Source organism: Camellia sinensis, chromosome 2 (assembly GCF_055761805.1).
Source record: "Camellia sinensis isolate YWXY chromosome 2, ASM5576180v1, whole genome shotgun sequence".
Classification (NCBI taxonomy): domain Eukaryota; kingdom Viridiplantae; phylum Streptophyta; class Magnoliopsida; order Ericales; family Theaceae; genus Camellia; species Camellia sinensis.
Window position 1 is genome coordinate 34,481,526 of NC_138962.1, and position 72,089 is coordinate 34,553,614.

The following is a 72,089-nucleotide window of genomic DNA, read 5'->3' on the forward strand; positions in this document are numbered from 1 at the left end:
CATCTTGAAGCTTAGAAGGTGGTCAACCTCCTTTGGCATTTTGGTGTTAGTTTTGAATCGGGTCACGAATGCTTCTGCCAACTACTGCCATCTTTCGATAATTTCCTCCGGTAGCCTCTCAAACCACTTCAGGCCCAACTTGGTCAAACTTGATGGGAAAATAAGGCACATGAGAATGTCGTTATGCCTGTATCCAGCCATAACTTTTCGAAAGTGGCTTGCGTGCATGTACAGATCGATTTTATTGTCATAGAACGTAAACTTGGGCTGGTGGAAGCCTGCAGGGAGCGGTGTGATCTCTATCTCAAGGGAAAATGGGGTGGCGCTCAGCCTTGCCAAGTCTCTGTCCAAAGGGACAAGTGCAGCTAGCTATGGTGGCGGCATTAACACCTCCTCACTAGCGTGACTTCCACGGGATAATCGCTACAGCGTCGTTACCCTTTGCGCCTCCCGTCGGTGCGCCCGTTCTTCCAAGACGTCCCTCAGGTCCTCCGACGGGCAGAGTAGGAATATCTCGACGTCGTCGACGGACGTGAGGGACGGTAACTACTATCTTGCGCACTAGACTTCTCTGCTGGTGGATCGGAGTCTCCAACCCCATAGTTTCTAGTGATGGAGAGTGAGGGCGTCCGCCGCTGGCTCTGGTTGCCTGAGCGATGAGGTTGGGTGCACTCACTGTGGTCACCCATTCCAGCAACACCCTTCCCTTTGACCTGCCGCTTTAGTGCCTCCATCTCCGCTGCTATCCTTCGAATAATGGCATCTTGATCTCTCAACTTATGCTTGAGGTGCTGAGCATGCGATTCTCTTCGCTGCCGGTGCCCGTTGGGGCTCCGCGAGTGATCAGTATTCCTTGCGCGCTTATCTCGCGCATCTTTGGGGAGTTTTCTAGGAGAGGTCTCCAAACCAGCCATGGTAGGGATGATAGGAAGACTATCTCTTCTCTGGACAGACTTCGGGGTGATACCGTCGATGGCGGACAATGGTACGTCGTTGTTGTTCGCTATGAAAGATGATTGGAAAAGCCTAGAGGACAAGGTTTTGTTTACCAAAGAGAGCTTTCTCATAGACGGCGCCAATTATACGGGAGCCAAATATTCGACGTTACCCGTACTCCTTGTGTCCAAGCTGCGCTATACTCCGATTGACTTGAGAAAGCTCTCTCCGGTAAGTTACCCGGCAGTGTGCTGTCCGACGGTGTGCTGTCGGAAAACGCCTCTAACGATCAAGTTAGCACACTAGGGAGAGAGAGAGAGAGAGACAAAGTGGTAGGTGAGTTCTTATCAGAGGAAGATCTAGACCTAACTTTGGGGACGCAGCTCCATTTATATAGCTTATGCGCGTGTTTTTGAGTCCACTCACCATTGGACGCGTGGACCTGCTCTCTTCTCCCCTATTCCCACGTATCAGCGCAAATACAACTAAACACCACCTAACAAAACCGCCAAATGACTTCAACGTGCACGGATAGTGCAATCCCCTTCCTGTAGTCTCGTGGCGCCGCATAGCACTCTTAACCGAGATACGCTCGATACGGAGCCATGCCATCACTCAACAATCGAGCTACTTGTCTGGTTTCTCTAACACTCTGTACCATGGCTCAATCGAGCTCCTTGGCTACAGCAGAAGCTCGGTTCACCATGCCAGAAAGACTAATCTAGCCCAGCTCTGAATAGTGCATAACTTCTTGGACCGATCATCCACCATTATTCTCTCCCAACTAGAATAAGACCTCGGTTTAATACGCACTTAAGACAGGCCAAGCATAAACTCCTGATTCCGGCCCAACCAGTTCGGCCCAAAGTTTCGGTCACAAACTTCACTCTCAGGTGTAAATTACACTTTGCACCCTACACTTTATATTCAATCTCACTTTGATCTCTTATCTTTCAATTATAGCAGTTGAATACCTACATTTATAGTCAAATGCCGATCTTCCCTTGAGTCTAGATTCATTACAAATATTGATGAAAATCATCCACACTAGGCCTACTAATTCAGAGGGAGGGGGACATTGACACTTGATTATAACTCTAAGAGCATCTCCAATGATACATGACATTTTAGCATTGTCAAAGCCAAAGTTTGGCTAGCTACAGTACCAAAATGCCAAATTATAATAATGTGCAATTTGCTAGTGTCTTGAAAATTTGCTCAAACGAGATAAACTGTGGAAGATTTTTTCTTTTATTTTTTGTACTTGTGATTAGAATAATGCTATATGTACCAATTAATGTAATAACAGATGATGTGGCATAATTTTAGAGATTTTGGGTATTTGTAATTTGTATAATAGGTGGGGTCAATAATACTAATAATGGCATAACACTAGTTGGTATACTAGTGTGTATATTAATTGGTATATGTAACACCACCGTTATGATTAATCAGAGACTTCTATTCAATACTTCAATTTTAATTTATATGGCCTAACCAATATATATATATATATATATATGGGCTGCTTGGAAAGAAAAATACATAAATTATGTGAAGGATCTGTTTACACCTGGTATAATAGTTATCCCTCGGGAACTTTTTTTGTACATTTCATCTCTTGCAAATGGCACCATTGGATTACATTACTCTTTTTTGTGACCTTTATGTTTGTTAGATTTCAAGTTGATTGGAAATCAAGACCTCTTCCATTCATATAGCTTTCAAATTTAGAGTTTACTATACATTAAAAGTCAAGTATATGTATACTGACATATGTTATATTTAATGCTTGGTTGAATTGGAACATTTATCTTGCGGTCACTAAAGAGCCGACCTATATCTTCCTTGCTGGCTCTACAATGTAGTTTTTTTTATTGTAATTGTATAATACTCATATTCTATTACATTTCTGTTACATCAAACCCGGTTTTCATTAATTTCCCTCGGTAGATGCTTTTAGCTGGTAATAAATGCCCTTACTTGCTGCGCAGCAAGAATTACCACTTTTGGCAACAAAAAAATTGGTCGCTAAAAGTCAATTCTTGGTCGGCAAAAGTTATCCGCGATCAATTTTTTTGGTCGCTACTTTGGTCGCCAATTGAGGGTCGGCAAAAGTAATTCGCGACCAAAATTGTGGTTGGTCGGCAAAAGTTGGATTTCGCGACTAAATTTTTGGTCGCTAAATATTTAATTACCGCGACTAATTTATTTTGTCGCCAAAACACTTTGGTCGCGAAAAGTGATATTTTCCCAACCAAAAAGTTTGGTCGCCAATTATCACATTCAACGACCAAAAAGTTTGGTCGCCAATTGTGACATTCCGCGACCAAAAATTTGGGTCGCCAATCGTGACATTCCGCGACCAAAAAGTTTGGTCGTCAATTGTGACATTCCACGACTAAAAAAGGTTTTGGTCGCCATTTGTTACTTTTCGCGACCAAAACTTTTGGTCGGCAAAAGTGAGTTTCCACGACCAAGAGCTGTTTTGGTCGGCAATAGATGTATTTTTTGCGACCAAAACTCTTGGTCGGCAATTGTCATTTTTTGAGAAAAAAAATAATTTATTTGTCGCGACTAATAAATTGGTCGCCAAAGTAGGAAAACAATACACCTGTAATTCCTAATAATTCATTCAATCCATAATAAACCTATAATTTTAAAGCATCATTCAAATTAACTGAATCATTAACATTCGACACAATACATAATTCATTAACATTCGACACAATACAACTATTCTAAGTTTTCATTCACAAGTCACATCCATCTAGCATAACAAATTGAAACAATACATAATTCAGATTTACAGCATCAGGAAAATTGCTTAATCCACTAAGTTGCCTTGATAGCCAATCAAAATTCTTGCGGCCTTCCGTGCTACGCTTCGCATCCATCGAAGCAGTAGTGATGTAAGGCACCTAATAAAGAAACAGAATTGGAAAATTTATCAGAGAAGCATGCTAGTGGTAGCAACACTGGATTGCAAACCCGTATCTTTGCAAAAATCAATTAAATCCTACAAAGATGTACATCGTATTGAGACAACTACCTGGCATAATAAAACTGTACCTGTTGCTGTACCTGCAAATTTCAGTACACGATGATTAATAAGCTAACAATCATAACAAATACAGGCATAGTTAACTATCAAAGCTCCATTGATTCAGTTCACTTTTATATATGATTTTTTAATAAAGTTTGTAAAGTTTATTTTAACGAATAATACCACAAATTAATTAAAACATGAATGATTCTGATGGTCTTAGCTTTAGATTAAACTTTGGGTTGTAGATGAGCAGCTTGAGTAGACATTCAATCAGCACTGATGATCAAGGCCCCTAATCTAAGTAATCACACACAAAAGATTAACGTGTACCAAAAAAAAATATAAATTTGTAGTTCACATAAACAAGGTGGCATAACATTTGTGCCTCCTTTCCGTTCTCTTTCCCAAGACATCAAGGGAAAGCATATTCATCCATTCTGCTACCCTACCTACCAGACATGATATGAATGAATACATCTGACGAGTTTTCCTTAAAAATAATAATAGAAAACAAAATTCCTTAACCATAATCAGGGAAAACTCCAATAAAAAAAAAAATCACATTCATTTGAGCAATCACCTTCAACATTTCAGCTACTGTTGTTAGTTGATGGATTGTCAGTTGTGTTCTTCTGCTGTTCTAAGTTTACCGGGTGTATACCATCAAATAAATGTGCTTTCTTTGCTAACTATGTAAAAAAAAAAATTTGTTGGCATTAAACCCCAACCTTCTCCTGTGCACCAAGTAGAACATAGAAACTTTAAGAGGGGAAAAAGTAGTAACCTCCATTATTGAATGATCTCGTTCAGCAAATGCAGAACCAGCACAACCTTGGAAAAATTTAACCTGCTTCTCCGCTTCCATATTCTGAATAGGAAAAAATAAATAAATGGAATCAGATTACAAGGATCAATATTATGATGGCCAACCTATCCTGAAAAATATCCCTATTGGATGCCTTTCTCTGTCCCTACTGAAAACAATGAACCATACCACTATCAATTTAGACTCTACAAGCCAATCATTAGTTTTCATGCAAAAACAAGACCGTCTTATCTTACAAAAATAATGGAACAAAGAAACCCTCTAGAAAGTGGGAAACGTCATTGGCATAGTGTTTCATCACTTCAATCAGTATGCAATCTAAAAGAATAAACCAGTAGGCATTCTTTGCCCAAAAACCTAAGACTAGTAGGATAGCTACCATTCCATTAGTGAATAATTCATAAGTTAACTTCCTGCCAACACCTCCAATGTGAACACATGTGCAGGATGTAGAGAGAGAAAGAGAGCGATGCCTTTGATACCTTTGCAGCATGTAAATCAGCCAACTGGCCCTGAGACAAAATAGGAAACATGTAAGATTGTTGGCAGTAGGACTATGCAAGTGCTTATAAAAATAAAAAATAACAAAGTGAAAAAAGGTAAGGAGCCTCACTTTGACACGGTAAGCTTCCGAAAGCTCCTCTTGGAGATTTAACTTCTCTCTAGTGCAAGCAGTTAACTTCTTTTTCAAGCTCTCAATCTCCTGCTCCAAGGCAGCTGTCCTAATGGGGGGGGGATAAATTCACAATGCATTCTTATTTCCAATTTGAAAAGATAATGCCAACGCATACCTACCAAAAAAATTATTAATGATAACAACTTCATCTGATGGACTTGAGATAAATAATATACCTCTGAAAATGCATTCGAGTAGCCACAGCAAGGTAACCAGAACCAACTTGCTGCATACACAGTTGTTCAATGTCTTTACGTAACTCATCATGCCAACCGGAGAGTGCTTTTTCAAGAAAAGAAGTGAATAAGGATCTGTATAATACTCCCAGGGGAGGAATTTTGAAAACACATTAAAGAGGAAAATCTCTTCAGAGAAATTTTCTTTTAGCAAAAAGCTAAGACTAGCTCTCTGACTCAAAGTTTAATGGAATCTAATTTTTGAGATGGGCCACCAAGTAAGGAGAGTAAGTAAACCCCAGAACTTCTCAGATGGGCCACCAACATCTTTGTTTAACACATTTCAATCATGCTGGAAGGTCAGTCACTACTACAACATATGACCACTAAAATTCGGAAAAATTCAAATCAAATTCTAACCAGCACTATAAATATAAACAATAATAATGAACATTCTCATCAATGTCCCCTCACAGAATGTTCCATGACCAAAATTCTATATAGGACGTGTCCCATTACCAAGTATTAACCAGTCTTCATGTTTCCTCATAGAATTTTCTTTATGAAAAGGCAACTACATATTATTTCCGAAGTATTTGTTGGTAACAATTCAAAAAATCTCACTCCTACATAACGATTTATTTTCTTATTCACTATTTAAACATTGTCATTACAATCCAAGGAAAGGAATTTTGGCTTACACAGAAGTAGTATAATCAGAAATGGAACTGTATACATAGCAAATAGGTATTTCATAAAATAAACATTAGAATATTTCCCTGGCCTAAAATATGAGGAATAAAAAAAGAATAAACAACTAAAGCTTAGATGCTTTTCATGAATGAAAAAAAATAAATAAATAACCCAAAAAAAAATTCTATTATACAATAAAATGAAAAACAAAAAAACATATCATTTAAACATTTACCTTTCATGCCTTTCTTTTGCAGGCATCAACGCCCTGAGTGACCTGAGTGATTTCACGGCTGACTCAATCATATCCATCTCATACTCTACTTTCTCATTTGTCCAGCACTGCAAACAGTAGAACAAAGGTTGAGGAGCAGCATTAATTGATGTTACTTTCCAGTATTAAGACAGCTTATTACCATTATAAATGATAAACAACCAAAACAAACAGCAATAGAACCCATCATCCAATTAGTTATTCCAGACACACTGACAAGGTGTCTTGTGCATAACTCCTTTCAGAAGCAAATGCTTGAGCATCACTGGCAAAGTAGGGCTTGACGGCTTCAATAAACACATCACATAACTGGAACTGCCACCATGAATATACTGCAGTAGCAGCATCAGAAAATCTATACGAGTCCAGTGATGTCACAGTTTTTGATATGGCCTTGTTCAACACGGAGAGAATCCACTGGCAGTTAAATGGCATGATATCTGGAACCACATTTGTTGGAGGGGTGTAATTATCTCCAAGTTTGAAAACACACAAAGCAAAATTGAAAAGTTCATGCCAGATCCAAATTCTTAAGAACAGTTTTAAAATCATAGAACTCTACACAGAGGTTACATTTAATGATGTACACAGTACATGGGTGTATCATATACACACAACATACATATGATGTTAACGGAGAGTACAATTCATGTCATGAACACTACCAGATATTCATGTTTCATGAAGACCCACACCCTAAATTCCCAGCACTATGCTACAGATTCTACCAGAGTACAAAATCCTGTGCATGCACACAGCACCTCAAGTGATGTTTTGTTAAGCAATAAAACTTGACTTAAACCCTTCACCACTTTCATCCACATTTCAGTTTAGCTATTAGTTTCAACTTGTCTTTGTAAAGAAAATAGCAATCAAGATATTATAGTCAGTAGTAAGTTCCACTAATGAGAATATATTAGATCCTTGAAAATATAGTTAGATTATGATCTTTATTTTTCGCTGCAACAGAGAAAAGTAACAACTATTTGAGAAATAATTGGTGAATTTCAAGATAAATGAGTAAAAGTAATTTATGGTCAACTTTGCATAAATAATGTCAAAAGGCCAAAGATTTAAGAATTATAATTCGAAATAAAACCCTAAATCCTGCAGTTACCAAAACCCTAGATCTGTAAATAACCTTTCTCAAATTCAACAAGCAATCAAGGGCCACATTAAAAAATCTAAAACAGCATATATATCCATTACACAAAAACACTCAAAACCCTAAATCAATACACCCAACCCAAGATTTCTCAAATTTTTCACAATTGGCAAAAGTGGTCGGCAATTTTTAGCGACTGATTTCTCAAATTTTTTTTAGCGACTAAAATTTCTCACCTTTATTGGTTTTTCAAAACAATAGTCGAGGCAGGTTTTCTGGTACAGTACAGAACTCTCTATGTCCATTTGGACTACCAGATGAGGTTCTACTGGTTCTGATCGATTCCCCTCTCTACCTTGATCAACAAAAGGGAGAGAATTCCTTCACTAAATCTTGAACACATGAATAAACCTTTATCCATATGCTCTTACTGAAATCAGGGGAAAATGAAACTAAAAAAATTTGCCACAAGCAATAGAGAAATTTTAGTGTCAGCAACTGAGCTGATAGGAATTAAAAAAGGCACAAGCATGTAAAGTTATAAATTAAGACTTTTAGCAGGAATTACTCTAGTTCTACTATTGTTCAAAATAATAAAATCGGTTGATCAGCAATTATATACATATTTCCACAAGTTTAACCAAGAAAGCAGGAAAAATATTTTTAGTACATGATAAAGGCCTTGTCTGAAATGCACAACCTGTTCTTCAAGCCTAACAACCTCCTCTTCCAAAACAACCACTTCAGGAAGAAGCTCTAGTGTCGAAACAAATCAAAATTTAGAATTATAATCACAATTCTCAGCCAAGATACATTTTGTGGTCAAAATTCATTGATTGTTAGATAAAAAAATATTAGGTGAAATTGGGGAAATTGCATCAATGTCAATCTTTCCATTCAAATTTGTATGTCCATTATTCTCATTATTACTGAAATTGTTTGTGGTTCGCTTATCCAAATTGCAAATACTATTCACAATTACAAATATAAAAATGAAATCAAATATAAAAAATGTTTACACAGAGAGTAAATTACTAACAGATGGAGGCAGATAAGGAGGAAGATGAGGTAGGGCTCCCAAGGGTCTGGTGAAAGCCCTCTCTAATGCTCTGTGAACATTCTCTTCATGTCTAAGCTTCTTCTTTAGCTTATCTACCTGACAGTACAGGAACAGTATTATTGCAGAGCCATAATCAGTAGAATCAAATTTGGGCCTTTTTTTATGAGCCCAAGACAAAGAAAACTAGGGTTCCCTATGAGGCCATGCTTAGCCTCGTACAACAGCAATTGGGCGGTGGTCAGCCTCCCGGAATAGTCGCCACTGCCGCTGATGAGGTTTTGGGTGTTTTGAAGAACAATAACCCCAACAAGATGGAGGAGATTGAGAAATTGTTGAACCCTATGTCGAGTCATGTTTTCGATCAGATGGTTTGTATTGGGAACCTAATCACTGATTTCCAAGAAGAAGAAGACAATGTTATGATTGATGATAATGTGGGTTTTACTATTGTGTTTGACGAGGAAGAAGAACAGGAGGAAGATTTCTCAGGTCTACAAGCAACGGATTGATCCTCACCAGAGCAAGAAGCTTGCAAAAGAGGTTCTTGCAATTCTTACTGAAGATGATGATGATCTTAAAGTTGAGACCAAGCTTTTGGGTCATCTCCAATTCGATAATTTCAGCCTTGTTAAGTGTTTGTTGTAGAACCGGTTGAAGATTGTGTGGTGTACTCGTCTAGCTAGGGCCGAGGATCAGGAGAAGAAAGAGAAGATTGAGGAAGAAATGTTGGACTCTGGACTAGAATTGGCTGGGATTCTGGACTGGAATTGGCTGCAATTCTTGAGCAGTTGCAAGCCGATTGAGAAAGAGAACACCGAGAGAGAGAGAGTTGGAGACAGAGAGGAGCTCAGGGCTTTTTTTTAATTTTTTTTTTCCTGTTTTGCAGGTACAAAACGACGTCGTTTTTTGATTGCGACCAAAGTTTTTTTGTCGCCAAAAAATTGCATTTCCCCCCTCCATGTTTCAAATTTCCCTCCCAAATTTTTGGCGACCAAAAGACCATATTAGTCGCAGAAAAGGTACCTTCGCCGACAAACTTTTTTAGTCGCCAAATCTCAATCAATGGCGACTAAAATATTAGTCGCCAAAAGTACTAATTTGGCGACTAATTTTTTTTGGTTGCTGAAAATAAGTTTTTGGCAACCAAATTTTTGGTCACCAAAAAATATGTGACCTTCCGCGACCAAATTTGTAGTTGGTCAGCAAAAGTATACCACTTTCTGCGACCAACTCATTTTTTGGTCGCCAAAATATAACATTCTGCGACCAATAATATTTGGTCGCCAAAAATAATGATCATTCGCGGCTAATTAATATTTGGTCGCCAAATGTCATTTTTTTGCGACCAAAATTTTTTTGGTCGGCAAAAGTGGTCGGCAATTGTGTAAATTCTTGTAGTGTGCCATCTGTCATATTTTGTTTTTTCCATTTTGGGTTTTTTGCTAGAAGAGTTTCAATATGAATTTTGTGTGGATTTTTTCATTGTGTTGTGTCATTGAATCCAGTATTATTAGTGCCCGTTGGGTTGTTTCCAAAATTGTGAATCAAGCCATATTAGAATTGACTTATTCATGTGTTTGGTTTTAAACTGAAACAACAAAAAAATCTAGATAATTCATGTGTTTGTTTCCTTGACCCGTTTTATTTTGTATGCTGCTCTGTAACCATGAAGTTGAAGTTTCCTCTGTATTACTATTAGCTGTTTGAAATGAATTGAATGCTCATGTTTCATTATATATATATTTGTTTAAAATAACTTTTAGCTATAGACTCTGATACTGGTAGAAATCATGAATGTGATAAACTGATACTTTGATGCTCTCTCTATTACCGGGCTTTTGCTTTTATAGCCTAGAAAATTATTTCCCTAATGCTAGTCACTGTGAGTTGTATAAGAATAAGACGACAAAAATATGCAAAAAGAAACAATCTGCAATTTGCTAGAGTAATCTGGATGATACTTAAAACTCTCTTTTATTTAGACAATCTATTCATTAGTCATTACAGAAAATCAGTTGTACGTATACTTTTCACTGTTTATTCATGCATATGACTCATATGCCCATGATAGAACATGTCTAGTTGTTATACTTGGCCTTGTAGTCACTCCAGAGCTGATCAACTGTCTTGCCGAGTAGCTGAACAAAATAGTCAGCACTATAACCGTTTCTTATCTTCTTGTTAAGTTCTGCCACAAACCCATTTTTCAGACTGTCACAATAGTCCAGGAATCGGGCCGTAACATCGTAACCCTGGTCCCACCGGTCTCCCTGCCCGGGCTGCACCCAGTGACTTGGTGCATATCCAGCCTTCAACCTCACATAATCTGCAACACCTTCTATCAGTCCTCCAGGGGCAGCGGTTTGGGGTCTCCCGTCCCACTGCCACACGTGCATCATCTCATGATACACCACCCCGGTGATTTCAGTTTTAACATCTCCCGAGTAGCTTTGTATGTAATTTGCGCTAACGTGGATCTCATTGTTGCTCGTGTAGGCAACACCACCCATGGTGTCGATGAACAGGCTCACTTTTTTTTTTTGATGACTCAGATATCCCCACAGCCGAAGCATGGGACTAATCCTGAGGGTCCTGAAGTTAACGACCGGGCAAACCTCCAGTGGCCCGCACAGTAACCCGTGGGGAGTGGGATTCGAACTTAGGACCTTCAGGAGGAGCAAACTCCCATACCCCAAGTTTTCTTCCCTCACCCACTGGGCCACCCTTGCGGGTTGATGAACAGGCTCACTTGAGCAACGTTCTTTCTGTCTGCGTCGGTGTTCTCCTGGAAGGTGCTCCATATGAAATTCGTGGCGGAGATGAGTGTTTGCTTGGTGTAATCGAGCCCGATTTCATTTGCGAACCGGATTCCTCCGGGGGTGGTTGGAACGTTGTTGGTGACACTGAACTCAACTGCATGTGTTTCTTGCATGGTGGCTGCTAGAATCACTAGAAAAGAAAGGAACAACATCATATTAGACATGACTATATTGTTTTCTCTTTTTTTTTTTTTTGTTGTAGTCTAGCTTTGCACCATTAGATGATTTATATAGAGATCTGTGGCCTCTGATTAGCTGGTAAGAATAGGTTTTGTTTTTTTTGGGTGTAAATTGCACTTTGCACCCTACTCTTTACATTTAATCACACTTTGATCTTTCACCTTTCAATTGTAATAGTCAAATTCCTATCCATTACAAATATTGGCATTGGCACTTGATCACAAGTGTAAGGATTTGATTACTACAATTGAAAAGTGGGAGCATAATGAGATTGGTGTAAAATAAGGGGTGCAAAGTGTAATGTTTTTTAGTCTTTCATTCTTTTTATTTTCTTTTCTCTCCTACCAAACATGGCATAAATTAATCTGGTCGTAAGGATCAGGTTAGGCCATTTGTTTGTGGAAAAATTAAACAAAAGCAAGAAAGCGAAAGTTCATCACATTGATGGTGGACGGTTCAACACGGAGGACAAGACATTAGACCTGTAACTTTTTCCCACTTGGCAAATAGGGTCTCAGAAATAATAGTAATGTTAAAAGAAAATTTATTTAAAAATTTAATTTACGGTATGGATTCATTTCAAATGTCGGTTCTGCTGTACAAAAATTGAATATGAAAGTGCAAATGTATCCAGAGTTAAGAATGGGTTTTCCATTCTCTTCTTTTTCTTTTTTGTCCTTCCAAACATGACATAAAGGTGGACCAATGGGTCTTTGTTCTAGAAATTAAACTGGTCATAAGGATTAAGTTAAAAATAGAAGAAAACAAAAAACAAAAATTGCAATGGAAACGGGTCTCTAGAAATAATTTGCGACCGTACAATAAGTCCGCACCCCAAGATTGAGAAATTTGATCACATTTTACTGGGTACACGTACAACTGCATCCATATAGGTGGTGATTAAATGTGAGAAATATTTTGAGTAATATTCAATGATAGGTATGTTTTGAATATTTTTGTAAGTACATCAAGGCATAATATAATTTTTAAAAAATTATCGGGGTACTGAAACAATTAAATTGTTCCTATTTTTAATTTTTTTTAAATATAGAGAATTTTTACAATTATTAAAAATATAAAATACTTTGGTTTTTATTACCATTATGAAAGTACTTTAATTTTTTTTTGTTTGCATTTGAATTTTTAATTTATTTATATACTATGAATTATAAAATAAGTATAGACGTATCCGACCATACTTCTATCCTCGTATTTATTTTTTATTTTTAAAATTTTACAGTATTATAAGGAATCGAACACATCCCTTTCAGCACGGTGTTTCGTAGGAAATTGATCATAAGATATTATGAGCCGTACGAAAACGTAAGTTCAGAACACACGTAATCGTGTACCTGTCTAAACAAGTTTTGTGATTTGTCCAATGTATTTCTTCTTTTTCAATCCATATAATAAACATTTAAGTTATGTTTGTTTGGGTGGACATGAGCTTGGGATTGAATTAATAGTCCAATAAAATTATTAATCCGATGTTTGGTTAAACAATTGAAATACGGACTAATTATTTTAAACATAACTATTAGTTAAGATATGATACATAATCCAACGGATTCGTAGTCCTAGGACTATTAGTCATGGGAATGCTAATCCAATCCGCCCAAACAAACATGGCCTTAATTCCTATCATTATCCGAGTAAACAATGTACAAATAAAGTGATAAAAAAATTAATATTATATATATATGAGTAGGTCATATATTTTAAAGACTTATTTTAAAAAAAAAAAATTCACATCTACATGCATTTTCCATTTACATAAAGTTTCACACAAATTTAATTTCAATTATAATAATCAATTTTATATGGATTTTATTTGAGAAATACTTATTTTTCATATATATAATTATAATTTAATTAATTTAATTATTATGACATATATAATTTAATTTAAATTTTATATGCTTATATACAATATGTATGAATAATTCAAAAAGAATATTAAAGAAAAAAACCAATATTCTACTTAATTAATTTATGTATTTTTTTTCTTAATCCAATCACAACATATTTATATTTAATCTTTTAAATAAATTTGGTGTAGTTCTATTTCTATATATTTATTATACAAATGAAAATAAAAATAAATAATTAGAATCACTTTTAGTTTTATATTACTAATTCTCTTTCTAATTTAACTATTATTTTTAAGAAAAATTAGTCTAAGGTCATTTTTCTATTTTTAATAATAGAAGAGATCCACAATATTATTTTATGATATCTAATGTTCCTCAACCCCATACCCATATATCACAGAGAAATTTGAGAAGAAACCAAAGGGCTTCAAAAACTATCTCCGAGAGATCTGAGCTTTGGTCTCTTTTTCTCTCTCTCTCTCTCTCTCTCTCTCTCTCTCTGTTACATCAATGGCGTTTGCATTGGTATCCAACGGTGATTTCTCCGCCGCAAAGTTTCCGACGCTGTCAACCAGCTATGTTGCTTCTGTCTCCAGTGAGGTTTAGAACAGTTGTCTCGACCACTTTCTTCCTCCCCCTTCTGTTCTCAAAAGTTCCTTTAAGGTCGTTTATGGGCCCCCTAGCTCCGTCGCGGGCAATCCAGGTTTTCACTTGTATCTCTAGATTTGATTAAAGCATTGTTCGATCTCTGATTTCTTCTCTCTCTCTAGATTTGGTCTCTCTCTTCTCTCTCTGCTACATCAATGGCGTCTGAGCTTTGATCTGATCTGAGCTTTGTTCGATCTCTATTTCTTCTTTTTCTGGTAATCTGAATCGTAAATAAAAAATCCAAGTCTGAAACTTGAATCATTCATGTACTGTGCATTTTACAGTGACCTTGATTTTGGGGTGTTCTAAATAAGTGCACTTTTTGACTTTTTAGACTAAAAAGTTGAGAAAAAAATATGGTTGTTTGGGATAATTTTTTGACTTTTTACGAAAAAATGTGTATTAAAAAATTGTATAAATTAGTGTATAGGAAAAGCTTGGGTAGAGTAGGCAATACGGTGGGCAGAGTAGTGTATAGGGGAAGTTTGCCTTCTTTTCGGGCATTGAATTGGACAGTGCTGTTCGGTCTGTGGAGGCCCACCACGGGTCCCGTTTTGCAAATCGAAACTGTTCAATGTGTAGAACTCGCTGAGTATTATATGCTTGCAAAAAATCACGTTAATCGAATATCGATAGCTATCTGATCGGATTAGTTTTTTGTCAACCGCTAACCATAGCATCATCAATTTTTTATACAAAACTAATTTGATCATGTAGTTAGAGATATCCGATCAACGTGAGTTTTTATAGATATATATTACTCAATGAGATATACACATTGAACGGTTTAGATTATTAAAACGGGACTCGTGATGGGCCCCTACGGGCCGAACAACATCATCTTGTTTGCTTCTCTGCCTGTTTCCTTTGTATAAACGGTGGGCAGCTAAAGCACAACTCACGCGACATGTGAGTTGTACTTTTTTTTGTAAAATTAATTTTTTTACATTTTTTTTTGGTGAATAGTGATAACTTTTTAATTTTTAGTAACTTTTTGACTTTTTGGTTTTTTGAGGTATGCCAAACCAGCCCTTAGTTTACTTGAGAAGATTTGATAAAAGCATTTTCCAATCTCTGTTATCCTTATTTTTCTGGTAATTTACAAAATTTCAATTTTTTCTAGTTTGGAGAGAATTTCTCTGGAATTAGAATTTCTCTGTGAAGTCCAGAGAAATTCTCTGGATAGAATTTTCTCTGGATCAATTTCAGGAATCTTAGACATTATGAAAATATTTGATGTCTTTTATGCTATAAAATCTTAATACCAGTGACTCTAAAAAAAAAATTCCCTTATTTTAAATATCAAAATGAGTGTTTATTTTATATCTTATAATTTAATATATATCATATAAAATCATTATATGATAATTATGCTTTTATAGCACTATAAAAGCAAAATTAACAAAATTAACAAATAATTTAACTAAATTTATTATATATAAATATTCAAGGAACACTTTTATAGAACGATAATGCTAAGATTATTAAAATAAATAACTTAAATTTAAAATTTATTTTTAATTAAAATTAATATTATTCTTTTGTAACACATATCATAATATAAAATATCGTTACATTAATTAAAATTAACTCCATTGTGATTTTATGTTAGATATCATATTTCTAGAAGTGATGTACATAAACGTGTAACATCAAATTTGATATTGATTAATGAACATAATGGAACTCATGATCAATACTTTTTTGTTAAGTTTTAGAAGATAAATTGACAAATACCAAATGATAAATAGTATGGAGTATTATTTTAAAGAATAATGATTCATAAAAAATGATTGTGTATATTTAAAGTATCTATTGATGTTTTTTGAATAATTTTTAAATAAATTTTTTGAATTTATAGTATTACTAATAATGCACCTTCATGAGCTCTGCCAAAAAAGTTATGCAAAAATAATTTGACTGGAATAAAAAATTTACGGTTATTATGATGTGTCACATAATTAATCATAACCCCTTTGAGAACTGAAACTATTAAGGTTATAGAAATTTTGTGCCCGATTTCCTTTGAGGACACTGTTTATGATTTGAATTTGTAATTTTTTATGCATTAATGTGAATAACTCTTATGATCTTGTTATATAAATATAAATATAAATCCAATCTTTGAATCAACCTGCACTTTTTTCGTGTAATAAAATACTTAAATACTGTCATATAAAAATATTATAATAGATCCTAATCAAACACTACTTTAAGTATAATTAAAGACTCGATGCACCACTTTAGATATAACCAAAAATATAAGAAATTAGCAAAGAGTTTTTCGATTAATAACCAAAATAATACACTATGAGTTATAATTAAGTCATATGTATATTATAGAATTTTTTGTTGTTTATTTATTCAAATTTTTTTTTTTTTTTGAATACAAGTAGAATTTATGATTTTTGATAAATTTGATTAACACAAATGAGGATTTGATTTCAGATTAAGAATACACTTTTTTTATAAAAAAAACTTGGAAATAAATTATTTTCATGAGCCTTTTACATAAGATCGCACACCCAGTGACAAAAATTTTCATTAACCATTAGAAAATCTATTTGTATTTGACTTTCAATTATTAAAATTTTCTAAACAAAAAATATTAAGACACAAAATCAATTTCCATTTAAAAAATAAATTTTCGTGTATCGCACAGGTTGCCTATGAGTAGGGGTGGTCGCGGTTCGGTTTTGAATGGTTTACAGATCGGTTTGGACCCGCCCACATGTATGCGGTTTGGGAAGAATTCAACCCGCAACTGCTCGCAGTGCGGGTTGCAGTTTGTGGGGATATAGTTCGCAGATGTACGGGCGGTTGCGAACAGTTTGTGGATTAGATTTTTTTCTTTAAAAATTTATTTTGGAGCCTTTTTTTTTTTTTCTCTCTTCATTTTGTAAATATTTATTTTGGGTTCTTTTTCCCCCATTTTCTAAAATGCTCCAACATTAATAATTAATGAATTAAAACTTATAAAATTAAAAACACAACAAAATTAATTTCTAATACAAACAAATCATTCAAAATTCTAAACTTTTAAATTAAATAATAAACTAACACAAACACATCTTTCAAAATCCTAAACTAGATCATCAATCTCATTCACTATCTACTACCTAACAATACAATTATAGAGTAAATCATTTAAAATCCTAAGTTTACCTAAAAGTAATTCTTCATTAACTTTTACATTCATCCAAAATACAATAATAAAATAACAACGGTCCAAGTTTTTTTCTAATTTTTTTTTTAATTCATAAAAAAAAAGTCCAAGTGTAGGTGGATTCTTGCGGGTGTGGGTTAAACCCGTAACCCGCAATCATGCCATATTCCAAACTGTATCTGCTTACATTGTGTTTGCAAAACTGCCCAATTATATACGGATTGGTTCGAGTTGGCGTTCGAATAACCTTATATCTAGCCCCACCCGCAAGTTAAGTCACAAAAGAGTAAATGTATTCGTGAGAAAATTCTCATGATAGAGTTTTATTAATATTTTTTTTTTGGCTGATAGAGGGATCAAATGGTATATTCATTTGTTGGTAGCTCTTGGAGGATTAAAACCATGATTACTACTTTTCAATTGGCTATTTTGGCATTAATTACTACCTCATCAATCTTCAGTCTTACTGATTGGTGTATCAGTTGTATTTGCTTTTTCCTCATAGTTGGTCGAGTAACAAAAATATTGTATATTTCAATATATTCTCATATTCTTATAGACTGATTTAGTTTTTCTAGTGGGTCAGCATTCATAATTCTCTCATCGCTTGAACCTATTCAAGAAGATTATGACATTGAATGAAGCCCATTTGACAAAATCATGCAAAAAGAAACAACTTGTAAAATTTACAAAAACTAATCTTTCAATTTTCTTTTATTCAGACAATTTATTCACTTTTTCGTAATACAATGTACTGTCAATTTTTATTCATACATATGGCAATAAATGCTCTAATTGTTATACTTAGCCTTGTATTCACTCCACAACTGGTCAACTGACTTCCCCAAAATCTCCACAAAGAAGTTGTCACTGTAACCATCTCTCAACTTCTTGTTAATTTCGGCCACGAATCCGTTTTTCAGACCATTACAGTAATCAAGAAACCACATCGTTACATCGTAACCCTGGTCCCACCGATCACCCTGCCCCGGCTGCACCCAGTAACTCGGGGTGTACCCGGCCCTCATCCTCACAAAGTCCGCAATTCCTTCTATCAATCCAGAGGGGCCCTGCCCGTTCCCGTTCCACTGCCACGAGTGGACCACCTCATGGTAGAGTACTCCGGTGATTTCTCTTTTGACGTCACCGGAGTACCCTTCTATGTACTTCGCGCTGACGCGAATGTGGTCGTTGCTGCTGAAGGCGACCCCATCTATGTCCTCGATGGATAAATCGAGTCGTGGGGTGGTCCTTCTGTCTGCCTCGGAATTCTGCTGAAAGGTCCTCCAGCAGAACTCCGTGGCGGTGGCTAGAGTTTGTTTGCTGTATTCGAGCCCGATTTCGTTGGTGAATCGAATTCCTCCCGGGGTGTTTGGGACGTTGTTGGTGGCACTGTATTCGACTGCATGGGTTGCTTGCAAGGCTGCTAGAGAAACTATGAAAGAAATGAAGAACATCATGTGAGCCATGACTCTGAATTGGCCTTTTTTAGTTTTGTTGGCTCTGTGTTATAAGATTGTTGTTTGTAAAATCCTTTATATAGAGATTGGTGGTCTAGGATATGCACTAATTCCGCGTTTGGATGGAGAGAAAAGGAAGAGATAAGTGAGGGGAAAATGACAAAAAAAAATTTTGCTTTTACCTCGAAAGAGTGGAGATAGAGGGAGATTGGGTATGCCTAATACTTTTCAAGTATTTGCGCCTTACGACAAATATTACACATCAAAATTTTATTTATAAAAAAATTATTATGTATGTGATTAATTCTATCTATACATGTTTAATACTTCAATTTAATTTTAATCGCACGTTATTGTCCATTGCAATTTTGTTGACGACCCTCTTGATAGGTAGGCAGAAAAATTTTTCAATCTACTACTTTAGATAAGTCACTTGATAGATATTAAAAATTTTGTACACTCAACTCACTTGAATTGTATATCACCATTTTATATTACTGTTTACATGATATTCATCATTGACTCCATTATTTAAAAAAATTATTAACAAATAATAAAATTAAATAACATTTTACTAAGTATCTTCGTGATATAAAACAATGCTCATTCAATATTTTTGGTGAAAAATTGAAAAAAATGGCCAAAACCCTGAAAAACTGGTGCAACGGTATATTTTTATGTTGACTGAGATATGTTCATGGAGGAAAGTTCCAAGTTACAAACCTTGACTTGGTCTTGGACTGTAGGCTTTATTTTGTTTATTGTAATATATATATATATATATTGGGACTTGATGGGCCAAGATTAACCGTGGCGAACCGGGCCTCTTGAAATGATTTGCAATGCGACCATTCAACTAGAAAAAGTCAAGAGGACACGCCATGGTTGAGACCAGGAGCCGAGGCACGTTGGGGGCAGGAGGGTCACATGCCCCTCTCAATTTTTAGAAATTGTACTTTTATCTTTATTTGAAAAATAATTAATTTTTAAAATTTAAAGTATATCATAATTTTTTATATCTTATCTTCTATTTTTATTTTTATTTTTTTTGTTTTTGACAAAATCAGTGCAAAACCAACAAAGTTAATCTATTAGTTAAAATTCTTGCATTTTTCATTATGAGGTTAGATATTCAAATATTTCAATCTGGTTATTGATTGTATTTTCCTTGTTATTTATATATTTATTATTTCTCTCTCTTAGTTTTGAAAATATTTATTTATATTAGTTATATGGTGTATTAATTTTTATTATGATTATAATTCATTAGTTTCATTATTACATGATTCATTAATTAAAAATAAAATACAAATTCTTGTAATTTGTCACTCTAAATATTTAATTTTAGTAAAATATTTTCTTTTAAATTCTATATTATTTCTCTTTTTTCTCTCATGTCTTTCTCTTCCACTCTCTTTTTTCTTTGGGTGTATTTTGGTGTAATTTTGTCATTCTCATTTTTAATAATAACATGTGATCACATTTTAAATTATAATGATCATCATGTTCACAAAACTAAAATAGCAAATCATATTAATAATAAATAAACAATCAAAAATAAAAAAACATAAAGCAAAAAAACTAACTTGAGCATAACTTTAAAATTTTAATATGAAACCATGTTTATTTTTAGTTGTTTTACCCACAATTAAGAATCAAAATTATTTACATTGTGATAAATCAGTATAATTTTAACTCAATGTTGCCTCTTCCAAATTGAAATTCTGGCTCCGTCACTGGTTGAGACTCCAGAGAATGGGTCGTAATTCACTATTATATATATAATCGGGTGCCCGAATAAGCTAACACTTATCTAAAAGTCTTGAAGTTAACGATTGAATAAATTTTCAATCATCTTAAAAATATTTGACTTTTGTAAGATTTGACTATATGATTTCTTAAGTGATAAATCTTTTAATGGTCTCTTCTCTTATTAAATTAAGGGGTTGCTTGAGATATTCTAAATAAGTGTATTTTTTTATTTTTTTAGACTAAAAAGTTGAGGGAAGAAAGATAGATGTTTGAGTTAATTTTTTGACTTTTTACAAAAAAAATATGTATTAAAAAATTGTATAAATTAGTGTGTAGGAAAAGTTTTGACAATGTAGGCTATACGGCGGCAACAAGGTTTGTAAAGTGGTGTGATAGAAAATGATTGACTCCTTTTCGGGTCTTTGGCTAGTGTGGGCCACCACGGGTTCCGTTTTGCTAATCGGAACCGTTCAATGTGTACAACTCATCGAGTATTATTTGTTTATAAGAAATCACGTTGATCGGATATCTATAGCTATCTGATCGGATTAGTTTTTTTGTCAACTGTTAATTGTAATACCATCCATTTTTTTATATAAAACCGATTTGATCATGTAGTTAGCGATATCCGATCAACGTGATGTTTTATAAGTATATAGTACTAGACGAGTTCTACACATTCAACGGTTCGGATTATCAAAATGGGACTCATGGTGGGCTCCCACGGGCACAACATTATCGTCCAACTTAGTGAATATATATATGTAATTTTTTTTTTGTTCCTTTCATGGTACTCAAACATCAATTCAGTACCTGGAAAAAGACAAATGTTGGTTTGTATTAAAATATTATGTATATTAATTTTTTTATATTTTTAATTTGTGAATAGTAATGATTTTTTTACTTTTTTTTATAACTTTTTGATTTTTTGAATTTTTTTTAACATCCCAAACCAAGCCTAAATCTTGTAGGGTTGACTTTCGTAAGATTTGATCGACTATATGATTTCTTAAGTGATAAATATTTTAATTGTCTGTTATATTATTAAACTAAATCCTATGGGGTTCAAATTCTCTTTTCAACGTTAAAGATAAGGTCATATTCATGTTCCTTCTTCATTGGATCGATTCCATGATTTGGATAGGCTTATTTGAAATTTGTGACAATAAAATAATTTGGATATTGGTTTAGAGTGATCATTTTTTGTTTTGATACATTACATGATGTGGCACTAATCAAGTGCCATGTTTTATTTTCGAAATTGCAAAAAAGCACTTGATGATATGCTACTTAGCGGCTCCTTGCCATGTTTTTATTATATATATATATATATATATATATTTTGTGGTTTTTATTTATTTATTTTTTGATGTAATTTTGGTGTATTCTTTTCGTGCATACAACACATTTGTATGTTTAAATTTTAAGTATAGATTTCAAATATATATTGGACCTTCGGAGTTCCTTAATTACCCAATACATTGTATAATATGTGTTGTGCTTAGGAGGCAAAAAACAACCACACACAAGCACACAAGTAAAAATACATAAAGATTTATGTGGTTCGACAAATTGCCTACGTCCATAGGCAGTGGATTTCACTATATGGGGATGAATACAAAGATTTCAACAATGGAGGAGGAGGAGACAATACTTTCACTCTACTCACACTCACACTCACTCAGTTGCTTACACTTTATTCTGATTGCCACACCGAACCTCTTCCATTCACTAACCATTTATAGATGCAATGAGAGAGCCAAAGTCTTTAACAAGCCATCGACAATATTTATGGCAGCCATCAATAGGATCTGAAAATCAGCCACCCTACCATGGAGTAGCTTCACTGAATCTTTAGCTTCTTTATTTGTCTTTAATCAGCAGCCATTGCTAACAAAGAAAATCAGAGCCAATCTTCAACAAATTTCCACCTTGGTGAGGATTCTCTATCCAACATAGTGATCGATCAACATTGCCATGTACCTGAAGATGCTCAGTTCCAAGAGATGTTGACCAAGTCCAAACAGTGTTGGAACTTGATCCCAGAAACCACTTTTGTGAGCATATCGGCCGGATTATCTGCAGTGCCAATCTTTTGAAGCAGAATATCCCCTTCATTGACAATTTCTCGGACGAAATGGAAACGAACATCAATGTGCTTGGTGCGGGAATGATGAACCTGGTTTTTTTCCAAACAAATGGCACTCTGATTGTCCCAATACACCTCAACGTACTTCTGAACAATACCTAAGTCCTTAATCAACCCATGTAGCCAAATAGCTTCTTTAAAGGCTTCTGTCACTGCCATGTACTCTGCCTCTATAGTAGACAAAGCCACCGTTGACTAAAGCGTTGACCTCCAACTCACCGGCCCTTTAGCAAGCGTAAATAAATACCCTGTTGTTGGCCGGCGTTCATCTAATTCACCAGCATAATCTGAGTCCACGTATCCAACCAGATTCTGTCCGAGTCTATGATCTCTCTCGAACTTCAAACCCATATTAACTATGCCACGTAAGTACCTCAAGATCCACTTCACTGCCTACCAATGACCTTTTCTTGGATTATGAATATATCTGCTTACCATACTCACAGCATGTGAGATGTCAGGCCTTGTACAAACCATAGTATACATTAATGCACTAATTGCATTTGCATATGGAACATGTGCTATATGCTTCCGTTTTTCTTCTGTGTGTGGAGACATCGAAGCACTAAGCTTGAAATGAGGGGCCAATGGTGTACTCACAGTTTTTGTTTTCCCATTTATGCCAAATCTATCTAACACCTTTTTCAAATATTGGGTTTGCGTCAGACAAACCATGCCATTTATCCTGCCTCTTTTCATCTCTATGCCAAGAATTTTTTTGTTTCGCCAATACCCTTCATTTTGAACTCTCCTGCCAATTGTGCCTTGAGTTTTTCAATCTCTAACTTGTTCTTAGATGCAATCAGTATATCATCTACATATAAAAGCAAATAGATGAAAGAACCATCAGAAAGCTTACGGAAATATACACAATGATCATACTGATTTCTTGTGTATTTCTTTTCCGTCATGAATCGATCAAATTGCTTGTATCACTGTCTCGGGGATTACTTCAACCCGTACAACAATTTATTTAGCTTACAGGCCCAATTCTCTTTTCCAACAACTTTGAAACCATTTGGCTGGGACATGCATATCTCTTCTTCAAGATCTCCATGTAAGAAGGCAGTTTTGACATCGAGTTGGGCGAGCTCGAGATCAAACTGTGCAACCAAAGCTAGCAAGATACGAATAGACGTGTGCTTTACAACAAGTGAGAATACCTCATTGTAGTCTATTCCTTCCTTCTGGAAATAGCCTTTAGCTACCAATCTAGCTTTGAATCTGATATTGTCTTTGCTTGGGATGCCTTCCTTATTGGTGTAAACCCACTTATACCCAATTGTTTTCTTATCCTTTGGAAGTTGCATCAACTCCCAAGTCTGGTTCTTATGGAGTGACTCGATCTCTTCATCTATAGCCTCCTTCAATTTGACACTTTCTGCATTTTGCACGGCTTCTTTGAAAGTGCAAGGAACATTGTCTTTAATGATTAGAAGTGCATAGGCCACCATATCAGTCATCCAATCAGGTTGCTTAATAACCCTTTTCCTTTTCTGATCGCAATGGGTTTTGACTGTTATGGGGCCTCTGGATCTTTATTTTCATTTGAACTCTCTTTAGGATCTTTATTTTCATCTGAACTCTCTTCAGGATCTTCTTCAGAGCTATCAATTGAAACTTCTTTAGGATGGTTGACTATTTAAATAGTCTTTGTCGGAGTCTCAAACTCCACCTGCACTAACTTCTTTAATGCTTCCTCATTCTCTTGAGGATTTGGCTGTTTCAGCATTGTACACTTATCAAAGGTAGCGTCTCTTTTAATGACAACTTTCTTTGATTCAGGGCACCAGAGTCTGTATCCCTTGACACTGTCACTAACGCCCAAGAAGACAGCTTTCTTGGCTCTAGGATCCAACTTAGATTCTGTAACATGAAAATAGGCTGGACATCCGAAGATACGTAGCTGATCATAATTAGTAGTTGGCGCTCCTTACCATACCTCCATGGGGGTCTTGTCATCTAGTGCTACAGTAGGTAGTCTGTTGACAAGATGACGAGCACAATTCAATGCCTCGCCCCAAAATGCCTTGCTCAATCCTGGATGTGACAGCATACACCGGACTTTCTCCACCAAAGTGTGGTTTATGCGTTTTGCAACTCCATTTTGTTGTGACGTTCCACTAACTGTGAAATGTCTCACTATCCTTTCATTCTGGCAAATCTCAATGAAGGGATCTGATGTGTATTCGCTGCCATTGTCAAATCTGAGCTTCTTGATCTTCCTGTTTGTCTGGGTCTCAATCATTTTCTTCCACGTAAGAAAGATGTCTAATACTTCATTTTTATGCTTCATTGTGTAAATCCATACGCTTCTTGAGAAATCATCAATAAATGACACAAAGTAGTGTTTACTTCCCAAAGAAGCATTTTTGGAAGGTCCCTAAATATTTGTGTAAACGTAGTCTATAATCCCTTTGGTACGATGAATGGCAGTACCAAATTTGATTCTTGTTTGCTTGCCCAGTACACAATGCTCGCAGAACTCAAGCTTCCCTGTTTTGGCGTCTTTCAATAGGCCTTGCTTTACTAACCCTTGTAAAGCGTTTTTACCGACATGCCCAAGGCGCATGTGCCAAAGTCTGGAAGTGTGTGATACATCATCCTTTAAGCCAGTGGAGACATCCACTCTCCCTGTGATTGTAGAGTTATCTAGGAAATATAAATTTCCTTTTCGAATACCCTTCATTACAACAAATGCTCCTCGTACAACTTTGAGAACTCCACATTCAACAGTTATTCTGTAACATTTGGAGTCTAAAACTCCCATTGAGATGAGATTCTTTGTCAAATATGGTATATACTAAACATCTTCAAGAATTCTGATTGTTCCATCAAGTATCTTCAACCGAATTGTTCCAATCCCCTTTGTTCGACAAACTTCGTCATTGCCCATCAGTACAACTCCTCCATCGAACTCTCATAAGCTCGAGAACCACTACTTGTCAGGACACATATGGTAGGAACATCCGAAATCTAGAATCCATTCATTAGAATGGCCAAGTGATAAAATTGTGAAGGTTGATCCTTCATCATTATCTCTATCTCGTGCAACGTTCACCTTTTCCTATTTAATGTCTTTATGGGGACAATCTTTTGCCCAATGCCCCTTCTGGCGACAAGCAGCATACTCGTCTTTTGCAAGACGTCTTCTATCTGATGATCTCCTTCTAGATTTTGAGTGAGACTTTCCGCGCCCTGTATATCTTTTGTTATTCGTACTGTCTCTGACTGTCAAAGCCTCTGATGCTGAGTCCCTATTTGCAGACTTATCTTTCTTTCTGAACTCATTATTTACCAAGGCGTTTGAAACATCAACATACTTGATTTTTTCTTTACCATATAGTAAAGTGGTGGTGAGATGATCATATATGTCAGGCAAGGAATTTAACAATAACAGTGCTTTATATTTATCATCGATTTGAACATATAGATTTTTCAAATCGGCAGGAATTTTGATGAAATTGTTTAGGAGTTTGTTAATTGAAATACCTTTTTTTGTAGTCGAAACGAAACAACCTTTTTCTTCAAGTAGAGCCGGTTCTTAATGCTCTTTGTCATGAACTTGTCTTCCAGCGCCTTCCAAAGCTTCTTTGCAGTGTCATATTCTGTGAATGCATACTTTTCTTCTTTTGCAAGGTAAAGTCGGATGGAGCAGCAGGCTAGGAGATTAACTTTCTCTCATTCTAACTCGTCCAAGTTATCTGGCTTGTCTCTAAGAGTGAAATGTAGGTTCATTTGGACAAGCATATCTTTAACTTCACATCTCCAGATGCCGAAGTTACTTTTACTATCAAACTTCTTTACCTTAAATTTAGCGTAGGACACGGGGGTCCAATGCCCAGAGCTGTTTACAGTAGCGGAGCTGCTTGTAAACTCAGCTGGTCTCTCATTTGTAGATTCTTCCATTAAGACTTCTCAAAAAAAAAAAAAAATCTCCACCACAAACAATAGCAAATGCTTGAAATACCCAGAACATAACAAACTCTAAGCTCTCGAAAACTTCACTAAAAATTCGAGTTCAAATCTTAAAAACAGAATCCACATTTGTGTCCAAAACGGTTGATTTAGCTAGGAAATCGCTTTCTCCACCTCTACAGGGACCTCAATGAAATTTCTCCAAATTCAGGAGCCAAATTACAATTTTCCAAAACTCCAGGGACCTAACTGTAATTTATTGAACTTTCAGAGGCTAAATTGTAATTTCAGCAAGATCAGGGGCTGAAATGTAATTTTCCAAACTTTTAAGGGCCTCCTTGCAATTTCAAAAATTTGGCTGACTGAGATGATGACGTGGCATATGAGTTGACGTGGTGAACACGTGTGTTAATGTGGCGATAACGTGACGGTTGAGTTGTTGCTAGTGTGGCTTCATACGTGGCAATATGTGGCGCGGTTGTGGCAGTGACGTGGCGATCACGTAGTAATGACTTAGCAGCTTCCAAAAAATAATTTGAAAATTTGTTTGTGAAGGGTTTGGAACCCTTGACGTCAAGGTTTGGAACTAAGTTATAACCACTATGCCAATTGGACTTGCGTTGTAACAACCCCGACCTATGATTGACGTTAATCCATGTTTAATTATGTCTAATAAGTAATTAAAATGAAATTTTGCATCATATATGCCTTATTTGTGTTTGTATTTGTTTAACATAGAAAGATCTGTTCATGTTTTCGTTTCGGTTTGCGAATTGAAGGCCTTATCGGCATCTGATTCAGAAGTTGACTTGGTTTTTGTGTTAATTAGAATTTTTAGAATTTTATAGTAGGTTTAATTGAAATTCGATTCGAAACAATTAAATTAGATTAATTAATGTCACTTCGATTAACTTAAGCCAAATTAATTAATTACCACTAAGCAAGCTTATCTAAGGCCACTCCTACCTCTTCCTACACATTTTTACACCCTTATCTCCTCATTTTTTGAACTCAATGTGAGAGAGAAAGAGAGAGAGAGAGAAGGAAGGTTGGATTTCAACTAGAGGATTGTAGAAATTAGAAAAACGTGGAAGTTTGGCTTAGAAACTCAAGAATTAAGCTTTTAGCTCTCATCTTGACAAGCCTAGGTAAGAAATTTAACCCTTAGTTGTGTAATTGAGTTAGTTTTTGTAAGAATTCAAGTAAATGAGGTGGACTAACATGAGAATGAGCTAGGATTAAAGAATTGTAACTCAAATCATACATGCATGTGCATATCATGAAGTTTTGAAGTGGCTTTTACAAGAATTCTCACATGTATGTTCATATCTTAGTTTTGTTTAAAGAATTCAACTTGTTTTTGAGCCTGATGACTCATCTGATCATGTTTTGGAAGGTTGGAATTCATGACATCACATACAAGTTATGTTATCTAAGTTTCAGGTTTTGTTTACTACAATTGGCATAGCTTTTGGGCTTGATTTTGCAAAATAGTTTGTAATTCATCATGTACTATGAGTTTCTCAATGTTTTACTAAGTTTTGGTTCTAAAGGATGTGTTTTGAAGGTTTTGAAATTAAGTTTTGAGCTTGGGAGCAAATCTGGAAATTCCAAATTTCTGTTCCTATGCTCGAGCGACCACTCTGAGTGCGTGCTCTTCCGCTCGAGCGACCATAAGTTTGCTCGAGCGTGAAATGCATGCTCCTAGAAGTTCTTACGTTTTGCATCCCGCTCAAGCGACAAAAGTTACGCTCGAGCGAGGGCATGTCTCTCATGCTCGAGCGAGTGCCGAGTGGAAAAATCCAGCAACCAGCACTTTTGCAAAAGTTTACAGACCGAGTGACCACTGACATTTTGCATATCCATTCGAGCGTAGACAGTTACTCTCGAGCGAAGATTAAGTTGCATGACCACTCACATTTTGCATCATCATTCCATCCTAGGCATTTCTAGGCCAAGATTAAGACACAATAATAAAGATAAAGGTAGAGGCGCACCAAGATAAGAAAGAACACGTAGATGTTTCCGGGTGTGTAATTCAGTATATATTCATTTTGTTCCTGTGTAGGTCACGCGCCACAAAATATCTTAATTGCCTACTCTATTCGTCTATTTGGAGCCATCTGTTATTTGTGAGTAATAACTTTGTAAAGCTATGTTCAATTTATAAGTATTTTCTGAATGATATAAGATAATCTGTTTTTTGAAATATTATTTTCTATATGAATGAATGGTTGTCCAATGTTTCTGAAATGTACTCGTGGCATCATTAGCTTCATATGGCATCTGTTATCTGTTCTGTTATGTCCCAATTATGGGCCCACTGTACGTCTCATAAGCCAACTATTATGGATCATTCTGTATATGTCCCAATTATGGGCCAATTGTACGTCTCATGAGCCAACTGTATCGTCTCCGTGCACGTGAGTCAACTGTATGCCTTTATGGTCGTCCCTTTATGGGTCAACTGTATGCCTTTATGGCCGTCCCTTTATACATTAACTGTATGCCTTTATAGTTGTCCCTTTATGGGTCAACTGTATGCCTTTATGATCGTCCCTTTTATGGGTCAACCGTTTCTGCTAGTGTTAATGAATGTACAACGTATGATTAACTGCAAATTCTAATTATGAATATGATTCTGAATCTGTATCTATTATGAACTATGATTTCTGAACATGATTATGAATTCATTTTTGATAACTACTGAATACTGTTTTCTGTAACTGTTATGGACAACATTTATTTAACTCTTTACTCTGTTATTATTCACTGAGCTCCAGCTCATTATTTATAATATGTATGTAGGTGATCAAGCACATGACCAGGCTCAGAGTTGAGGACCTGGTGTCTTAGTTTTTGTCAGCCAGTCTTTGTGCCTCTCGAGGAGGTTCCGCATTAAGTCAAGTTTAGTGACTATTTTTGTGAATGTATTAGACTTTGTTTCTTTTGATTTATGGACAAGTTTTCTGTTTATATGTACATGGAGTGACATGTAAATACTGTATCTTCTGACGTTACTTGTAAGTTTATAAAAGTTTAAGATTATCTGTCCAATGTATGTTTTCACAGCTCAATGGATTATGTATATTTTATATAAACTATATGTTATTCTGTTAAGAGGCCTTTGGTAATCTAAATATTACTGGCCGGTTACGATGCTAAACTTATATGGGCGGGTTTGGGTCGTGACATGTGTTCTATTGTTGCACAAGTGAATACTTAAAGACTTCAGGTTTGGTGACACGTTGCGTATGCGTCTTCGTCGGACTGATCTTTCTGACGACTATTCGGCCAAGCTCCGACAGAGCGCGTGAGGGTGCATGAGGAGTCTATTTGGGTTGGTATTTTTGGGTCTTGACTTCTCTCGTCGAGCCATCCGTTCTGGTATCCTGAAAACGTGATTTTGATAACTTCAAAATTTTCAATTTACAGAAAACAGAGTTGCAGATACTCTGTTTTGGCACAACTATGCTCTCATACCAATTTGTTGTGCCTAGGAGGCAGCAAACAAACACACACAAGCAAGAACACACAAAGATTTATGTGATTCGGCAAATCGCCTATGTCTACAGGCAGCGGATTTCACTATATGGAACAAAATACAAAGATTTCAACAATAGAGGAGGAGGAGACAATACTTTCACTCTACTCACACTCATGCTCACTCAGTTGCTTACACTCTCTTCTGATTGCCACACCGAACCCCTTCCATTCACTGGGCCTGTTTGGTAACCATTTAGTTTTTAGTTTTCAGTTTATATTTATAAAAATTTAAAAACTGTCATAAAAACTTGTTTGATGATTTTTTTAGTTTATAAATGGTTGTCTCAGTTTATAAATTTAAGGAAAAAACGTAAACTCAGAAAATGAGTTTATGTTGGTTTTTAAACAGAAATTTAAAAATTTGACTAATAATTTTTTTTTTCAAATATTTTTTTTAAATAATTTGTTTTTCAATTATTTTTTTTTCATTTAATTTTTTTCCAATTAATTTTTTTTTCAATTAATTTTTTTTTTCAATTATAATGTGTATGATCTCATTGTCATACATAATACAAAAATAAATATAAATATTTTAGGTCTGAACAAACATATTTTTTAGTTTACATTTTTAAAATTTTTCAAACATTTTGTTCAAATCAAACGGGTTTGTAGTTTATGTTTTTCTAAAAATAAACAAAAACAATTTATAAAATTTTTGTAAACATAAACAAAAAACGTAAATGTTATCAAAAACTACCTAACCATTTATAGATGCAATAGGAGAGCCAAAATCTTCAGCAAGCCACCGACAACATTTATGGCAACCACCAATAGGATCTGAACATCAACTACCCTATCATGGAGTAGCTCGATTGAATTTTTAGTTTATTTATTGGGTAATGCTACATATCATGAAATAAATATTATGAAAAACTTCATGAAACTAATCCAATGGTGAATGCATAACATACAATAAAACACTACAAACACTATAATCTAATCCAAGGGTGGAGAATCTTCATGAAAACTTTTCATGACATTGTTTTCATGATACCTAGCATTATTGTTATTTATTTGTTTTCAATCAGTAGTCATTGTTGACGAAGAAAATTAGAGCTAATCTTCAACAATATGGTGGTTCTTGATGGAGTATGGTAGTCACGGTAATGGAGAGTAATAGATCATGATTAAAGATTGTGTATGACCTATGTAAAACTTGTAAATGATATAGATTCAACTTGAGGGGGAGCTAGCCTACACAATGAAGAAGATTGTTAGAATGTGTGTGAACATAGAATTGCATATTTGATTTGAAAAAAAAAAAAAAGTGGGTAATACATTGTCTAATTTATCTTCTTCTTAGACAATTCATCACGATAAAATGATAGAAACATCCATACAAAAACTCCTCTTATTCATTAACATAAACATAACGCAATAAACTACACATTGCCTGCTTTGTTCCCATGCTTAGCCTTCCATTCTCTCCACCTTCTTACCCTATTATGTTCACTGACATTTCTTTCCCCTGTCTCACCATAACTACCCTTGTACTCGCTCCATAACTGATCAACTGGCTTTCCCATCAAGTCATCAAAGTAGCTGACGTCAAAAGCATCCCTCATCTTTTTATTCAGTACTGCCACAAACCCAGGCCTAAGTCCCTCACAATATTCCAAAAATCGAGCCGTGAAATCGTACCCCTGGTCCCACCTCTCCCCCATTCCGGGCTTTGCAAAGCCCGGCGGATCATAATCAGCCTTCAGCACCGTGTAATCCGCCATACCTTCAACGAGCCCATCAGGGGCCTGGTCCGCCCCGGTCCACTGCCACACGTGTGTCATCTCATGATATATCAATGAAGTGAACTCCCATGTCACATTACCATTGTAGCCTTGTAAGTACAGTGCACTGACTATGATTGTTTCACCGTAGGTTATCGCTTCAGCTCCTTTGTAGTCAGCAATGACCATCGAGACTTTCTCGACGTCCTTTCTCTCACTAGCATTGTTTTGTTGATCAAACATGTCCCATATGAAATTTGTGGTGGTTTCCATGGTCTGCTCGGCGTAGTCGACGCCGATCTCTTCCGTGAATCGGAGCCCACCAGGGGATGTTCTGGCAATGTTGCTGACATCAAATTGGACAGCACCAGTGATTTGTAGCATTGCCATGGCCAGCAGGAGAGAAGAGTAGTGGAAAAAATATGGGTAATTAGCCATGGCTATGTTCTGAGCATGTATGTTGCACAATGGATGAGTCTAAGTATAGAATTGGACTTTGGACATACATGTAATCATTCACGTGAACTCTACTAAATTAGTGTTAAGATCAAAAAAATCTGCAAAGAGTTGTCCCGTGATAAGATATGTGATCACAAGTTACTTATTAAATACTTTTTTAACCTTATATGCCCAAATTATTGGGGGGGAAAAAAATTCAATATGCTGCAAGATGAAGTCACATGATAGTATTAGAGCTCTCTAATGTTAATTGTCAAATTCAACATGTTAGTGTTAAATTTTGGCTATGCTAGAGTATAAAAAAGTCAAAATTTGATAAATTTGCTTCTATATATACTTGTTTTATTTTTGGCACAATTATCATCTCATCTTTCAACTATAGTTGGATTTCTATAAAATGCATTCAATCGTTGATCACAATATCATAATTTGATAACTTCAATAGCAACCAAATTGAAATACCGAGCTGCTATAATATAATTATGATTGCTCAAAAAACATCTCAAGTACTCTTAAAACCATAAAGCATCTATAGAATTCCAAAAGTGACTCAAAAATTATAAACTTAATTTAAGAATTGTGACTGAATTCAAAGTGGAGGAAAATACTATTTAAAAATAATTTGGCATCATTTTTATTTTCTTTATTTTTTTCTTCTAAAAAATTGGAAAAAAAGGGAAATTGATATGGAATATATTTTCTCTCAATATTCATGTGCAGACATGAAACCGACATGGTATTACTCAATTAGTATTACTCAAATGCCTTACATTAAAAGTATAGATTTGTATAAAAAATATACATTTGATTAATGGATGGATTGTGCCAAGCCCCCGCGGCTGCCTCTTTTTTTTGTACCTTTTCTTTGTTTGCTTCTATTATAAGGAATGATTGAAGAAGACACGACCCGTCAAGTTTTTAAATAGTAATTTTTTTTTTTTTTAAATTCTGAAAAAAAATAGATTAATATAATAAGCATAATTATATTATTTTATTATATTTAAATTTAATTTTTTCAAGACAAAATATACTTAAATTTAATTTTTTTAAGACAAGAATAATGAAATAATGTGATTACAATTATTAGATCAATTTAATTTTTTTAATAATTTACACATAGACTTCTAAAATGTTAATGGTTCAAATCATTAAAGTGACTTTGATGGTGGGCACCAGGTCAATTTAGATAATCCAGTCTTGTGCCCAGCTGAAGGTGAAGCCACTACAAGAATTAACACTTTTGGCAACAAAAAAATTGGTCGCTAAAAGTCAATTTTTGGTCGGCAAAAGTTATCCGCGACCAATTTTTTTGGTCGCTACTTTGGTCGCCAATTGAGGGTCGGCAAAAATAATTCGCGACCAAAATTGTGGTTGGTCGGCAAAAGTTGGATTTCGCGACTAAATTTTTGGTCGCTAAATATTTAATTACCGCGACTAATTTATTTTGTCGCCAAAATACTTTGGTCGCAAAAAGTGATATTTTCCCGACCAAAAGGTTTGGTCGCCAATTGTCACATTCAACGACCAAATTTTTTGGTCGCCAATTATCACATTTCGCGACCAAAGCTTTTGGTCGGCAAAAGTGAGATTCCACGACCAAGAGCTGTTTTGGTCGGCAATAGATGTATTTTTTGCGACCAAAACTCTTGGTCGGCAATTGTCATTTTTTGCGAAAAAAAATTATTTATTTGTCGCGACTAATAAATTGGTCGTCAAAGTAAGAAAACAATACACCTGTAATTCCTAATAATTCATTCAATCCATAATAAAACTATAATTTTAAAGCATCATTCAAATTAATTGAATCATTAACATTCGACACAATACATAATTCATTAACATTCGACACAATATTACTATTCTAAGTTTTCATTCACAAGTCACATCCATCTCGCATAACAATTTGAAACAATACATAATTCAGATTTACAGCATCAGGAAAACTGCTTAATCCACTAAGTTGCCTTGATAGCCAATCAAAAAGATCCTTGCGGCCTTCCGTGCCAAGCTTCGCATACATCAAAGCAGTAGTGATGTAAGACACCTAATAAAGAAACAGAATTGAAAAATTTATCAGAGAAGCATGATAAATATATAAAATTAATTAAAAAATAAACGAAATAGAGAAATTGGAACCCAATAGTCGAGGCAATGCTCTTTACGTATGTGAATGTATTATAAATTTCTCACCTTTATTGGTTTTTCAAAACAATAGTCGAGGCAGGTTTTCTGGTACAGTACAGAACTCTCTGTGTCCATTTGGACTACCAGATGAGGTTCTACTAGTTCTGATCGATTCCCCTCTCCACCTTGATCAACAAAAGAGAGATAATGCCGGGAGTTGTTTGGTCTCACACAACCTTTTTTAACTTCTCTGCAGAAATGATTCCTGTTAATGACAAAATCTATCAACAAAAGAGAGATAATGCCAGGAAAAATTGTAGAAAAAAGATAATGATAAAATCTATTATGTCCAATTTATTCCTGTTATTCATGGGAAAATTGAGGGAATAATCAATGATTCACCAAAAATAAAAACTAAAAAATAAAACTTAGCAGAAATGTCTAGGACAATAAACTTGGGTCTGGCCAATTCACAATCAATTTATATTCACCTCATCTATTTAACTTATGCTGCTATAGAATAGTTCTGAATTGAGGTTCTAATTTGACTGATTATAGAGATAACTTTCCATCATCATGTATAAAGCTATTTTATATGTTTGAAACTTGAACCAAATTCCTATACAACAAAACGATTATAAGTATCAATTCAAAAAAAAAAGTCATATATTGGTAAAAGATTTCCTTTCTCGTGTTATGCAGTTGCAGAAAACCCATAATTATATTTAATCTGAATTGGGTTCAAGGAGGCAAAAGCATCGTTACTTCTACTAACAGTGTCAACTTTTTGTGGTCTGCAATGAAGAAAATTGAGGTTCAGGATTGATTCTTTTGGATGCAAATATCATATCATATTTAGATTCATATGAGAGAGAGAGAGAGAGAGAGAGAGAGAGAGAGAGAGAGAGAAAACAACCGAAAACAGAAGTGACACAATGTGTACATGCATAAAACTCCCTACCCACACATCAAAATTTGTACATTATTATCTTCATTTTGAGTTCATGAAGTGTAAATAAATATTTTGAAAGCACATTGGTAAGGGCATTCAATTTCAAAATAAAGGCCAAATTGATTAAATGGTGAGTTCCTTAATAATTGTAGTCACATAGCAGGATAGACAATTTTTTCAAAAATATCCTCCTTGTGTAATATTCTAGAAAGGAAGGTTTTTCAATTGACAGCCAACAATACCTGGGAAATGGCATATTATTGGGAAATTGTTGCCCCATGAATGCCCCTGAACCATAGAATTGGACATGACAAAAATATAGAAGAAAATTTCAAGTGAATGGAAACAAAAACAGAAGCTGATGGTGTGATTTTACCAGGAGATGGAGACATTCCCGAAGAAGGTATCTGTGAAGGTGGTATAGATCCATAAGATGAAGCCTGAGGCTGCATCAAATGGGAGGAGTGGGTATCTGCAGTTTGCAATAAGGCTGTAGGAGCTGACAAATTTGGCAGTGCTCCTTGCACAAGCAACATAGAAGGCAACTACATCACAGGAAAACACAATTTTTTGAGGAACAAAAATGATAATAATAAATAAATAAATTTGGCAATTTATTGTCTAACTCAGCATGTCTCTCACGCTTTTCTAAAGGTTTGTGCATGTCTAGTTTTCATCATCCACCTAATTGTGCTTGTTCAACATATTGAGGAGTTTAGAAAGCAACTGGAACAAATATACAACCTGTTCTGGATAAAATCAACTGGAACAAAAATACAACCTGTTCTGGATAAATTAAGACATGCACACTATAGGCTTTTAATATAAGTTAGTATTCTACAAACACTGAAATTATCAATAGAAATATTTCAGCTCAGCCACATGCTTGCAACTGTGCACCTAATTACTATGTAAGCCCGAATTTATCAGGACTTCCATTGATATCATGCAAAATTTCAGCATGCATCACACACAGCTTAATATGACTGAGAAAAGTGTAGGAAAGGAGTAAATGTAAGGGCACAGATCAACACTTACTGCACTCCACTACAGTTGGTGCAAACAAAGGTCCAGAAAGTAGTGCACACATATTGTGGCCCCTGATTGAAGAACATGTCAGCCATAGTACTGAACCATAGGTATACCATAGGTTATAAGATTGTAAGATGTTCTACGAAACAAAAGTAATGGAAATTTACCATTCATTGCAAGATTTGCAATTGCACCAGCTGCAACTCTGTGAATGGTCTCATCCTCAGCACTTCTGAGAAGCATTAATAAGGATGTAAGACCTCCAGCTTCCACAATCTTTTCTTGATTTGTTTCTGCGAAATAGACAAAAGTAAAATGCCATTCCTATACAGAAATGTACTCAAACCAGCAAGTACTAATGGTTCATGAGCTGTGTATCAAGACTTCACATAACAAGCCAGGTAATCATCATCCTCACCATCATTAGTCAAATTTTATATATGAAAAGCAAGTTCAAATACACACACCCACTGATATAAGGCTCAGGTGAAGGACCATGTATTGTGGGCATAGAATGTGTTTATGTGAAATAAAAAGCAACTTTCACCATTAGGAATCCTTTCAGGCTACACTCACTTGATAAGCCATCGACAAATGGAGATCCATGCGGAGAAAACACCAAAGAATTAAGTGAAGGCTATTAAGTGTGGCGATCACACCCATGGAATTGTGTCAAAAAATTATTGGATATTTTTTATTGATGTAAAATTGTGTCAAAATCTGATTGAAATTTTGATTTTTTTAATATTATATAAAAAATATATATTATTTAGTATTTACGTCCCGGGGAACTTTTGGTATTTATGCAATAAAAACAGCTTATGTCAGCAGATTTTGTTATATCACTTTAACAATGATTTAACGGAGGGGAGGGGGATTCTGAATATGTATATTATCAGAAAAAGTAATTTGCCAACGTTCGAAAATATCTCAAATTGCACAAGGACTTTCATGTGATGTCCGGGCATCCCCTTCGTCAGATACAATTCCCGTGTTGATTTTTTGTTTTTACTGCACTTGCTTCTCTTTTCCTTCTTTGTATGGATAGAACTATTGGATAAGACATTTCTACGGCTGGAAATGTAAATCCTCACCGTAAATATAAAGTATATGTTTGTTTGTGTATTCTTCAACAAACACGTGTATATATAAGGCTATTTCCCCTTATATTGATTTTTTTGGAAATTGGTATTCTTCGTGTCCTCCCACAATACAAAGAGTTCATGAGAATATAGGAATGAGTAAAGAACATAATAAAAAAGTACTGAGTTACCTTCAGCAGCAAGATTTGCCACAACTTTTACAGCATGAATTCGCACATCAGCATCTTCGGCTTCAAGCAATGACAAAATCTTCTGCAATCCCACTGTTAGAACACTGAAGTATATGAGAACAAAAATGAAGACAATAGACAGATGAATTATAAAAAATGAGCAGCAGAATAGTAAATACAAGTGGAAATGTCTGACATGTTCCTTGAAACATAGGTATACCATTCACCAACTGGTTTTACTTCCTTGAAACATAGGTATACCATTCACCTGTAAAATGCAATTAATGTGGAGAAAATGAAAAGGATATTCTTTGAAATGATGGAGTCAGACATCGTCTGAAACCTAGATTGCTGCAAAATTCAAGAGTAAAAGCAAAGAAATTAAATTATTTGAACAGTGGTGTTGTATTTATATAAAACCCTAAAAAATTGAGAAGTAAAAGACTCACCATTTGCTGCAGAAGATTTTGCACCTGAAAAACAAATACGAAAATTTCAGTAAATATGGTGGCTTATTCACTTAAATCAAAGGGCATACAATTTCAAAGGAAGAAGATATGATCCATGCTTATTGTAAAATATAAGGAAGAGAATGTGGTTTTATAACTTTCTTCCCTTGTTTATATGAGTCTCAAAATATTATCAAGCCTGGTCATGAGTGAACCTCTGGCTGATCTGAAATGAGCTCAATTAATATTGGTTCCTCTAGAGGCCCATAACTACTAGAACAGGGGATCTTTGAACTCCTAACCTACCAAGAATGCAGGCCTTCATTACCGCCATTTATAGACATATGGAGCTATCTCAGATTCTCAATAACTCTTTCATTAATTCCAAGAAAAAATTGACAAGAAACATGTACTTATGCATTTTGTTATGGTTACGGAACTCACAAATACTGTCATATCACCCCGGTGTTCAAATACAGTCACCTCTGTTCTTGCAAATAAATAAAATTTCAAGACATGACAGTTTCATCAGAGTCAATAACACCATTATATGGGCAACTTTGACATGGGGATGCAAACACAATCTACAGGAATCAGTCACAGATGAACTTTAATTCTATAGATCAGAAAGGCTGCATAATTGTTGCTTAGAATGCTCTCCCTATTGATTAATGCTCAACCAAAGAATCTTCTTTAAGGTGGGTAATATGAGAAGAGTGAGGTTTTGACTTGAACCATGGTGTGGTCATTCACCTCTTACGGAGATTTTCCCAGTTTTTTTGCTGTTAGCAATCGACACCAATGCATCTGTAGAGAATTACTTAGATGTGTCTGAGAGTTGAACGGTATGAAATCCCCGGTTTCAGAGAGCTTTGGAGGATTGGGCAGTCCAATCTATGGAAGCATTCTTTGGTCTGCATTAGGATTTAGAAATCAATCAAGGTGATCAGGATGCTTTGGCTTGGTCTAAAACCACCTTCTTTTTTTCCACAAAGTTGTATGGCCATGGCTTCCAAACCATGGTTGGGTTTTTTACAACCCATTCAAGAAATTCCAAAACTCCATTTTGATTAATAAAATGATGCTATAACAATGATCATTATGTTTTGAATTAATCACAAACAATGGTTCTGATATCACAGAAAGGAATCATTGGTTGCACTGTTTCTACAGCTTCGTCACTGGATATCTGAAAGAATTAGCATACCACGATAAATAACACACGGTAAACAGAAAAACATGGCAACCTAATACAAGTATGACAAATATAGAAAAGAATTTGAACAAGATTGTGGGATATTCATACATAGACAAGCAAATTCATACTCCCGAAAAAACTAGTTCAATATCAATTCGTTAAAAACTCGTTCAATATTAGCTCTTCATATAAACAAGTCAAGCTAAGTTTAAACAAATTATTAATCGCCTCAATAAACTTATACCATAGTGTATTTCCAACCACACTCTTTATTTTTCACTAGCTAAAATACAAAAAAAGGACACTCTTTATTTTATCTAATTAGTTTAGCTATTGTGTGTTCCAATCATACTCTTTATTTTAACTAGTCATTCAAACTAACTTAACCAATTTTGAAAACAAAAAATGCTATATATATTACTGTCTTTTTCATAGAATGCCACATACGCACCAAACGCTAATATGGTTGCCAATGTGATATTTGCGATAATATTTTTAAAAATAATATTTTTTAATATTAGTTTTAAAAATATTATAAAAAATAATGTTAAGAAATATTTAATTTTTTTTTATAAAATTTATAGTATGTGAATATATACCAACATATGAATTTTGTGGAACCATCTTGAAGGGGAGGAGAGCGGAAGAATAAAAGAAAACAATAAAGAATTTAAAAAAAAAAAAAAACAATACAAAGGAAGTTCTTCAATAATTGTAATTTATCAAATTAAGAACCAAAAGAATACAAAATAACTAATAAAAAACCTTACAAAGGTCAATGAATAAAATAAGAAAAAAAAAATCATAAATAACAAAGTTAAGAATAAACTTCAAAATAAATAAATCATTTCTAATTCAAGTTGTTACAAATCTCTATGTAGATGCCACAAATACTCAACTAGGTCTGCTTGGAGTTTAGAATGAGTTTGTCTATCTTTGATGTGATGATGATTTTGAATGAATTCATAAAGTTCACGTGTACGCTCGTGTGACACTGCTGGAGGGAGACTTTTATCAATTGCATCATAATTACAGCCTACATTTTGTTCATTTCGCTCATCCTTAATAATCATGTTATGCAATATTATACATGCCTTCATAATAACTTTAGGTCATGTTTGATTCACAAAATTAATAGTGAAATATTACTAATCCTATTATATTTGTGTGGTATTCACTATCCAATTGGATTAATAGCCATTGGATTAATAATCCCACCTCTACCCCATTACTAATAATCCTACAAATTTGTTGGATTAATTATCCATTGGATTAATAATCCTAAACCAAAATGTTAAAACAAACATAAGATAATTGGGCCCACGGATTAATAATCTCAATCCCATACTCTAATCCACCCAATCAAACATGCCCTTAAGGGTTTCAACTTTCCAAAAACGTGCAGGTTCTTGCACAATTGCGAAACGTGCTTGGAGCACTCCAAATGCTCGTTCGACATCCTTCCTTGCTGACTCTTAAGCTTTAGCAAAATTTATTTGCTTATTGCCTCGTGGAGATGTGATTGTTTTAACGAATGTTGACCATTAATGACATATACCATCAGCGAGATAATATCCCATTGTGTAGTCATTTCCATTGATTGAGTAATCAACTTGGGGAGCACGCCCTTCAGCAAGGAGAAAAAATATAGAAGAACGTTCTAGCACATTGATGTCGTTATGAGATCTTGGTAATCCAAAAAATGCATGCTATATCCATAGATCATAGGAAGCTACCGCTTCTAAAATAATAGTTGGTTCATGGACGTGACCACAATACATACCTTTCCATGCAGAAGGACAATTCTTCCACTCCCAATGCATACAGTCAATGCTCCCTAACATTCCAAGAAACCCACGATTTTTTCCCATCTCTAGTAATTTAGCAATGTCATCTTTATTTGGCGTCCTCAAGTACACATCTGAAAAATTTGCAACCACTGCCTCAACAAACCTTTGTAGACTTTCTATTGCAGTGTTTTCTCCAATCCTCACATAATCATCTACAGAATCGGCCGTTACTCCATAAGCTAGCATTCTCATAGCAGCTGTCATCTTTTGAAGGGAAGACAGACCAAGAACTCCAACAGCATTTTCCTTCTAGACAAAATAAGGATCATATGCTTCCACCATAGATAAAATACGAAGAAAGAGACATCGACTCATCCGGAACCTCCTCCTAAATAAATTGGGAGGATATGTAGACGTTTCAGAGAAGTAATCTTGATAAAGTCTCTTGTGGCCTTGAATTCGATTACGATAAATAACTGCATGCCCTTGAATGGAACCACGGCATAATCCCAATTGTCTCTCATTATTTAGTCGTTCTTATTCTAAAACAGCTATTGCAAATATCTCCAATTCATTATCAGAATCTGAGTCATCAATAATCATCTTCATTACACTATTGCGAGCCATGGAAATAAAAAAAGAATGAGGCTGAGAGATAAACTACTGAAAATAAATATTAGGTTGTATTTTGCTTCTTAAGCTTTGCAAGTTCCTGCGTAACAACTTCAATTTTCTACAAAGTTAAATTTATAAAACATATCAAACAACTTCCAAAATCAAAACACCAGCAACTTACATAATCTATATTTAATTCATCAACAAATAGAAATGTCCTGTAAAAAGTAGCACTTCAATCCAACATACAACACTACTAGAAAAAACACTTTCCGTAACGAACATGTTTGGTTGCGAAAAGTACCATATTTGGTCGCTAAAACCTTTTCGCGACCAAAATATATTGGTCGCGAGTTAGTTGCTAAAGCCTCGTCACAGATAGTTTTCTGCGACCAAAAAAGCCTTTGGTCACTAAAAGTGACCATTCGCGACCAACTTTTTTGGTCGCGAAAAGTCCAATTCATATTAGCCAAAAGTAAACTTTTAGCGACCAAAGATAAGTTGGTCGCCAAAAGCCAACGCCTTGACCCAAAAAAATAATTCTTTTGTGCTCCCTGGGACTTGAACTCCTGACCAAGGAGTCACCATGCACCCAATCCACTCTGCCACTCTGCCAATAACATACTTATTGTTCATATTTGACAAAAAAAATATATAACCCATAAAAATTGGGTTATATATTATTTTATAAAACTTTTAATGCCTAAATAGAAAAATAGCATGTAATTACTGTAGTATCATTTTTTTTTAAAATTTATCCCGCCATAACTTTCTGCGACCAACTTTTTTTTTGGTCGCCAAAGGGTAATCTTCCGCGACAAAAAAAGCCTCTGGTCGCCAATAGTAGACTTTTCGTGACCAACTTTTTTTTTTTGGTCGCCAAAAGGTGATCTTCCGCGACCAAAAAAGCCTTTGGTCGCCAATAGCATACTTTCCGCGACCAACTTTTTTTTTGGTCGCCAATAGTATACTTTCCGCGACCAACTTTTTTTTTTGGTCGCCAAAGGGTATACTTTCCGTGACCAACTTTTTTTTTGGTCGCCAAAAGGTGATCTTCCGCGACCAAAAAAGCCTTTGGTCGCCAATAGTATACTTTCCACGACCAACTTTTTTTTTTGGTCGCCAAAAGGTGAATTTTAGTCGCAAAAAGTGGACTATTTGCGACCAAAAAAAATAGATGGTCGCCAAAAGTGTTTTTTCTTGTAGTGCAACAACCAATTATATTTAGCCATGGAGTACTTTAGCAAGCATTCAACAAGAATTCCACTGAGTAATTAAATTGCTACTAGTTCAACCATTCGACGATAGGTAGTTTCAAAATAGTTTTAACATATAATAACGAGTTCAAACATAAACTACATAAAAACCATAGTTCTTCCTACAATGGAGAATCAAATCCAACAATAAATAAAGTGAAAAACATAGTCCCAACAACTAAATTTTTTTTAGATAGTTCCAACAACAAAATCTTTTTTTTGAGAATTTCTGTTCGGCGGTGATGAACGTATTCTGCTTGCAATATAGGTAGACCACCCTTATTTATTGACATTATTCGCTCTTCCTCCTTTAATTGTTCCATTCGTATCTTCTCTTTCTCATTATCAACCTTCTCTTGTTCCGTTTGCGTCCTCTTTTTCTCATTATCAATCTTTTCTTGCTCTTGAAGATACGACCTTTCATACATCTCTATTTTCTTGTCATTCATTTTCTTTCTATCTTCCTTTAAATCTTCTAATAATATTAAAATAGGCGACCCTCCTTCATTTCCACAGTTTTTATTCTTTCTTTTATTCAAACGTTCCTTTTTAGCCTTCCTACCCGGTGGTCTTTCCAAGTCTACATTGTCATTATGTGAAACATCATTGTTCTCTAAATTGATTGAATTCGGTGTAATAGGAGAACAAACGCCGGGAGTTGCCACTTTTTTTGGTTTTTGTTTCTTCATGCTATATTCCTCTCGCCATTTTGGTTGATCTCTTAATTCATGCCAACAATGTTCAAATGGAAATGACGATTTGTACAACTCTTTGTATAATTTCTTCGCATCATGAATCTGAATAATAGATAAAAGAACACTAATTATCATGAGATCAGACAATTCCAACGATAATAAGTATAAAAATCTCAATGGCATTAATTCCTTATCTTTTTTAGTCTTTCCACTTTGATTCAACCTTTAGATTTGGGCGAAGCACCCACTGAACTTATTCGTGGCAAGTTGAATCGTTGACCAACGATTCATTAAAGAAGTTTGACCATGATTAGATGAAAACGTTTTGAACTGGTGGAAATACTCTCACACTCTTAGCCAATATGCCTTTGATTTTTGTTCATTCCCTTGCACTGGATCTAAGCTAATGTTAAGCCATGCCGATATGAGCATATTATCTTCTTCTGTAGTGAAGTTGCCACCTTGTTGTGATTTCTTGGTGGTTTTTATTTGAGGAGAGAATGGGGAAGATTAATCCCTTTGGTCAAGAGGTTCATCCATAAATTCGTAATCAGTCCCATCATTCATCAAGTTGGTGAAATATGCACCATTTTGTTGTTGAATCATCTACAGACAAGGTAAAGAAAATTATGGCAACATATATTGGGTTGGAGAAATGACTAGGATTCCCAGTTGGAAGTAAATTAATTAATAAATAGAGAACATGTAAATTAAAACACTCCTCGTTTTGTTGAAAGTGATTCAATGATAATTTTAGATAAATAAATGGAGATCAAGTAAATTCAATAAAAAATGATTCAATGATAGTTGCAACAAACTCTCTAATGATATATAACAAGAGCTAACATTATGCTTCCAATGAAGAATTCTGCTACAATTAAAGTTAGAATCCCAAGTCTGCAACCAACTCTGTAATGATATATAACAAGAGCTCTAACTCTGCTAACATTATATTAAGCCTATATATTATAAAACTAAGAATTCTGGTACAATTAAAGCTAGTTTTGGAGTTTCAAGTGAACTTGAATAAAAGTAATTTGGTGGGGATTAAGCTTTCACAAACAAGATTGTAGAGGTTAGCTGGGATATCAGGTTGTTCATAAACTAATTTTGTTGGTGTGTTCCTGTTTGGAGTTTGAAGTGAACAATAAGGCACATAGACACCAACCTTGTCACAATTTGACAAAGCTCAACCATGTCTTCAATTCCTATCTTCTATCCTCAGGTACAAAATAATGGGTTTGTTTTGTTCTAATAACTGAATTAATTGAAATGGAAAGAAAACTGGTATGGTTGATTGAAGTGTTTGATCCATTTCAATTAAACACTTCACCAACCAGACTCGAAATAGGAACACACCAACAAAAACTAAGAACAACAACCAACACATAGCATCGGTAACATACAGGGACAGCAGACACACACAGATCAGAAACAGATCAGCCAAGAATCAGCAACAGAGTAGACAAAAAACCACCACCAGAGCAGACAAAAACCAGCAACATAATAGACAAAAACCAGCAACATAACAGACAAAAACCAGCAACAGAGTAGCCAAAAACACACAACAGATCAGTAACACACAGGAACAGATCAGCAATAGATCCACACATTTCCTTTACTTTATACACCAGCACCCATTCAATGATTCTATCAAAGAAAGATTTACAAGAAAAAGATCCAAAGAAGGGATATTCTTCACTCTCTTATTAACACAATAGTCCTTTAGGAAACACCATCAAGTAAAAGTAATAAAGAAGTCAACTCATTAACCTTCTGATCATTAGGATTTGTGAAAAGATGAAACTTCTAAAAAATAGAAACACATCAAAAACTAACATTGATCATTGAAAGTAAAATTCACCAATCAGGATAGTCTCTTCAACTAGACAATCAGGACAACCTCTTCAACTAGACAATTGTTACAGAAATTTTATTCAAGGAAATTGTTGACCAATGATTTGCAGGTTACATGGCCAACATTAGTTTATGAAATTCAAGACATAAACATTGAAAGTTAATGACATAAACTAAAAATAAAAAACTAATAATATTATCTGACCTATTTCATAAACTAAAAACATTGAAATTGTTGACCAATTAATGGACTTGAATGTGGAAAGCCACAGAACCTTCCTGTAACTATCATCACAATAAAAAAATATATATATATATATCAAACCTAGGTCCATCATCACTATTCTCTTGGCTCCAAGGTTTGCGTATTGCAATTTGCATTACGATTCTTCTATTTCTCTCAATGTACAAGGCAAGGATATGAGACATTTATCGAAGAAAAAAATGCTCACATTTATTAAGGTTTAACCTAATATTTCTAACTTATCAAATGAATGAGAGATATAAATTCCATTAATTGGAAGTATATTTCTAAAGAATATACAATATTTTATCTCAAAATATTATACAACACGTAATATATATATATATATATGAGTATTCTCATACTTGTAAGCAACTTATTTGATGCATATTCCAATATACAAAGATTCTGATTAAGAAGATCTAACACCCAAACAAGCATCCACAGTAGATGATGTTTATGGAGCTAATATGGGATCACCTTCAAGCCAAGGCCCCAAGATAGACCTCTTGTCCAAAAAACCTTTAAAAAAAAATTTGGGATTGTGTTCTTTCTGGATAGGTGATTCTGCTCTTCAATGTTCTTAAAGATTGAAGAGTTGTTGCCTTGAGTCAGTGCTTAAGGCTCCAACCAGGTCAAAACTATGGGTGCTCTGCTCTCACATGTGAAGAAAGGCATATGTATGAAATAAAACATGACAGACTTCCACATTTCTTTCTATCAGACTAACTCAGTGTAGATCCTAGCCACTAGGAGGAATTCCACCAGAAGTACAACGTAAGATTATCTTCTTTTTTTTCATTGAAGCGAACTCAATAATCAGTGCACTGTATTAACCTATAAGTACCCAGAGAGGATTACCTTGTTTTGAGAGTATCATCTATTCATATTTTCAATGTTAACTTTGTTTTGAGTATCTTTTTTCATTTTCTTCTACCTCTCATATTGCATTATTAAAAAGATTTTAAAATTTTGAAATATAGATAACTTTCTTTCCCATGACAAATTAAATTGCTGGAATCCAGGTTTCATTTCAATTATCAACCTGGTGTAGCAGATTTCATTGAAACAAGGAGAATCACATTACTTGGCCCTCTAACCCAACCCAACCATGAAAACATTTAAAGTACAGATTAGATTGAACGAAATTACCTATTTCAACAGAAATTTTGAATCGATTAGAGAAAATGCCATCTTACGACTAAATATTATTCCACAATGTAACAGTCACAATAAAAAATTCACCATTGACCACTAAAATCTTCCTCAAACACTTGCTACTTCAAAGGTATGATGACCTTGGAAATACCAATGCTGGAGGCAAGATAATAAACTCTGCTGTTGAATAGAAACAATTTGAGTTGTTATGCTCAAATTGTTTGGGTTACAAATCACTTTAAAGGGGAATAACAGCCAAGGTAGTAGGAATATTGGTCTGGGGTGCTCTCATGTAGTACATATGGAAAAAGTAGAATAACAGGAAATTCAAAAGACAAAAAAAGGGTGGTAGAAGTCTTAAAGGAAAATAATTGGGATATTTGTGTATACCGTGCATGCAAGTTTCAAAAAGCTTACAAGTGATGGTGATAAATTCATAAACTAATTTTATCTCCTGCTTGCTGATCATTGAAAGTAAAATTCATAAACTAAACATCATCTATATTCAGGAAATAAGATAACACCACCTCAAAATTTCACAGAAATTTTTCTCAAAACCCAAACAAAACACATAAACATAACCTGCAAATCAAAGAACTAGATAAAAGGAAAACAAACCCAATTTGATCTTTCCCAAAACCCATCAAATTGGCATCTTAAGATAATTGAATTTAGAAAAAAAAAAAAAAAAAAAGGTTTAAACCAATTAAAATCACTAATGTTTTCACATACATGAATCTAAGCAACTGTACAGCAGCCTACAAGACTACCAATCTCAGATACATACATGTGAAAAACAAAGAAAAGAACATGCAGAGAATGAACACAGATAGGGGTTTCAATTTTGGGTTTCGCAGATATGGGAGGGAAAGAGTTGAAGATAGAGAGAGAGGGTTTATGAGTTGCATAGAAGGGGAAGCCAAAGAGATAGAATGATCCATACCTTGAGGAAGAGGTCAGATGGAGGGAGTTGTAGACAACGCTGAAGGAGAAGATTGATTTCACACAGAAGGAGCAGATCAATTTCACGGGGGAGACGAGTTTGGAGAAGGAGCAGATCGATTTCGCGGGAGAGACGTGTTTGGAGAAGAAGTAGATCGATCTTTCGTGGGAGAGACGTGTTTAGAGAAGAAGCAGATCGAATTTCGCAGGAGAGACGAGTTTGAAGAGCGTTCAATCACTCTCCAATTGAAGCCAGCGGAGAAGGGACGAGGGAAAATAGGAAGCCACTTAGCTAGCCCATTGGAGTGAGTCTTTTACGGTAATATTAGCTAAAATAATATACCTCTTCCCTTGGAGATACTCTTATCCTTTCATTACTTTTCTCATTCAATCTTCTTAAGAAGCGAAGCTATTAAATAATTAGTTACGGAATGAACGTCTCTTCAATCTTGAAATTAGACTATCCATATGGTCTATTTTGATGGTTAGTTCTATTCATTTCTAGGCCCATATCTGTAGCTTATCTATAATAAAAAATAAGATCGATTTGGGAATAGTAGGCATTTAATTTTCATGATTTATAATTCTCCAAATGATTTATGATATACAATCTTGAAGACGATTATACAATCTTGAAGATTGTAGGCATTTTTTACTATAATAGTAGACGATTATAATAGTAGGCATTTTTTAATTTTATTATAGATTATTTGGAGAATCTATAATAAAAAATAATTTATACAATCTTGAAGACGATCATAAATCATTGTATAATTTTCATAAAATACGATTGTATAATCATCTTCATGATTTAACTTTCTAGGGTAAAATTCTCCAAATAGTACGAAAAAATATGATTTATCACGTGACAAATATTTATATAATTTTCATAAAATTCCAATCTTAGTCATATCTTATTTAGATAGTTCATCGGCACTAAAACTTATTCTGTGAATCCATTCAATTGAAGCACTGAGCTAACTGAGAGACACATACCGTCTTTTGCCCTCGTACCTATCCTTATATTCTCTGATCCTACTTACATTTTCATTTTCACTACCATTGCTTACTACTCCTTTACCAGCACACTTGGCTTTGTATTCCTTCCACAACTGATCAACTGGTTTTCCAAACAACTCAACAAAGTAATTCAGACTAAAAGCATTCCTCATCTTCTTGTTCAGCGCCACCACAAAACCAGGCCTAAGTCCATCACAGTGCTCATGGCCGGCCCTAAGATTTATGGGGCCTTAGGCGGGCTTTGAAAGTGAGACTCTCCTACATATAGTATTTTATAAAAAAATTAAGAATAAAATAAAAAGTTACCGATAATATTTTTTATTATTTAGTAGCTACAAAAGGTTTCTTTATACATATAATCATTAAAATTTATTTTCATTTATTAAGATACAAAAAATTCATTACAAAGACTCAATTGATAAAATATGGTCTTGTTGTTTTATAGTTTAACAATAATCAACACAAATAATTTATTGATATCTGATAACGAAATGATTATGTTATTGTAATATGATATTTGATAAAACAATCAAAATCCACACAAATCACAATTCAGTAATTATTTGATAACAAAACATAAATTATTGAAAAAAATTGGGAGAAAAAACTAAGGAAAAATTATTCAATTAAATTATGATAAAGAGAGAGAGCAGGAAAATTAGGGCAAACAAAATTAAAGAAAAGAAATTAGGGTAAAATTATTCAATAAAAAAATGATAAAGAAAAATGGCAAAAAAATTAAGATAAAGTTATTTATTCTATTAAATTTTTGACGCTAGACTCTATTTGGACTCATTATATCATATATATTTATTTGGATTAATTATATAAATTTTTAATTGGGCCTAACAATAATTATATATATATATATATATATATATTTTAATTTGGCCCAACAGATTTTTTTGAGGGGCCTTTTAAACTGGATCTCAAATAATAAAAAAAGATTGGATTTTGAACTTTTAATCTAATATAAAACTAATAAATTTGGAGCCTTATTTTGAGCCAAAATTTGGGGCCCTAGGCACAGGCCTTAGTGGCCTTAGCCCAGGGCCAACCCCTACAGTACTCCAAAAATCGCACTGTAAAATCATAACCTTGATCCCACCCGTGCCAGGCTTGGCTGGTCTTCAAGATCGTATAATCCGCAATACCTATTTGGAGAATTTTAATTAAAATCAAAATATGGTTTATGTAGTGGGTGCTTACACGTTATATTAGTTTTAACTGTAATTTAACTTTTGTTTATGTTTTATTTTCTGTCATATCCGGTTTATTATTTTGCTAGACTAACGATACTTTCGATGAGTCCACCGGGAGCCTGGCCATTCCGAGACCACTGCCAAATGTGAGTCATTTCATGATAAATCAAAGAAGTGAACTCCCACTTCAAATTTCCCTGGTATCCCAACAAGTATATTGCACTGACATTGATGGTGTTGCCATATCCCATGGCTTCAGCGTCCCATGACATTGATGGTGTTGCCATATCCCATGGCTTCAAATTGTTAGTTCTTTTTTTTTTTGTATCTATGGGAGAAAATCCCCCACCCTTGACAAAGCACTAAGTGCTTGCATACCCTTAATTCAATCTCTTTAAGGAGAATTGAACCCATGACCTCCTTGGACGAAACCTTGAGGAAGACATGGTGGCCAACTAGGTTAGGCCTAGTTGGTTGTCATTAGAACTTTCTGCTGGTCCTTTCTCTCTGCAGCAGTGTTTTCCTCAAACATCTTCCATATGAAGTTTGTGGTGGTGTCCATTGTCTGGTTTGCAAACTTGACCCCTATCTCTTTCGTGAATCGGGCTCCGCCTGGGGTTGATCCGGCAACTTGTCGACTTCAAATTGGACAGCAACAATGGATTGTAGGACTGCTAGGGCTAGCAGACAAGATTGGAGAATAGATGGGCAATAAGCCATGGCTGTCCTATGTTCTACAATGGTTTATGTGATTAGCTATCTTATATAGAGCTAGATCAACATGTATTTACAAAGGTGACTAAAAGTAGATTGAGTGATTTATGTAGAGATTTGCCATGTTTATTGATGTGGATATGAAATTAATAGCTTACACATGTCAGCCAGTAAATTCGTGCACAATGGATCTAGAAATTAAATTGCGTTTGTTTAGACGGACTGGATAAGAGGGGATTGGAATTTACCGGACTGTTAGCCTTGGTTACATTGTCTCCGGACTATTTGGTTGGATAGGACATGAATCCTATGTTTGTTTGGGATATTATAGACAATGATAAATGTTCAAATGATTATTTTACCGTTTTCAATTATTTACTAAGTAATAACAACATTAAACATATCTTTAATATTTTAATTATTTCAAATAGATTAAAATAAAATTTATTTTATTTTATTTTTTACACAATTAAACAAATTTATTTTTTTAAATTAAATAAATAAAATATCAATAAAAACATATGTTATTTTTAATTAAAATTTGAAATAAATTTATTTTAAAAAATAAGAATAATTAAATAATAAAATTAAATAAAAAAATCTATTAAAATTTAAATAATGAAATTAAATAAAATATAAACAAAATTTTAAAATAAAACATCAATAAAATATCTATAAAAAATTATTTAAAAAACTTAAATAAATAAAATATCAATAAAAATTAAATAAAATTATTTTATTTTTAAATTGAGACATTTAAATTTTATTAAATTTTACTAAATATAATATATAATTAAATGGTAGATGGTCAAAATGATCATTTCACCAATTAATCCCATATCCCCTCTTATCCCTCCATTTGTGTCCCATACCCCCATGAGACACAATAGTCCAATGGATTAAAGACTACCAGTCCTGTACCAATGGATTTTGAATCAAACAATGGACTATTAGTCCGAATGGACTAATAATCCAATCTCATGGAATAATCCTTCAAAACAAACACACATTGTTTGTTTGGACGAACTGGATAAGAGGGGATTGTAATCTATCGAACTATTAGGCTTGGGATACATTGTCCCCGGACTATTTGGTTGGACTAGATTTGTATCATATGTTTGTTTAGTCATGAGATTAGATGTCTAGATTGGAGTATTTTTAGTAAATCTAATGTTTGATTGGACGGACTGGATAAAGATAAATGTTCAAAAGACTATTTTACCTTTGTAATTTATAATTTTTATTTGATATATAATTTTAAATTTGTAATCTATAATTTATAATTTAACAACACTAAATTTTTTAATTTATAAGGCCATAATTTTTAATTTATTATTTTCAATTAAATTAAATTTATAATTTATAATTTATATTTAATATATAATTTTAAATTAACAACACTAAAAAAAATTTAATTTATAAGGCCATAATTTTTAATTAAATTAAATTTATAATTTATAATTTATATTTCTTATTTTTATTTTAATATATAGTTTTAAATTAACAACATTAAAAAATAATTTTATTTAATATATAAATTTAATTTTTTAACAACACTAAAAAAATTATAAGGCCATAATTTTTAATTTATTATTTTTAATTAAATTTAATTTATAATTTATATTTTTTATTTAATATATAATTTTAAATTAACAACACTAAAAAAATACTTTTATTTAATATATAAATTTAATTTTTTAACAACACTAAAAAAATAATTTATAACTGTTCAAAAGACTATTTTACCCTTTTTCAATTGTTTATTAAATAATAGTATGGGGGTAAAATAAACATTTCACACATTAATCCCATGGGATACCAATCTCATGAAAATAATCTCACCCCTCCCCTTAGGATACAATAATCCGTCATATGAGGAACTAATAGTCCGGAGGGACTATTAATCCGGAGAAAAAAAGATTAAACCAAACAATGGACTATTAGTCCGGATGGATTAATAGTCCAATCTCATGAAATAATTCCTTAAAACAAACACACTTAAGGGTTATGATAAAAATTATTAAATTTTTTAGGGCCTAAAGTAAAATTTATATAATTTTGAGAGTTAAAAAGCTAATTTGTTTTTATAAATACTCAAAATTGTACAGCTTAATGAATTTTTAGTAAAGTTTGGATGGATGGAAGTAAAATTATATAAAGGGTTAATTTCATTTCTAATTTCTATAGTTTGATCTAGGTTTTACTTTAATTTTTATTGTTTTAAATTGAACAATCTGATTCTTATACTTTACCATTATCCTCACTTAGATGATTTGAATTGAAATTTACATGTATAAGATTTTAAAAGTTGAACAATTTAAATCATCAAGTGAACCTGATGGCGTGATCTATTTTGATGATTATTTTCATTCATTTCTAGGCCCATGTGTGCAAACTAATTAGGAAAAAAAAAAAATGGTAGTTGTCACCATCTCATTTATCATAAAATGGACAAAAACGGATAAGTACGATTTTTTTTTTTATATAATTATAATTATCGAATTAATCATATTTTTATTTTTTTCATAAATGATTTACATATGAGACCCTAGATGAACAAATCTAATCCTCAAAAGAAGCCACATGAGGCTAGCACAAGATAAATTGTTCAATTCGTAAATCTCGAGTCCCCATTTTTTTTTTTTAAAAAGGCCCAATTGTTTTTTGTATTACAGTTTTACATAGTTCAAATACAGCCCAACCCAATTCAGCATTCAGCCCAATCAAACAAAGGGCCTCAACGTCCCAACTAAAAAACAAAGGGCCCAAATTTTCGGGCAATAGTTTGAAATTAAAAACAATGGCAGTGTTTGGGAAGAAATTTTTTGAGTTTTTTATTTTTATTTTTTTTTCACTAAAAGACAAGTTGATTACAAAATATAAAAAAAAAACAAATTCAAGCAAAATATCACATCAAACTCTATAATCATTTCACTTTTTCTCTTACAAATATCACATCCAACCACAAAAAAACTCAACTATCTTCCCAAACACAAAATTTTTTTTCTCCAATAATATCCTACAACTAAAAAACCTACAAAAAAACTCACTTCCCAAACACGCACAATGTATTGAAAGTCTAAATTTCCACAGATTTCTCTCTCTCAAGCAGCGAGACACCGGTAAGTCCTCACCCTCTCTATTTTTTTAGCCAATTTTAATGGAGGAACAATTGTTGTGATTTATTTCTTCGGTAATTGGTTTTAGATTTTAGTTCAATGTATGTGCTCTATTGTTTACCCTAATTTATGTGAGGCTAATGGAATAATTTTTTTCACTTTGTTGGGTATTTTCGATTTTATTGTAAATTGGATTATTGTTGTGTGTGTCAATTTCCGACCACACTGCCAAATTAGTACTTAGTTGGAGAGCACCGGAAGAATAGATTAAGTCCAAACGAGCAGCAATAGAAAGAAGAGATTCCGGCGGTGGTTCGTCCACCCGGGGGCACTCCGATGATCAAGTCAGTTATCTCTCAAAGATAGCAAAAATGCTTAACTCACTATTCAGAATATATATTGCGTACCTCAGACCCATGGAGGTACCTCCCTTTTATATCCAACACAATCCTAGTCCCAATAAAAGCCTAACTCTAGTGGACTTAGGATTACTGCTAATCTTGGACTCCTAGTAGGATTGGAATAAACTCTCTAAGAGTCTTATCTTTACCCAAACTGAAATCTTCTCTTATATTCGGACTCTTGCCCCTTATCCGCTTATCTAGGACTCCGATATCTTCGGAGATAACTTCGGCCTAGCCGAGATCACCTCGGCGTCATGACCAGGACATGTGGCACCTCGGATGACACTTCGGCGTCACCTTGGTCACATGTTGGCACTCAGAAAATATGTCTCCACAACTGTCCCTAGATTCTATTACCTCAGCATCTTGAGGTGATGAAACCTATATTGTTTCTTCCATTTTGAAATTGAAATTGAAATTATAAAATAGGGGTTTGTTAATGTGGAGTTCCATGTGTGTATGAGACCTTGGAAAATGGGGTTGTTGGTGTAGAATTGATGAAATTGAGCCTTAGGGTTGATGTTTGAAAAAAAAAAAAAAAAAAAAAAAGGAGGAAAATGCCCTAATTGGACTTAAATAGTTAATTTGTATAATTAATTTGATAATTTGTGGAAATATGAAATTGAGTTGGAAATCATGAAATTGGGAAATTATGAGGTTGAATGGTGTAGTTGGATTGATTAATCACTCACCTATGAAAATGTGCTAATTTATCTGTTTGATAAATTTAATTATCTGTTTAGAAATAACTATTTTGGGCTATCGGTGGAGGATAGCCATGTTTATTGTAGAATTGCATGATGATTAGGTAAATTGAAACTAATCGATTGGGATATGTCATTGAATATGACGGTTGGATTAACACATTTTATATGTGTTTTAAATTGATCATTGTATATGATAAGCAATTAAATACATTGGATATGTGTAGACACCCTATTTTTGACCAACCTTAAGACTCAGACGTCATCGTTTGTGCACGCGATGATTGCGCATGTTTGTTCTTGTTTCGAGCGCCCGAAAGTCTCGACTGAGTGCCTTGTCTTTGAACCTCTTAACATTTTGTGTTTTGGCCTTGTTTTTTGTGCCAACCCTTGTTGCCTCTTGCCTTGGGGAGAGGAGGGCCTTGCCGGCCACCTTCTCCCTTGTAGGCCACTTTAAGTGGCCGGCCGACTAGAGGAAGTGGCCGACCGGCCACTTAACTGGCCGGCAGCCACTTTTTCTCATTTTTAGATATTTGTAGATCTTTTGAGCCAGTTGTGGCTCACTGGGTTCATCCCCCATACACGTGTATGGAGGGATTGAGCAAGCCTTTGGGCTTGCTTGGCCTATATAAGGGGAGCTTCCTCCCCCTTGAGAGGGGTTCCGCATTTCCAGAGCAAAAATATCCCTCTCTCTCTAGAGTTCTCACTCTCACTCTCTCTCTCTATATATATATATATATTTTGTGCTTAGAAGTGTTATTTCTTCACACTTTTGTACACAAACACCTAGTCAAATACCATAACTTTGGAGCTGAGGTACCTTGGAGTTTATTTTGAGGTCTTAGGCCCCGTTTAGGAACAGGCTAATTTAGTAACTTTTTGGCTATTTGGCTAAAACATGAGCTAAAAAAAACTAGTATGTTTGGGATGACTTTTTGACTTTTTACGAAAAGATGTGCAAAAAGTAGAGAAAAAAGAGAATCTTTGACTTTTTGGTATGGGTTGTTGGCTTTTTGGCTTTTTTAGTAATTTTTTGAATTTTTGGCTAGACCGACCCTTCCCAAACGAGGCCTTAGTATTGGTTTTAGTCCAGAATTGCTGTTGAAGTTGCTGCCTTCTTTCTATGCTACAAGGGTAAGCTTCTTCTCATTTTAAGCTTGTTTGTTGTATACTAGTTTAAGCCACCTTTGCATGCTTATTTTGGCCTAGTTCTCAACTACAAAAAACTCTGTTTTTAAATGTTAAAGATGGTTGTTTAAGACTTTGTCAGAGTTGGAGGTGTTTCACCTCCTTGTATGCCTTATTTGCTAAGCTTTTGAGCCATTCTCTCTAAGCTTTTGATTCTTTCCTTGCATGGCCTTTCTACCACTGAAACTCAGAGAAATTTTAGTGATAAAAAGTTGCTCTTATGGTCCAAAATAGGAGGGGGTGGTCCCACTCTCCTTTTGTCTTGCTTGTATGCATTGTTGGCCTCATAATTGAGCACGCTCTTTTACTCTTTTGTGACTTAGCTTAAGTTTGTTTTTGGGACTTGTTGGACCTGCCTTAGCTCTGTTTTTGGTTAGTTTGGTGTCACGACCCAAACCCGCCCCTATAGGTTTAGCATTGTAACCGGCCAGTAATCCTTGGATTACCGAAGGCCTCTGAACAAATTAGCATATAATAAGGGGCTAGCGGAAGTAAATACATAAATATAGTTGTCCAATGAGCTGTGCTAACTTATATGAAACAGAATATTTAAAAACTTTATATACAATAACCAAAAGTCAACCATACATTATATCCACACACATTACAGTATTTTAAGTACAGCGAACAGAATTACATCAAATCATATATATACACAGAACCAACAGAACTTGAACACAAGACACTTCGTGAACCTCCACGTGAGGCACAATGGCTGGCTGACAACAGAACACAGATCCAGACAAAAAGCCTCCAGGCTCGAATTCCAGAATGCTCACCTATAATATATATATACAAACAGTGCGCTAAAGCCTAGTGAATAACATTAAGGTAAAGGGGTTAGTGAACGAAATCCGAACATATCATAAATGAAAAACAGATCATAGCATAATCATCCTCATATTAGAACATAATAATGATACATCCCATAGAACACATTACAGAACGTCTTCCGACTAGAGTAATCAATTCCGGATACCGATTAAACACATATCACCACAATGAAGTGGCTAATGAGATCTCGTAATTACTTGTATGTCATGGACCCGCATTTTCATGCCGTCCCCCCATGACTTAGGACTATCTATGGATGCCATAATAGATTTTAAACTTGGGATGTTCGTTCACGTAAACAGATATCATTTCAGAAATCATAGCTTATCACATTTCCGTTGGAACATAATTCATATCAACATATCTTTATAGAAATGTTACTCATAGTGGTTCTCGCAAACGGTTAATCAATCTTCAGACGTTGACCTACAATCACAAAAGTACATAACACAACATATCTCATTATTACACGTTCACATGGCCAACACAGCTTAACTTTCATTACGTTGGTTCTTGTTCATACTTAGCACATTAATTAAAACACACACACACACTTGCAGTCTCGGAACTTGGTACATTCACTCCTTAGTGTGTTTCTAATCCATAACCTCATTACTATGGCTTAATTAAGGCTTAGGGATGCCTAGGATGCAATGAGAATGCCAAAACATGAGTTGGAACACTTAGGCAGATTTTCTGAAAATAAGGTCCCCGCTCGAGCGTAAATCTCGGGTCCCCATTTTTTTTTTAAAAAGGCCCAATTGTTTTTTGTATTACAGTTTTACATAGTTCAAATACAACCCAACCCAATTCAGCATTCAGCCCAATCAAACAAAGGGCCTCAACGTCCCAACTAAAAAACAAAGGGCCCAAATTTTCGGGCAATAGTTTGAAATTAAAAACAATGGCGGTGTTTGGGAAGAAATTTTTTGAGTTTTTTATTTTTATTTTTTTTCACTAAAAGACAAGTTGATTACAAAATATAAAAAAAAAACAAATTCAAGCAAAATATCACATCAAACTCTATAATCATTTCACTTTTTCTCTCACAAATATCACATCCAACCACAAAAAAACTCAACTATCTTCCCAAACACAAAATTTTTTTTCTCCAATAATATCCTACAACTAAAAAAACCTACAAAAAAACTCACTTCCCAAACACGCACAATGTATTGAAAGTCTAAATTTCCACAGATTTCTCTCTCTCAAGCAGCGAGACACCGGTAAGTCCTCACCCTCTCTATTTTTTTAGCCAATTTTAATGGAGGAACAATTGTTGTGATTTATTTCTTCGGTAATTGGTTTTAGATTTTAGTTCAATGTATGTGCTCTATTGTTTACCCTAATTTATGTGAGGCTAATGGAATAATTTTTTCACTTTGTTGGGTATTTTCGATTTTATTGTAAATTGGATTATTGTTGTGTGTGTCAATTTCCGATCACACTGCCAAATTAGTACTTAGCTGGAGAGCACCGGAAGAATAGATTAAGCCCAAACGAGCAGCAATAGAAAGAAGAGATTTCGGCGGTGGTTCGTCCACCCGGGGGCACTCCGATGATCAAGTCAGTTATCTCTCAAAGATAGCAAAAATGCTTAACTCACTATTCAGAATATATATTGCGTACCTCAGACCCATGGAGGTACCTCCCTTTTATAGCCAATACAATCCTAGTCCCAATAGAAGCTTAGCTCTAGTGGACTTAGGATTACTGCTAATCTTGGACTCCTAGTAGGATTGGAATAAACTCTCTAAGAGTCTTATCTTTACCCAAACCGAAGTCTTCTCTTATTTTCGGACTCTTGCCCCTTATCCGCTTATCCAGGACTCCGATATCTTCGAAGATAACCTCGGCCTGGCCGAGATCACCTCGGCGTCATGACCAGGACATGTGGCACCTCGGATGACACTTCGGCGTCACCTTGGTCACATGTTGGCACTTAGAAAATATGTCCCCACAACTATCCCTAGATTCTATTACCTCGGCATCTTGAGGTGATGAAACCTATATTGTTTCATTAGGTTGGCAGGGGAGGAGGATTCCATTATACCCGACGTGAATCTCATGCCTTTCCCAGTAGTGGCCTTTATCGAGTGTGGACTTAGGTTTCCACTTGACACCCTTTTCCGAGAAGTCCTCCACTACTACAAATTGAACCCAATAAAACTTTCCATCAACTCTTATCGAGTTATCAATGGTATAATCGCCTTAGCCAAGAAAGAAAATACTAGGGTTACATTTGCCGACATCCAGTACTGTTACACCATGTGTTGCCTAAAATCGGAAAAATGCCATATCTATTACCTTAAGCTGAGGTCCACGGAATACAAGCTTATTGCCGACCTCCCAAACTCAAACAAGGGTGCTGGAGATGATTACTTCATCGTCTCGGGCAACTGGGAGTTTCAACCAAACGATGACCTCCACCTTTATCTCCTAAGCTGAACAGTTTTCAGGGAAGGAGATGGTAAGAGCCAGGTGTCACATTTCCTTGCTTTTTTTCCCAAGTTTTCAATACTTTGTTCTAACGTCTGTGCTCTTCTTTTTGTAGTTCTTCCACAGCCACCAAAGGGCTTTTGCAAGTCTTTCTTGCCCAGCAAGGACTTGAAGAAGCTACTGGATCTGCCAGTTCACAAGCGGAGAGCCCCTTTGCTACTTAACTTCATTCCCACTTACAAGTTGGTTCTTCCCGACGTTCCAAAGAAGACGAAGAGTCAGTCTCCTCCGTTCGCCACTACTCCTCCCACAACTTCATCATCTCGGCCAGATCAAAGGTCAACCTCTGATCCAATAGAGCAGCCATCTACCTCGGCTTCTCAATTGATCCCACTATCTCAACGCCATCGACGATGCCGAATTATTTTCGCTGCTGAGATGGGCCGCAAGAAAACAGTCGCTGAAGATCTCTTGGCCAACATCCCATCCACCGTCGACGCTCAACCAGCATCATCTCAGCCTCAACCGAAGCCGAACCAAAAAAGACTGAAGAAGGCTCAGCCAAAGGCAACGACGACTCAGATTGATACTGAGGACACCTTACCAATTTCAAAATTGAATGAGAGTGAAAAGACCACTTTCGCTGCCGAGAAGAGGCCCGCTGAGGCAGAACCATCCCAATCCACTCGGTCAAAAAGGCCAAGGTCTGAGTCAACCACAACCTCGGGGCCAATGAAGCCAGATGCCCCCTGGGCCCCTCCGATCACCATCGATGACAAGCCGGTCAAAGCTGGCGACAGTGCGACTGATCTCGAAGTCGGTGTCGTCCTTTCTACGGCTTTGCTCCTTCCAAACGATCTTAACCAAAACGCCGAGATGAACAAGTATGCAAACTTTGCTTTGATGCTCCAGCATTCTGTTCAAGTAAGTCTTTTACACTTGGTGTTTTTCTTTCTCTATTCTTTCATACTTTTAGAACTTCGACTAACTTTTGTTCTGTCCATTTTCTTTCAGGCGATCCAGCACTCCCACTCCTTCTCAATGCAATCTTTTGAAATGAGGAATGAGTTGGCCGACAAGATCAGAGAGGTTGGTGGTTTACAGAAGACCATCAAAAGGGTCGAGGCAAAAATAAAGACCTTGTCAAATCAGGCTGCGGCAGCCATTAAAGCCAAAGACGTGGCCGAGGAAAAAACAGATGCTGCAGAGGCCATTAAGAAGGTTTTTAAGGTCGAAAAGAAAGAGGCTGAAGAAAAGACGGCCGAGGCCCAAAAAGAACTCCAAGATGCCTTAGCCACAAACGAGGCCGAGATCAAGGCCGCCGATGAGAGGGCATACGCAGAGGGGGCGGCCGACGTCAAGGAGGACTACAGAAAACAAGTGAAGCAGGCATGCAACAAGGGTTTCACCCTTGGTTGGATGGCTTCTCTAAAAAAGCTTGACGTCCCCGAGGACTGCCCCTCAAGAATGCCGACGTCCTCCCCCTGCCATTTCAATCCACTCCAAGCCAATCCGAAGACGATTATGAGTCTGAGGAGGAAGCTTTGGTGAGGAAATCGAAGGAAGCTGCTGGGGCCAAGTCCCCTACTCCAAATGAGCAAGTCCTAGACTTGACTCATGATGAGGAATGTGAGGTCTCCAAAGACGCTCCTCCTGAGAAGGCAACATCGGAGGCGCCTATTGCCGACAAGAGCCTCGACCAAACTCTTCAAGAAATTGATGCCGAGCTCGCGGCTGAGAGGGCCGCCGAGATGTCTTCTTAGCTGTCTTCTAAACTCCAGACCCAACCAGCCATAGACGCTGAAGAGTTTTAGTTTTTTGCTTTGTACTTAGTACTTTGTCTTACTTTTTGAATCAATGTAAGCTTGGATCTGGCCGAAGTGCTACTTTTGTAATTTCTGAACAACTATTCTTTTGGTAGGCTGAAGTGCCCTCTTTTTTTTGAACTGATTCTTCTAAATGCAAGTACAATTTCCTTTGTATGACTCTTGTATGATTCTGTGCTTAGAATAATTTTGCATGCTTTCAAGCATACACCTTATCTGTGTAATTTCCTCGGGGTGATATACCTCGGTTATACAAACCGATGGTTTACCTCGGCAAGTACATAAGTACTGTTTTTAATACAACCTTGGTCTTAACTTGTAAATTTTTTTAAAAAATTTCAACAAGCGTTAAACATGACCTCAGTTTAACTTCAACTTGTAAATTTAAAATTTCAACAAGCGTTAAACATGACCTCCGTTTAACTTCAACTTGTAAACTTAAAATTTCAACAAGCGTTAAACATGACATCGATTTAACTTCAACTTGTAAACTTAAGTTTCAACAAGCGTTAAACATGACATCGGTTTAACTTCAACTTGTAAACTTAAATTTCAACAAGCGTTAAACTAATTTTCGTTTGTAAATTCTACCTTTCCAGGAACCATTTCCCAACTCTCTGACCCCTAATGTGAACTTAAGTTCCACTTGGGTTCTCATTATGCATGTATTCCAGAGACATCATCAAGTATCTTATCAGTCATAAAAAAATCAAGCTAGAACTTTATTATTACTTCGGCTAATAACAAAGAACAAGAAAGTCTAATGATAAAAAAATTTCAGATTGCAAGTATTCCAGGGTCTTGGGAGCTCTTTGCCTTCGCAATCCTCAAGCCGATATGCCCCGTTGCCTAAGGTCGAGATGATTCTATAGGGTCCTTCCTAATTTGGGCCAAGCTTGCCTTCTCTGGGGTCCTTCTTGTTGCTGACGACCTTTCTCAAGACAAGGTCACCAACTTGGAACTCTCGTGGGTTCACCTTTTTATTGTAAGCCCTGGCAAGCTGCTGCTGGTATGTCCTCAGCTGAATTGCTGCTTTCTCCCTTCTCTCTTCTAGAAGATCCATATCTCGAGCTAAAAATACATCATTAGTTCTATTCTCCACTGCCTAGGTTCTGGCCCCTGGGATGCCGACCTCCAGCGGAATGACTGCTTTTGTGCCATAAGCCATGGCAAACTGGGATTCCCTCGTTGATCTTCTCGGCATAGTCTGATATGCCCAGAGTACACTGGGCAATTCATCTACCCACTTTCCCTTTGCTTCTTGCAGCCTCTTCTTTATCCCATCCAAGATAACTTTGTTGGACGCTTCTAAATGTCCATTGCTTTGAGGAAAACTTGGGGTCAAAAAGTAATTCTTGATTTTGAACTTTGCACAGAAGCTTTTGATTAGCTTACTGTCAAATTGTGTTCCATTGTCTGCAACTATTGCTCTTGGAATCCCAAACCTGGTAATGATGTTCTTCCAGATGAAGTCTTTACATCAATGTCTCGAATCTTGGCAAGGGGTTCAGCTTCTACCCACTTGGTGAAATAATCTGTTGCCACTAGTAAGTACTTCCTTTGTCTAGTTGCTTGAGGTAGTTTTTCGACAAGATCCATGCCTCATTGGGCAAATGGCCAAGGACTGGATATTGGGTTCAAGGCAGCTGCTGGTTGATGTATCAAAGGTGCAAACCTTTGGCACTTCTCACACTTCTTCACATAAGGTTCGACATCTTTTTGCATATAGCGCCACCAGTACCCTTGAGTAATGGCCCTGTGGGCAAGTGACCTGCCCCCAGCATGGCTTCCACATATTCCTTCATGTATCTCGTACAGAAAATCTTCAACCTGTGCAGGATGCACACACCTCAGAAGGGGTCCAGTAAATGATCTTCTATAGAGGTGTCCTTCTAGGGTCAAACTGAATCTTGCCGACTTCAGTCTGATCTTGTGCGCTTCTTTTCTGTCATCGAGCAACTTCCCGTCTTTAAGGAATGCTATTATTGCATCTATCCAACTTGGTCCCATCTCCACACACATTGCTTTGCACTCTTTGTTTAGTGGTTCTATGCTTGGACCAGGCAAGTAGTCAACCATTATCGTCCTTGCCTTTCTAGGTTGTATTGCACTAGCCAGGTTGGCTAGGGCATCAGCGTGACTGTTATCATCTCGACTAACCTGCTGTAGCCGGCAATTCTGAAACAAGGCCACCAATTTGCCAACCTCCTTTACATAGGCCGACATCCTTTTGTCTTAGGCTGCGAACTTGCCTGTTGTCAGGTTGACTATAAGCTAAGAGTCACAGAAGACTAGCACCTCATCTGCTTCTACTGCTACTGCCAGTTTCAGTCCTGCAATCAGTGCTTTAGACTCTGCTTCATTATTTGAGGCCTTAAACCCCAAACGAATGGATTGTTCTAGTATCTGTCCATCTGGAGATACTAGTACTACTCCTGCCCCCACTCCTTGTTGGTTTAAACTCCCATCAACAAACAGTCGAAAGGAGTCGCCGATGTAAATGCTACAGGGCCTGAGTTTTTCTTCTTTCCTTTGTTTCGTTGCCCTCGGCTAGGCTCCTCTTTGCTCGCTTGGACATCGTTCACCTCGGCTCAACGGAGCTCGATGTACGATAGCTCCTGGTGTGAACTCGGCCACGAAGTCGGCCAAAACTTGGCCTTTGATTGCTGTTCTAGGTCTGTATTTCATGTCATACTGGCCCAAAGGCACTGCCCATCTGGCTATTCTGCTTGTCAGATCTCCCTGCTGCAACAGGGACTTCAAAGGATGTTCAATTAGCACCACAATTTTGTGGGCTCGAAAGTAATGATTTAGTTTCTTTGAAACCATTACTAAAGCCAGCGTTAACTTCTCCAAGGATAAATACCTGGTTTCTGCATCAGCCAGGGTTTTGTTTACGTAGTAAACAGCCCTTTGCTCCCCTTTTTCTTCTCGGATTACCACTGCACTTACCTCATGTTCCGAAATTGCTAAGTACAGGAATAGCTCCTCTCCAGGTTCTGGATTTGAGAGAACTAGAGTCATGGTCAAATACTTCTTCAAGTCGGCCAAGGCGATTTCGCACTCTTCTGTCAATAAGAAGTTTGTGGCCTTCTTTACTAAGCTGAAGAAGGGTTTGCATTTGTCAGAACTTCTACTTATGAGCCTATTCAGGGCTGCAGCTCTTCCAGTCAACATCTGTACTTGCTTCACCAATGTTGGGCTTTTCAGTTCTAGGATGGCCTTGATCTGATCTGGGTTGGCCTCTATACCCCTTCTGGTCACCAAGTATCCCAAGAACTTACTAGATCCAACTCCAAATGCACACTTCGATGCATTGAGTTGAAGCCGATATGTTTTAAGGATATCAAAGACTGCTTTTAGGTTGGCCAGATGACCTTCAGGTTCCTTGGTCTTCATGACCATGTCATCAATGTAAACTTCCACTGTTCTGCCAATTAGATGTCTAAACATCTTGGTTACCAATCTCTGGTGAGTTGCTCTTGCCTTTTTCAACCCAAAAGGCATTACTCTGTAGCAATATAGCCCTTTTGGGGTGATAAACACAGTCTTCTTCTTATCTGGCAGGTACATAGCTATCTGATGGTACCCCCTGTAGGCATCCAGGAAGCTCATCCTTCCATGCCCTGAAGTGGCATCCACTAATTGGTCAATCTTCGGTAATGGGAAATTGTCTTTGGGACAGGCCTTGTTTAGGCTGGTAAAGTCCACGCAGACCCTCAATTTATCATTCTTTTTCTTCACCACCACGGTATTTGATAGCCATGTCGGGTAATTTACCTCTCGAATGGCTTTGGCCTCTAGCAGTCTGTCTACTTCCTCTTCCACTGCCTCAACATGCATCAATGTCGGTCTTCTTGCTTATTGGATTACAGGTTTGGCCGATCTGTCTACGTTCAGTTTATGGTAAGTGGCCTCGGGGTCAATGCAAGGCATTTCGTAAGGCGTCCAGGCAAACACCTCAATGTTTGCTCTCAAGAAAGCCTCCAGTTCTTTTTCCTCTTCTTCGGCTAAGCCCGAGCCAAGAAGAAAGAAGCGTTCCTCATCCCCTTACTGGACAAGGATTTTCTTCAGGGCTTCTTCACTCTCTTCGGCTGGTTCTTTGCCGACATCCTCTAGGACCTTCATGTCCTTGTCTTTGATCTCTACTGTCTCTGGTTCTCATATACTGCAGGTGGATTTCATTGTTGCCATGGAGCATTTCTTTGCCTGCAGGAGATCCCCTTTAACCTCTTCTATCCTATGCTCTGTTGGGAATCGCAATAGCTGATGCAACGTTGAGGGAACAACCCCCATTGCATGCAACCATGGCCTTCCCAAGATAGCATTGTAGGGGGAGGGTGTGTCGATTATGGTGAATTCTATTTTTATCTTTTTGGTGCCAGCCTGCACCTCCAAGCTTGCTGCTCTCAGTGGCTATGTCGGCGTTCCATTGAACCCAACCATTGGGCTGTTGGACTGCTCCATATCGTCTGGGTGAAGGCCAAGCTCCTTGTAACACCTAACATACATGATGTCACAAGAGCTGCCTTGGCCAATTATGATGCGCTTTACTTGGCACTCCTCAACCTAGAGGGATACTACCAAGGCATCGTTGTGTGGATGCTGCACCATCTCAAAGTCAGCTTCAGTAAAGGACACTACTGGTCCCTGGCACTCCTCGGCCCGAGGTCTTTTCTCCCGGACCTGGTACACATGCTGCAAGTGCTTACCTTTTGGGTCTCCTCCCGTATTTCGTTTTCGTTGACCTTCGAGTGAATTACATTAATTACCCGAGGTTCGTCTGCCTGCGGTTACTGTGCTGGGGGAGGTGGAGCTGCTGGTGCCTGAGGCAGTCTTGCCTACTCTTCCCTTGTCCTGGCTTCATCTACAAGGTCCCTTAAATGACCTTGCCTTACCAAGTCTTCAAGGTGTGCTTTCAGGGCTCTACAACCCTGAGTTAGATACCCATCTTCATTGTGGTAAACACAATGCTTACCAAGGCTTCTTCCCATAAACTCTCTTGGTACCCTTGCTGGTGCTCTGAAATAGGGTTGGGTTCGGATTTTCTCCAAGACTTTGTAAATCGGAATTCGGAATACTGTTGTGACTGCTTGAGCAGCCCTTAATTCGATTTTTGGTTTGTTGTAGCCACCATCACCTCGACATCGCTTCGGCGAACCATTTTTCTTCTTTGGTTTTGGCGCCTTTGTTCCTAGCGTATTCTCCTCGGCCTTGGCATACTTCTCTATTCTGGCCATTAATTCCTCCATACTTTTTTGGCAGTGTTTTTGCCAATGATTTTCGGAGCAGACAGTTATCTTTTAGGCCGTTCTTAAATGATATGACTGCCACCTCTTGGTTGCATTCTGGTATCCGGATACCTCATAGTACCTTTTGGCATAGGCCCTCAGGCTTTCGTCCTCGTCAATTTTCAGAGCCATCAGGGCATCCACCCTTAATGGCTGTAGTTTGTTTGTCACGAACTTGGCCACAAACATCTCGGCTAGGCCTTTCCAGGTATTCACAGTTCCTTTCGGCAACTTGAGAAACCAGTCTGACGTAATTTCTCCGAAGGATGAGGGGAACACCTTGCAAATCAACGACTCGTTCCAGGTGTATAACACCATCGAGTTCAGGTACAAACCGACGTGAAACTTGGGGTTTGACTTTCCGTCGTAGATCTGGAATCTCGACATACTAAACCTCTTCGGGGCTTCGAATTTGTCCAATTCTACAGAGAATGGTGTTCTCGGCTTGACCGGGGAGGTTACCTCGGCATCTTGTTGCCTCCTTTGTAGGTAATCCCTTAGGTCCTCCTTGGTCCGACCAGGAGCTCGGCTATCTCCTGACTTCAGCCTTTTAGGTGCACTGTTGTTAGCTTCATTGTGGGCCCTATTTAACCTTTCTCCATTAGTTGCGTCGAAGCACAACTCCTGCCTTTGAACATGCCGATGTTCTTTGAGGTCTGCTTCCTTGGTGCGATGTGTCCTTCGAGATTCTTCCCTTATCGACTCTCCTTGCCCGATGTAACAAGCCCGCGGGGGGCCTCGCCACAGCTCGGACTCGACTTTCGTCAGTCACGGTTCTAAGTCTGAACCAAAGAGTCCAAATCCGGCAAATCGTTTTAAGAAAAACAGATTTTTGAAAGAAGTGCCAAACATGGACTGCTTTGCCAGATACAGAGTCGCCACCTAAATATTTTATTTTGGGAAATTTAGGAAACCCTGACTCGGTGCCAAAAGGCCACGTGTCCGTCATCACCAAAGTTGCCTCGGCTCGGGAACTTGGGTACGATTGGGGAAGGTCACTTCGTAAGCACCCCCGCTCGCCCGGTCATAGACCGGCCTCTACTAACCATGATATCAATTTTTGAAAACATTGTGAGTTCTTATTCCGGTTTGTTAGCCTAGGTTACTATGTGATGCGCACAGCATATAAATATAGACCGGGTCGTCTGAATTGGAACGAAACATTTCATGTTTGTTTTTGAAAATGGTTTGCTACCCGTAGGTAGGCTTGAAGCATTTGATGATTTATTCCAATTCAGATAACCCAACCTTCACCCACAGGCATTCAGGCAGATATATCACATAAGCATTTAGCCTCATGGTAAGCATGCTGTTCATGGCAGTCACTCACACGCATGCAAGGATGCTAAAGCATAAAGCTTACCGAGTACTCCAAGCCAAAACAGAAACTTCATTAGAAATCATGCATGATCCTAAATATACAGAAATGCCTAATGCAACACATGCAAAAATGCAAACTATAGCAGGCTCGGCTATTCTAAGATGGCATATGGAATGCTACAACTATCATGTATTCAACTTTGAAATTTGAAAATACAATGCAGTTAGTATGATGCGCCGAGCCCGGTGCATGCAATACAGATGAATGAATGCAAACATGCTGTCATACTGTATGCTAATTTAAATATGCCCTAATCTAACCATCATAAGCGGATAAATAAAAGGGAGAAAGACGTGGGGTTGGAAGACATACATCACACTCACGCACACTTATTACAGTTGTACCCTCGCGCAGGGGGTCCAAATAAATAATACAGTCCAAATATTACAGTCCCGAATAAAAGAATATTACAGTCCGAAAAATATACAAATTCCTAATTAATTAATGAATTAACTAAGAAAGCAAATAAAACTGGCGTGCAAGCCAGGGACTGCCTTGTTTCTGATGGATGATGCATGTCCGGGTTGCCTTGCGCGGAAATCCACCGGAATGCCCCAATTAGCCTCTGTTTACACCTGTTCTTGAAATGCGTGCCAAGCCCCAAAAAGTTGTTGATTCTTCGTTTTGCTGCAACAGAGAGCAGAAAAGGGGCATAGCAATGTATTTGCACAGATATATGCATGTCTCGATCCTCGTGCCACCAATCACGCATACCGAGGCATGATGGCCGAGGAGTCGAAATGCATAACTCAATATAGGATGAATGCACATGAAACTACAGCTAAAACCTAACTCCATCATGGGTAATCCGGAGTGTCGGTGACTGGGAAATTGAGACACATTCCATCACTCGGAGTACGAAATGTACCTCGTTTCCCGTGCCCGGGCTAACTCCTATTCCGGACACGATGCAATATGCATGATATGCATGAAATGCAACTAAGATACAATCCTAACATACACAATGCTATGGAATAACATGCCTCGAAATGCGTGCACACGGGCACGCGAACCGAGAAAATGACAGAATGCAATCTAAGATACAACCTAGTATGCACTATGCTGTGAAAATGATATGCCTCGAAATGCGTGCACACAGGTATGCAAACAGAGAAAATGACAGAATGCAATCTAAGATACTAAAATGGCATGGGAAAGGTAACATGGACTTACACTAACATGAGAGAACCTCAGCCACACTCACATAAGAAGCCGGTTGATGAAAATGAAGTGCCTCGAAATGCGTGCACACGGGCACGCAAATCGAGGCGATGGCAGAATGCAATGTAAATGACATGGAAACATGATATGGACTTATACCAACATGAGTGAGCCTCAGCCACACTCACATAGGATGCCGGCGGATAAAAATGAAGTGCCTCGAAATGCGTGCACACGGGCACGCAAACCGAGGCGATGGCATACGCAATGCAAATGACATGAAAACATGATATGGGCTTATACCAACGTGAGTGAGCCTCAGCCACACTCACATAGGATGCCGGCAGATAAAAATGAGGCGCCTCGAAATGCGTGCACACGGGCACGCAAACCGAGGCAATGACAGAATGTGATGTAATGATATGGAAACATGACATGGGCTTATACCAACATGAGTGAGCCTCAGCCACACTCACATAGGATGCTGGCGGATGAAAATGAGGTGCCTTGAAATGCGTGCACACGGGCACGCAAACCGAGGCAATGACAAAATGTGATGTAATGACATGGAAACATGACATGGGCTTATACCAACATGAGTGAGCCTCAGCCACACTCACATAGGATGCCGGCGGATGAAAATGAGGTGCCTCGAAATGCGTGCACACGGGCACGCAAACCGAGGCAATGACAACATGCGATGCAATGGCATAGAAACATGATATGGGCTTATACCGACATGAGTGAGCCTCAGTCACACTCACATAGGATGCCGGCGGATAAAAATAAAGTGCCTCGAAATGCGTGCACACGGGCACGCAAACCGAGACGATGGCAGAATGTGATGTAATGACATGGAAACATGACATGGGCTTATACCAACATGAGTGAGCCTCAACCACACTCACATAGGATGCCGGCGGATGAAAATGAGGTGCCTCGAAATGCGTGCACACGGGCACGCAAACCGAGGCAATGACAGAATGTGATGTAATGACATGGAAACATGATATGGACTTATACCAATATGAGTGAGCCTCAGCCACACTCACATAGGATGCCGGTGAATGAAAATGAAGTGCCTCGAAATGCGTGCACACGGACACGCAAACCGAGGCGATGGCGGAATGCGATGTAATGGCATGAAAACATGATATGGACTTATACCGACATGAGTGAACCTCAGCCACACTCACATAGGATGCCGGCGGATAAAAAAGAGGTGCCTCGAAATGCGTGCACACGGGCACGCAAACCGAGGCAATGATAAAATGCGATGTAATGACATGAAATGGATAACAATCACTCTAATGGAATTTCAGCAGTAAAATACGGGGGAAAACAGTCCCGAAATGAGGCGAAATGACACCAAATGCACGGAATAGTCCCGAAATGCAATATTAGGCACCCGAAATGGCCTATAGCTATGCCAAACATGCACAATATGGACATGCAATGCAAAGACAGAAGCTAGGAAGTCCCAAAAAAGGCACTTTCACAGTTATAAACATGGCCAAACAGCAAGCATAGGTAGGGTAAAAATGGCATGCAAGAATAGGGGCCAAAAGAGGGGTAATGAAGCAAGTGATATAAGCAAAATCCAAACTGAAAAATTCCCTTCTACAAAATTGAAGAGGGACCAAAAATATGAACATTTGCAGTATATGGAAGGCTTCGAATCAATATACAAACATGCTAAAAATGCAATGCAAAATGAGGCTCAAAAATGGCTATAACATGAAGTATGCAAAATAATCACCAAACAGTCAAAGATCCTTAATAAAATATGTAGAATGGGCCAAAATAGGACTATTTCCAGAACTGTAAAATGGCCAAAAACAAAAGCATGGTAGGCTAACTAAACATGCAAGAATGGGGAATAAAAGAGAGATATAACATGAAGTGGCATAAGGAGGTCTCAAACCATGAAAGGACCTAAATGAAAAATGAAGAATGGACCAAAATAAGCACCTTTTCAGAATTGGAAAATGGCCAAAAACAAAAGCATGGTAGGCTGCCATTGCATGCAAAAATGGGACCAAAAGAGGAGTATAAAGGTAAGTACAACATGGAAGTCCCAAATGGTATTGAGCCCTTCTTCAATGTCGAAGAGGGGCTCAAAATAAGCCTAATATCAGTTTACAACATGCTCAAAAATAGATTACTCACGGGCTAAAAATAGCATGCAAAATTATGACATATAAGAGGATCAATGAAGCAAGTGTATCATGGAGGGCTCAAACAGGGTTGAGCCCTTAATGAAAAGTGAAGATGAGCTCAAAAGAGGGCCCTTTTCAGTTAGGGCCAGAGTTGAAACAAAAAGCAAGTGGGGCTTACAAATGGATCAAGAAAAAGGGTCAAAAGAGTAGAAGTATCACTTACCCTTGAAGACTAAAACTTTTGTTGCTTCTTGGACCAATTTGCAGCTCCTTTTGCCTTTGAGAAACCTTCCTTGTTGCTGGAAATGAGGTGGTGGTGGTAGAGCTTGGTGGTGTAGAAGAAATGGTGCTTAGGGACTTAGAGATTTTTGAAGAAATGAGAGGTATGGAGATGGAGTTGTGTATGGAAGCTTGAAGGTGAAGTTTTCTAACCCCAACAAATGATCTAGCTTGCTTGCTATATAGGCCAACAAGGGGGTGTAAAGGTGGGGGAAAAGGAGACAAACTTTCCCCCACAAAATATCTCCCGGATAAATATCTTTTCTGGGGGATAAAGCCCCACAGCTGTAAAGTGC

The 72,089-nt window shown here is 36.4% G+C and overlaps 4 protein-coding genes and 3 long non-coding RNA genes across 8 annotated transcripts; 1 reads left to right on the plus strand and 6 right to left on the minus strand.

Moving 5' to 3' along the window:
• Positions 1-5,643: 5,643 nt before the first annotated feature.
• Positions 5,644-7,555, minus strand: LOC145819520 (uncharacterized). Its single transcript, XR_014360270.1, has 3 exons — positions 6,773-7,555; positions 6,592-6,698; positions 5,644-5,769 (listed from the first exon to the last, which is right to left on the minus strand). It is a non-coding gene; the product is annotated as an uncharacterized LOC145819520 (long non-coding RNA).
• A 2,799-nt stretch (positions 7,556-10,354) lies between these two features.
• On the plus strand, positions 10,355-11,814 carry LOC145819962 (uncharacterized). The gene is made up of 2 exons (XR_014360791.1): positions 10,355-11,320; positions 11,539-11,814. It is a non-coding gene; the product is annotated as an uncharacterized LOC145819962 (long non-coding RNA).
• LOC114321192 (uncharacterized) lies at positions 10,751-11,808 on the minus strand. Its single transcript, XM_082914063.1, has 2 exons — positions 11,539-11,808; positions 10,751-11,320 (listed from the first exon to the last, which is right to left on the minus strand). Exons 1-2 carry the CDS (start codon positions 11,776-11,778, stop codon positions 10,874-10,876), a joined length of 687 nt encoding a protein of 228 aa, XP_082770189.1. The 5' UTR covers positions 11,779-11,808; the 3' UTR covers positions 10,751-10,873.
• Positions 11,815-18,164: 6,350 nt separating the features above from the next.
• On the minus strand, positions 18,165-19,173 carry LOC114321203 (uncharacterized). The gene has a single exon (XM_028268355.2). The coding sequence runs from the start codon at positions 18,946-18,948 to the stop codon at positions 18,271-18,273; it is 678 nt and encodes a 225-aa protein (XP_028124156.1). The 5' UTR covers positions 18,949-19,173; the 3' UTR covers positions 18,165-18,270.
• Positions 19,174-31,535: 12,362 nt separating this feature from the next.
• Positions 31,536-32,492, minus strand: LOC114261140 (uncharacterized). The gene has a single exon (XM_028201357.2). It carries the CDS (start codon positions 32,464-32,466, stop codon positions 31,687-31,689), a length of 780 nt encoding a protein of 259 aa, XP_028057158.2. The 5' UTR covers positions 32,467-32,492; the 3' UTR covers positions 31,536-31,686.
• Positions 32,493-35,341: 2,849 nt separating this feature from the next.
• LOC145819521 (uncharacterized) lies at positions 35,342-36,670 on the minus strand. Of its 2 annotated transcripts, XR_014360272.1 has the most exons (4): positions 36,206-36,670; positions 35,940-36,108; positions 35,806-35,851; positions 35,342-35,405 (listed from the first exon to the last, which is right to left on the minus strand). It is a non-coding gene; the product is annotated as an uncharacterized LOC145819521 (long non-coding RNA). The 2 variants fall into 2 exon arrangements; XR_014360271.1 differs by having other exon boundaries at positions 35,940-36,670.
• A 4,389-nt stretch (positions 36,671-41,059) lies between these two features.
• LOC145812858 (uncharacterized) lies at positions 41,060-41,932 on the minus strand. Its single transcript, XM_082908085.1, has 3 exons — positions 41,855-41,932; positions 41,299-41,614; positions 41,060-41,142 (listed from the first exon to the last, which is right to left on the minus strand). Exons 1-3 carry the CDS (start codon positions 41,930-41,932, stop codon positions 41,060-41,062), a joined length of 477 nt encoding a protein of 158 aa, XP_082764211.1.
• Between the last annotated feature and the right edge of the window lie 30,157 nt (positions 41,933-72,089).

Excerpts from the sequence above, each read along its gene's own strand:
- LOC114321192 (XM_082914063.1), bottom strand. The coding sequence starts at position 11,778 with ATGTCTAATATGATGTTGTTCCTTTCTTTTCTAGTGATTCTAGCAGCC. Across the intron at positions 11,321-11,538 it reads AGAACGTTGCTCAAGTGAGC|CTGTTCATCGACACCATGGG; the intron begins CTGTTCATCAAC and ends AAAAAAGTGAGC.
- LOC114321203 (XM_028268355.2), bottom strand. The coding sequence starts at position 18,948 with ATGGCTCACATGATGTTCTTCATTTCTTTCATAGTTTCTCTAGCAGCC.
- LOC114261140 (XM_028201357.2), bottom strand. The coding sequence starts at position 32,466 with ATGGCTAATTACCCATATTTTTTCCACTACTCTTCTCTCCTGCTGGCC.
- LOC145812858 (XM_082908085.1), bottom strand. The coding sequence starts at position 41,932 with ATGGCTCGCAATAGTGTAATGAAGATGATTATTGATGACTCAGATTCT. Across the intron at positions 41,615-41,854 it reads TGGAGATATTTGCAATAGCT|AAGGAAAATGCTGTTGGAGT; the intron begins GTTTTAGAATAA and ends TATTTTGTCTAG. Across the intron at positions 41,143-41,298 it reads TTGTCCTTCTGCATGGAAAG|GGCGTGCTCCCCAAGTTGAT; the intron begins GTATGTATTGTG and ends TCCTTGCTGAAG.